A 71,111-nucleotide genomic window follows, 5' to 3' on the forward strand; every position below is an offset into this window, starting at 1 on the left:
ACAGGCTCCTTCTTCACCTTGAGAGAATCGTTCATCCTCTAGACTGCAGTGAACTATTTAATTGCAGGTGTGGGTCGTAACCACCTGGTTAGGTTGTCACTGTCGCTGCATATATATATATACACACTATGCATAGAAAGTTAGCAGCCTGTGTAGAAATCCTAGCCTCCAAAAAAAAAGGAAGGTTTGAAAGGAAGTTCCTCCAACAGCCTGTCTCACAGTAACACAACAGTCCAAAAATATCCCTATGCAGCAGGGAGCAGGTCTCTGCATGTCCTTCTGCTGCTCCAGTCTGGGCCACGGAAACACGGGCCGGACCCGGAGACACAGGAGCAACCACGAACGTGCACGCTCGCACACACGCTCCTGAGCATTTAACAGGAAACACATGATATCGACATCAACATTTTGTCCTGCGACACGCACACACACACACACACACGAGTGACAACAAGTTAATTTAGCAACAGGAAGTCACAGCCTCTCACGCATCAAGGCAGCTTCCGTAAAACATACAACACATAAATAATTATAATGTATTTTCACCCGGTCACAGGTGAATGAATTCAATGACACAGAAACGCAGCGTGACCTCTACTCGTCTGTGATACCAGACTGCACCTCCCGTCGTTGCCGCACAGCTTTGCATGTGAAAGGACGCGATTTGCATGTCAGGAGAGATCGGCGGGTTTGTTTGCATCTCGACTCACGGCAGGTCGACAGGTGTTTTAATCCCCGGTGGAGACGTCAGTACCCGTCTTGATGGTAACGTTTCCATCTAAAAAGTGAACGCCTTGAATGGAAGGACACTATCCACTCAGGGTTACACCTTTTTACGCCTCACACAATGCAGGGATTTTGTGTGCGTGCTGTGTGCATCGGCGAAGGAGCTAAATTTAAAAGCTGCATGCTCTGCTTGTTAGCACAGCTCACTTCCTTTTCCTGCATGACGAGCAGGAAAAGGTCATTCGGTTGCGCGGCTGAAGCCAGGATCGTCTGATTGAGACAACGATGGTGATGTCAGACGTGCAATAATGTGGGCGGCTTCTCATTGCTGCTCGTCTTACTAGTACTACAGCATTGTTGATATTCAGGCAATACAATACATTCACTCAGACGTTATCGACATCTCTGCACCAAAAGTTCCCAAAGTGTCGACGGTGAAATAAGTCTGCACCCTCTTTTTTCCCCATCCTCCTTTGCTCGCCCTCTCTTGTCGACTCCTTCACGCCTCAGCTCCTACATGCGACCTCACAGCAGGGTGGACTGCCAGCAGCAGGTGAAAGGTCATGACCCTCCTCCCCCCCCAGACAAAGCCTCGCTGCCCTCCTGCGGACAGAGAGAGCTCAGCTCCAGCCTCGAGCGGAGATTAGGAAAACAAGGGGGCTATCACATCTCTCAACACCAACAGTTTATCAGGGAGGGTTTCAAAACAACAACAACAAAAGGTAGCCATGAGCAGAAAATGAGATTCAGCAAATCCAATCTTCAAAGCGCCGCTGCTACGCTCCATGAACCCAAAGAGTAAGAGAAAGTTGTTTCCGGGTTCCTCCCTTACAATAAATCCTGTTTTTGTGAACTCTCCTTCCAATGTATTATAATATCTGGTCTCAATCTATATTCTAGATATGCATCAGGCCACATGGAAGCACAGTTGGGTCTCTTCCTCGTGCAGTGTGTTTGAACTCTGTATGTATCTGGAACTGCTTTAGGCAGAACGGAGATAAAAGCGTTGGATCACACTGGATATCAGGACGGCAGGTATACACACACACACACACACACACACACACATATATATATTGAGGTCCAGGTTGTGGAGTGATTTAAGATCTTCAGGGGAGAGAAACGTGATCCAGTGCGGGACCAAAGACTAGAAAAGACCTCCAGTAAAAACATCAATCAGGGAACAGAGAGACAGAAAGCTACCTGACAGCTGCGGCTCATCATAAACGTGGCGGGCCGTCACTATACGCTTTCCTTTCCACGTGTGCGAGATGAGCACAGTGGGCCTACCGACACAGAGGGACCTCTCATCTGTCACCTCGGAGTTCCCACAGAACTGATCACGCGGAAAGATCTCATCGGGAAAATGTTTGACTGACACTTTTGTATCGTATTTCACGACATGAATTATAGCGCCATGAATTATAGACATGAATTATAGCGCCACAAAAATCACACCATAATTATTTCAATGTTTTAAATGAAATTAATAAGAATAAGGGTGTAAAAGTGATCATTCATTCAATGCAAATCATGGTGCACGGTGGTCCTAAATTACATGGCAACCCGTGCGATAGTCAGCTCCTCCGGCCACACGCTGCTCTATAAACCCCCAGCCACAATGTCACGAGAAGACAAGCGGAAGACAGTAAATCACCAGAGACAAACTACTGACGGGACATGAGGAGAGTCTGCTCTGTCCTGGGTTTAACGTTACGAGGTGGCACACCAGGAGGTGGGGGGGCGAAGGTGCTAAGGTCGCCCAATCTCAGTTTACGTTCTCACGAGATTTAGAGGTGGGAAGAACACCTGCCATCCTCCTCTAACTGAGAGGGAACATATATGCGATCAGGGATGAAGTCAATCCTGTATGTCCCCTGCAATCTGCTCATCTAACTCTATACAAGGAAGTGCATACACGTACTTCCCACACTGACAAACCGTTGCTTTAATTCAGCATGTGACAGCAGGAGTGGAAAAAAGCAGCCCCGTCAGTCATCATCCAACACAGAACTTTGTGGTGACGTCCGACGTTAATCAGCACTCTGTGAAAGTGTGAAAGTCAGCCTATGAATGCAAAAAAACAACTTGTTCAGTTCCACCTCCCATCTCCATCTGTTGTTGCGTAACGGCCTGAAGTGAACCGTCAATCATGACGTAACCAAGGGAACAACATCAATCTTGTGGAAGAACTCCAGTTATGTAAAGATATATTTCAATAAAGAAGAGGTCAGTGTCAAGAGTTTATCACTGTCCCATCACCACAGGACCAAAACTTAATGTTCCTCATGTCCATCACGCACGCACGCACGCACACACACACACACACACACACACGCACGCACACACACACGCACACAATCCCATAATCAAGAGTCAATTGAACTGCCCCGTGGTCGTCATTATTCCTCCCTGTTACGCAACCCTCAATCCCCCCCTTTTAAGTTAAGTTCTGGAGGCTGCTCACGCGCACCACCACGAGCACCTGCTACGTGAAAGACACACGGCGTTTCTCGTGTTGCTGTGCGCGCGGACAGAAGGGGCTCGACACGAAGACCGTTTTTACTCACAGTTTCTTTTGAAAGATGTCTTCGGAGAAAATATCCGCCTCGCCGCTGCGGCAGCTGGAGGCCAGTCGGTCTTCATTAAAGCGGCTAAAAGTTCGTTTTTAGTCGCCGCTGAACTGCTTTCACGTAAACCAAACTTGGCAAGTGTGCTGGCGTCTTTCGCGTGCTGGTCGGAAGATCCTACGTCCCACGTGTGAACTCGTAATTACGACTGTCACGTTCAAGTGCTTTGTTGTCGGACAATTGAAAAATAAAAATGGCGGACGTGTGTTTACGTGTGTTCTGCTGTTACCTGCAGTACTGGGAAATCCCTTTTTTATTTCATTGTGATAAAAAATAGTGTCACAGAAGGAACACTGGTAATGTCAGCTACTATAATAACTTTGCACGGTTAATTATAGAACGATAAATAGCATTGACTTGAGGGAGATTTCAAGTTTTTAGTACTTTGCAGACACTTTTTTTTTTAATAATTCAAACTTTAGTTAGCACGAGGCTGGTGTAACTCCTAGTGCTTTAAAGGTGGCAAGATTGCAAAATTAATACAAATTGAAGGTTTTTCAATTTCAGTTTGTAATATTACTACTCCTAGTGTCTTATTAGTGTCTAGAAATGGCATGGAGAACCTGCATTTTTCTGGCATGTATTCTTCAGGTGCCAAATACCAGATTGGGAGCATTTCAATTGCCTCTCAAATGTGACACCTGAGCCGGCTGCTTGTAGCTAACGGTGCTGACGGTACAAAACATGGCCATGTTTGCTATGTCGGTCACAATATGAGAGCAGTGCAGAGTGGCAGCTGTGAGCTAGCGGGGAACAACACACACAGAGGTAAAGAGACTACTTTCTGTAGGTCGATATTACTTTGATATATATTCACATAGAAACACAAAAAAAGACTAAACATACATGTATGCAACACTATACAGTGTAAATATATTGTCTTTTGTCTGGTAACTGTAACTATAATTAAGTGCAATATTTTTCTGATTTTACCATACATCATTGTTTCCATAAATATGGCAGAACTCTTTAGTCTGGGGGGGGAAACAAGTCCAAACGCATAAAAGATACTGGTTTTAGTGGAATTCTCTCTGCCAATCACAGTGTGTTCTGCAGCCAACAAGATCTGAGTTGAATTTGGCAGGAAAAGACAGAACCTGTATACGTTGCACTCTCTACACCGGGCCCATAACAGGTAGTTTTATGTTTTCGCCTTCACAGTTTAAAGTTGGCTCAAGGGGGTCTCAGTAACCTGTGTGGAAACAAGTCCCTGAAGGTCCTAGCAGGATTTACAGGCGGTAGCTCGGGTCACATTGTTCTAGTTTATGTGAGGTCTCTGGTTTGACCTTTTCAGGGAACATTATGTGCAAAGCAGTCATTTTCCATTTATGTCATCTCTCCATATAAACTAGAGAATAATGGAGACCTTTATGACCGATGATCCAAATTGCATTTCCAGGTGTGATATTTTTGTACTTGCATCATTATCCTCCCTTTGTTTCTTGATATGGTGATTGTAATTTAAACACAAGCTGGACTGAAGGTCACTCATATGAAACCTTGGACTGCCTTAAATCAGATCTTTCAAATATATTATACATCTCTCATTGAGAAATTTCTTTAACTGTGTGCAGGGAAAGCTTGCTAATACTCATTGATGATAAAATCTATAGTACAGTCATGCCTTTTATTCCATCCTGTTGCTTTAAATGTAACACAATAACAGTTTTGTCAGCTGGACATTTACAGTACCAGAAATATATTCCACTAACCTCCCTGCATGCAAACAGGATATAAAGGTAACCCAAAACCACACCTAGTGCTTTAGTCTTTATTAATAGGCTGTCATTAAGGCACACAAACAGAACATATCTGTCACTGCATGGAAACTGGGTCATTATGAGGAACCCGTGGGGATGGAGAACACAGTCCTGAATCTATTCCTCATCTCCCTGACTCCTCACTTCACTGTGATCTTATTTCCTTGAGAAATACTAGATAAAGGGAACGGTATCACTCTGTCTGCATAGTATTAATAAAAACGCTTCTCATTATGACTCGGTCTCGTGTTTTCTGCTGACTGGTGAGTCACACTTTGGCACCGGTGAGGTCGCGGCCTAAATGATTGTCCCACAGGGGATAGGCCCGGCCCCGCAGCCTTTCTATACACTATCAACTTTCTCACAGCAGGATGACTTCATTGTCAACTGAAACCACTGAAATCCTGAAAGTGATAAGGATTTACCCTCAGGTAGCAGCTGAAGAGGCAAACAATGCCAGCGCTGTCTGTTACACTCCGCTGTCCTCTCAACATGTCAGTGTCTAGTCTTCCAGTGAGAGAAATTATAGTCGGCTAATAACTGTTTTTCTCCATACGTGCGGAGGCATGCCTGGCTCTTTTCAGTTAAGTGGATGTCCCATAGTCTAAATAGTTTTGAGTTCAAGTCAGAAGGTTGCGGCCGTGAACCTTGGGTTGCCTGAAAACAATATATCCTATAACATATACTAAAGGTGACTCATATTCAGTTGTGCTCTGTGTATGCAGCCTCAAATCTGCCATTCAGCTGCGTGTTTGATTTCATCACCTTTGGAATCTTTCTGTGTTGTTTTCCAAAATCAAGGAAATTCTGATGAAATTAGTTTCACGTGCCCCGCTGGCGTCCATCGTGTAACACTCTGCAACATTAGGAAATCGTGTGCTGTTCAAAACAGGCATTTATCGCAGATGACTCGGGCTGTGAGACATAGAAAATGACTTCCTGACCCCAAGATAGATATTTCCTGCCTCTAACGATGTTTATGCACGTCTGATAATGTACTCACGTGAGTTGCTGTGTCATTTCCAGCCCACAGTCGCCCATTTGTACCCATTTTTTAAGCATGTTGTTTACAGCACATTAAAAAAATGGATGTTAAAGTTTATTTTCTGGCGATGAACATTCTGTTGCTTAGCAACCACTACTGGTCCATAGCAGTTACAGTTTAAGTGACATTACATCCATTGATGTACATTTATATATAGTTATTCTGTCACCTTTTATCTACACCTCAAATGCTAATATCTGTTGGTACTATTTTTGTTTTACAGTTGTTTTGTAAAAATGTATTTATGATTTGTTTATTTAGTTTGTCTGCTATCTGTACCTGCTAACCAAGAGCCAGTTGAGCTGTTCAAAACATTGCAAGTAACTGTTAATTTACTGTATTTCTATTTTTTACAATAAGGACTTTATTCGCATAAGGCCAGAAGAAAATCACTTACCTTTAAAGGGTGTTTAACAGGAAATATGATGATAGTAGTTACTTAAACTGGTGTGAAAAAAGCCAGTTGGCCAATGAAATAATGGAAGAAAACACTACACTATTAAAAAACAACAACCACAGGGATGTTCAACTTATATACTTCAAGAGCACATTCTATTGTGATATTATTCATGTTTTATTGAAGACCGAACGACACTCAACCTCAGATGACAACTTATAACCACCAAATTTATTGGATTTATAAACATAAAGACATACGAACAAGACCACACAAAATGCTTGGCTGACAGGCAGAAACAGCAGCAGTCACCACACTCGAGGCCTCTCCTCTCTTTCAAGCGCTTCCTTCCCAGGCCAGGTGTACCTCGTTGAGCAATGCAGCACACCTGGGCAGAACTCCTGGAGAGGAGAAAAACGCCACAGGAAACACAGGATGCTGTTTAAACATCTATAACCCTGCAGTTCATACCCAACATTCATTGAAAGAGAGCGGTGCGTGGGCCTGGTTTTAAACTGTCAAACACTGTACTGGGGTGTGAATTCAGCTGACGTGTGTCAGTATGGCGAGGTACTTCATGGCAAACTTATCTGTGGCAGACTGAAGAGGAGATATGGCTGCTGAGTGGAGTCATGCAAGAGATAAGCCCATGTCTGGTGTTTGTGGTGTCAAAGGGCATTGAAGCCAAAAACAGGAATAGAGACAAACAAAAGGTCGTCTCTGAGAAGATGAGGGCAGCCATAATAAAAAATCGTTATAGACGTGACTGAAACTTGGCATGGGTTTTAAAGAAGCTCTTCAACTACAGCCTTGCAGGCACAACAATACTGGAAAAACATGCATAGCAGGCTCAGACTCCATGCTTCGCTCATGTCTTTAACCTCAATACATCCGTTCGGATAAGCAGGTTTTTGACACAGGTTTTGCATAGCATGGCATGGTTGGTTTTTTACAATTTCCCAGACAGTTTTCCCCTCTGGGCTGAGCTGTAAACATGGCAGATCTCTGTGTCGCTTCTCATGCATGCACACACAAGCATCTGTACACCTACAGTCATTAGACAGCTTATCTCCACCATCGGCTGTAAAATACTGGGAGCCCCAGTCTGCTGCTTTCAGAGAGAGAGAGAGAGAGAGAGAGAGAGAGAGCCTTTGTGATATCAGACCCTGAGACAGAAAGAGCTGTCGAGAGTTTGCCAGGATTAATGGACATTAGCACATGAAGTTGTGAAGAAAGCAGGAAAGGCCACAGGAAATGCCTCAGAGGGTGTGTAATGCTATCTCTGATCACTGCCCATGTGGCACCAGCATTGTGTACGCCGATGCGGTGGGAAAAAAAGTGGGGGCTTTTTGTGTGTTTAGCCCACAAGCGAGATGCTAAAACTACTGAGATATTTTTAAACAATTAATTGTGTCGTCGCCGTTGTAAGACACCAAGTCTTTTTAATCCATTTTAAATGCACAGCATATTTTTTAACTAATTTATTTATTTATAAGCGGTGCATGTCATTACAATATAGTTTCTTTCAGAGGAAATATCATTTAGGCATTTCCTCAAAATACAGCAAAGTAAAGTAAGTATTGTAAATGTTTACATATATCAGCTTTATAACTCTGTCTAAATATTACTATAATATCTAACAGTTTTGTATAGTGATTTTGCTATTTATATACTGTATGTAATTAACATAATGAAGGTGGATGTGGGAGCAGCTGGTCGGCAGGTACCAGCATGAGTGTTACGGTATCAGGAGGGCGATCAGATAATGCTTAGGAGGTTTTTTTATGAATCCACTTTGTACAGTTTATCCTTCTCTGTACGGGCCAGTGATGCCCACATGTACGTTATATATAACCAACAATAGCACGAGATTGGATGATACATTTAACATCCCTGTCAAGAAATATGACATGAGGTGTTACGTAAAAGACATGAGTGAGACGCACCCGAAGCCTCACAACCCATTAATGCTTGACCTTGAATAAAGAACATATTCATCATGTCTCGTGTCCTGGCCCCTTTCTGCTATTTTTAACAGTTTTCTTTTTTTTTTGTTACATCATGACCTGGTGTCAAGTTGTCCAGAATTGATGATGTCATCTGGGTGAAGTAACCGGAAGGATTATCCTGGAAAATGACTCTCGAATCTGTTGTTCGATCAGTTCAGTGGTTGACATGAAATCATGAAAAACAACGTTATCTCTATATAAGATGATGCGTTTTTAACTGCATCACAGAAACAATGTTTTATCTCAGCTTTTATCACATTTTGGGACCAGAGGAGTTTAAATTCTTTACTCATTTAACGTGTGGAAATGGTGGCCTTTAATTTTGCTCCAAACTTTGCTCGCACATTTCATGCAGGTGACAAAATACGGAAGCAAGCTGGACATTAAACTTAACGTTTCCCTGCTTCTTCCCTGTGCATCGTTGTACAGCAGCTTTAGCTACCGACCCCCCCGACCTCTGATCTCACATCGTACATTTCAAGAGCATTTCACTTTGCACCTGGCGTAGACATTTGTAAACCAGGTGCAACTGACTGACTTATACGTTTACATGTTCCTCTTAACAAGTAAGTTAGACGTCAGGTCCCACTGTGCCCGTCTCCCCCCGTACAACCCCCGCAGCTCAGTTTCCCACAAACCTGATCCCCCGTGACTTTGAATCCATCGCTCACGATCTGGCTCCATCGCTCTCTTTCCCGTCATCTGTTGCGTGTTGGTTGCGTTACATGTCGTATATTTCAGTCTCATCCACCCACCCAACCTCAGCTGCAGGAAGGCGAGTGGTAGGTGGGGGGTCCGTTGGAAGTGGGTGTCTGTTTTCCTCATCAGTGGAAGTCTAGGTCATCAAACCGCAAGAGCCTCTGGCTCACCTCAGAAAAACTTTGGTTTCGTCTGACGGCCACAAAGGGAGCAGTGTTTAAAGCTTTAAACAAGGGCCATTATTATAAAGCTGCAAAATGTGTGTGAAATCTTTCAATCTGAAGACTTGGTGAGAGAGCAACGGTTCCCTGATCGGCCTGTAGGAGTTTACAATCTTCTGAAGAGACAATTGCAACGAGTCTGTACAGTTGGAAGGAAATACTGTAAAACATGATAACAAAACGGAGCAAAGACAGACACCAAAATCATGTTTCCTCATTCACTTTTTATTCACTCAGGCTTTAAAATATCTTAAAGTAAGTGAACTAACCCTTTAAGGTGTCAATGTACAGTACGTGTAAATGCTTCAAAGAAAAAGCATTTTTTGGGGGGAATACACATATAAGACAAGATACACTTTCTTTCAGAGAGAGTTGAGGAGATTGTTTCCACTTTCATGTTTGCAGGCAATTAGCTTAGCTTATTTTAAAGGCATAAAAGGGTGGAAGGGGCTGTCTTTGCTGAGCCAGACTAGCCGTTTCCCCCTGCTTGGATTCTTTATGCTATGCTAAGCTAACTGGCTAAGGTGACGACAGTGTGACGGATGCTCGGAGCAGCTGGACTTGTGTTTTTTAAAGGATTTAGTTTGTCTCTGTGTTCCAAGACGCAAGACAATGTTTGGAAAGTCGATGTTTAGTCTCAGTAAACCAAATGCATCGTTGTGGTCGATTGCGAAAGGTCTCAGGCTCCTTTAGTGTGTTGCCAAACCCGACGATGGATCATCTGAACCAGGCTGGACCGGCTCGCAGGCTGCCGAGATAAAAGTTCTTGCTAGAATATTCTAAAAGGAGGCTCGGATGTCAGCAGTAGGCTCTGCTCCGTCTCCCTCCCTACTTTCTAGATAGCGGACAGATGGAACTAGGCTGTCGCTTTGCTAAAGTTAGCAATGCAATTAGTTCACACACTAATTAGCTGCGAGTGGAGCAGAGGCGCACCAGATTTCCCCGGTGTCTAAAAACGGTTTCCCAGCCCCGAATAAGAGTAAATGAGGTCCTGGCAGCTGCAGCAGGAAATATCTCTAAAGAAAATGGCAGATCTGATGATGCGTCGGTTTAACAAACAGTTAATTTGAGTGTGGTATGTTATGGGAAATGTTTCTTCTTCTCTGTGAGAGGAAAAGGACAAATATTTCACATTAATCAGTGGTTACTATGGCGAATCTCTCCGTTTTATAGAACCACAAGAGGTCGGTGCTTCTTTCCCACCGATTCTTTTTTAGCATTTCCAAACTTGTTATTGTGAGGGATGAGTGACATCACTCAAGGCGTTTATCATCTTTCTTTAGGCGGCTTTTTTATCACATCTATGTCGACAAATTTGCAAATTGTGATATCAACGTGAAAAATACATCCACAGTATGTATATGATTCCTTCATTTGACTTTTCTCTCATGCTGCCCTCTGCACTCAACTCTTCTTGCATTAAATGTGGTTTCACTTTCGGGACCCGTGATTCCTGAGAAGGCCACATTCCCACACGCTTGTATTTATTAGTACTACTGGCCAAGGGCAGCACTTCATTGGAGAGGAAGGCGAAAAAAAATCCCAGTGTGATGAGTGTTGCTTTGAGCCGTGTGCGGTGGACACGTGTGTGCGAGGCCAAGAATGTGGACGGGCTATAAAACAATTAGAGCTCTGTGAGAGGAGTGCAGCGCCGGGGCAGCAATCGCACATCAGGTGCAGCGGAGGAGCCAACAATGGAGGGGCTTCTGGGCCGGCGAGCAGATCAATGTCATACGCAAATCGGGGAGCCGGGGCCAAAATGCTCCACTTGACTGACACTCTGGACACATTAGACTCTCATAATGGACACGAGTCACAAGAGGGTCAACTTGACGCACTCGGCCTTAGATTACATCCCTGTAATTTGAAAAGGATATTGCTCATCTTCCCGGGTCTCTGATGGAGGTCACTGCTGATTGTGCTGCCGGCCCACTCAATAGGTGAGACAGGTTTTACAGCCAGTACGACTGATGCCGCACCAGTAAGACAAGTCATTTTTGGGTGCAAATAGAATCATACATCACATGTTTTCTACAAGCCGGGCCTGTTCTTCCAGAGAAATCTGGAAGGAAACATTTAAACTTCCCGTCAGACCCTCGTTTTGTAAGAATTGGCCGTCTGACCAGAAAGCAGCGTCGACTTTCACATTGTTGGTTGTCTGACAGTGGAAGACATTCCTTAAGTGTGTGTGTGTGTGTGTGTGTGTGTGTGTGTGTGGGGAGGGGGGTTTCGTTGGAACATTACCTATCCATGCACTTGTACTCCCCTAGAGGGACGCGACCAGGAATCCCACCCATTTACGAGAAAAACAGGCAGCGTCTCAAAGAAGCGGCTCCAGATCTGACGGCTCCGGGTGGAGCACTGTTTCAGCTGTTTTTCTTTCTCTTTTGAACAAAAACAAGCCATAATCTTGCTTTTCTTCAACTCTTTTCAGCGTCATCTCAAAGGGCTTTAACTCTTTCTTTAGTCTGGATTTAACTGTCACTCCTACAGAGTGACTGACATTTCAAAAAAACAAACTGTAAAGGTACCGTTTAAATAGAAATACCTCTCAAATCTCCAAGATAAAAATGAAGGTCAGCTTGTCTTTCTTCCAATCGCTTTCATCCACAAAGCATTTCCCAAATTTGCTTCACACGGCATATTCATCATTCTATACATAGACGGGGAATACCTCTTGGTACTTGATACAAAACATGAGTGTGTGTAAACACAAACAGCATGTCCCGGTGGTGTCGCATGTTCCTCATCAGGAATACCATCAGGTGGATATTTGTTGGATCATGTTCTGTTTTAAATCTTTTGAATTCTTTTAAAATGGTTTCGATCTGTTTAACATTTCTGTGTTAATGGTATCCAAGTTCATCCTCATCTTTGAGGAACAGAGACTCGTCGTGTGGCTTTTTGCTTTTAAAGCTTTGTTTGAACCAGCTGTAAATTATTATTATTCGGTGCCGAACACAGTGTAAACACAAAACTAGTTTACAACACACAAAACAGATTAAGCAGACAGGGCAAAATTAGATTTAATTTGGTGTTTAAAGCAACAAAAACTGTAAACTTGCTGGTTGTAAAACCCAAAACAATGAGTTGAAAGAAAATGATCCGAGAGGCTGTAGTCACGATTCACCGGGTTCGACTGTATGACTCACTCATTTCACATTACACGTAACACTTTGAGCCTTTTTTGATCTAAAGATTTCCGATTAGTGCAGCTTTAGCTTTAGTGCCTCGTGTAAAGCAATGAAATAAGCTTGACTTCTCTCACCTTGTAAGATTATCTTTGTCTGAGATGGACGTGTATATGACTTAATGTCTTCAGGGGTCACTTACTGTATGTAGGTCCTTCCTCTCTTCAGCCTTTATTACTCAAAACCCCCAAACTCAAAATCACAGCCTGAAGAACCTCCCAGCAAAGAGACTCCGTGTCCTAAATATCGACGACAATGCCCCCACAGCACCAGATGGAGAACCATAAATCACCGGCCCATGCGCACCCGAGAGAGTCGGGTGCGCATAGTCCATAAATAGTCCAACAGTTCTGAGGGTAAAGACATCGTGGCGAGCCCCTGATCCCCCCGAGGGTCCGGAGGGCCGAGGCAGCATGTGAGCCGCTGGCCCATAATTCTCCCATTCTCTCGGTGACACAGAGCCTTTTTATGCTCTCGTTTACTTGTGAGTAAATCATAGAGGGGAAACACTTTTTCTTTGGCTCCTTCCAGTGATGATGGCGGGTCGTCTGGAAGTGTTCTGCAGAGACGAACCAGATGTCTTGAGTGTGAGACAAAGAAAGACGGGGACAAATAATTCATTGATGATTGACACATAAACCACATACAGATACCAGACAACGACAATTGATCCATTTAATCCCCTTGGCTGGCGCTAAAGGAGTTTAAGCACGGTCATAGTCTGAGGGGGTCAGTGTGCTGCAAGTGTGTTTCTGTTAAACCCCCAACGACTGAATCTATTTTCTGAGGCACCTATGACACTCATCTGGACCACAACAATGGCCCCCTTTCTCCTCCGCGCCTCACGCCTGGCTGGCTTCTCTGAATACGACCCAGGGCCAAATAATCCATACCCCTGAACCTGCGCACAGCCCTCACATACATAGACACACACACACACACACACACATGAATACACATGTTGGCACTTAAATGGTCACACATGTCAGGGCTCACTGAAACACAAGTCTCACCTCTGGTGAGGATTTACAAGCACACCGCTGAAACTCTACACTGAAGCAAACACCCACACATGCTCAACTCATGTTCACACAAATAATGCACATAATATATGTAGAAACATTAAAGTTTCAACATCGACAAGGGCGCAGAATCACAATCCGAAAAGTCCGAATTACAACACTGCCCTCATGTGGCGGGATTGAGTATTACAATAAGGCTCTGTTCCATGGTTTTTCTTCTCCACAGTTAGATACAATTATTACATTCTTGTTATAGTGACATCATTTACAATAACTATCTGTATTATGTTGTTTAGCTATAGTGCTAATATAGCATACTATGACTGCAATGTGGTGTAAGGATTTCATTTGAATGGGTTATCATCTCTCTATTTCTTATACGTATATTTTCCTCCAATTGCAAATTGCATTACTTTTTAAACATCTAATGAAATCTGCAGTCACTGGGAGCACACGGACAAAATATGGGCATATAAAAATGAATATACAAATGCACACTTATATAAGGGATCTTGGTGACCTTTTTTGACCTTTGTGCAGGTTTTAGGGGACCAGGTCCACCAAATGTGTGTCAGTTGTTCTCTGCAAGCCCAATTCAGAGTCAGAAGAGGTTCCAATTTAAGACCTTAAAATGGAGTGAAATAACCATTAATTATTCTTCAGCTGTGAACTTATTTTATAGTGACTCCAATAATACTGCTACTGATTTTTAGTTGATCATAGAAAGTCTGCAGACACCTTTAGGATGCAGGAGTTATAGAGATTGTCACATCGCTCTCACGACTAAAGCCTCTGTGTGAATCGCTGATAAGCAGCATTCATGCTCAGTCTGAAACAGCAACATATGAGCGTGTTCAGGGAGAAGAGTTGCTGCGAGGCGGCAGATCTACTATGTTCTGGACTGGATCCATGCTGATCTCCAGCCTGTGTGTTGAAACATCCAGCACATAACCACAGGAACAAGTAAGAGTTCATTTTCTCATTTTATGCTGATAGGCACAAAAAAAGAAGAAAAGTGTTTTTGTTCAAAAGTAGGTCTACAACCAATATTCTATTTCATTTTCTAAGTCCTTTCCTTGAACTTGCTCTGTTGTGTTGATTGTGTGTCTATTGCAACTGATGCCTCTTTATGTTTTTGGTTCCTTCTTTCTCATTTGTATAATTTTTGCTGAGCTAAAGCTTCGATGTGGATATCCCAGAGCTCAGAGATTCCCAGCCATACCTTTTGGTATTGAAGCTATTATTTTCAGCTGTGGTACATATAGAAAAATAGGCTCTTCTGCTGGTGTGTTGGCAAATATCATTATTAATATTCTTGTTAGTAATTATGAACAATTCCTTCCAATAGAGCCAGTGTTTACATGGCTGTAGTCGTCCCCTGACGCCGGCCCCCATGCAGCAAGTTGTTTTGTTTTGATAAGGGATTTAAGGCGGTCTTATCTTGACAGCCATTTAAAGGGCTGGTGCCTTCGCCAGCTATTTGACGTGTTTTTAAACACGTGGAGTTTCATCGGTTCATTCTCATTTCACCGTTTCATTCTGTGGAGGAAAAATGTTAATAATCTGTTGGACTTGTTAAAGAATATGCATAATAATCCTGTGTCTTTGTATGACGTTCTGTCCTCTTTAAAAAGTATTCAAACAAAGATGAGTTATTTACAGGAGCGTCCACTACATTGCATAAACAACTTCAACCACATTTAATTATCAAGTCATCATTTTGTAACTTTCTCTTCATATATATATATATATACATATAAATAAACACAAGAGGGCGTCATCTCCAAATCTTTCCTTCTAAAACTTGAACATTTTGAATCCAGAGTAAATATTTGCACACCGCCAGTGTCTGCACTACATGTTTGATTTAGCAGACCATTTTATTTACCTCCAAACAACATTATAAATATGTATATACTTATAGCACCACTGTGGAATAGTCATCTTAGATCATCAGCTTTATGTCCTCAAAATAGCCAGGTCTTACAGCACGTGCGTTACAGTAATTCCTCCAAACATTCACAAGCGTTTGGCCTAAACACACAGCGACAGAGAGGTACAGACGACAGGGGAAGATTATATTGCATGTATGAGGCCGCCCACAGAATGAGTTCATGAGGACGGGGGGTTAATCTGTCTACTCGCACAGCCGTGACGCCGAATAGGTTGGGAGGAGGAGGAAGAACCACGTAATCTGATGTCCCGCCTGCTGCTCAATCCAGCCATCGATGGTCTGGAATGGGGAGGGTGTTGCTCGGGATAGCTTCCCTAAATGGATTACAGGACAGCATATGTCAGTGAAAGGGCACCTGGACACACACACACACACACACACACACTGCAGGAGCAGGTGCACAAGCGGAGGGGATTAGTCCGAAGTGCATTTTTTACTCCCTGCAAGGAGCTTAAAGTCATTACCAGCTGAGAGAGACAAGAGGTGTTGGAGCGGCTCTGCATCTCTGACAATTCTCTGCCCTTTCTCTCTGTATTCCAAGCCTCTGACCTTTTACAGTCATTGGCCACCGTTGACTAAATGATCCCCCTTTCTTCCAGATATCTGTTTCTCTGAAATCTGAGCATCAGGTGCCTTAGAGCAACCGCGACAAGAGGATGGCGTCAAAGGAAGACCCGGAGTCTGACGCCCAGGCTCCAGACAACAGCCAGGTCGACACGTCCGGGTTCGAGGTCACCGCCGACCGGCTGGAGCAGCTGATGAAGAGCATGGAGGTGCTGCTGTCAGACGTGGAGCAGCTGCGGGGCCACTGCAGCCACCAGGCCACGGAGCTGATGCGAGCGGCGGTGGACCTGAGGCAGCAGCAGGAGGAGCTGAAGGAGGGCTACTCCGAGTTGTCCCGAGAGATGCAGGAGATCATGGATACGGTAGAAGACCTGTTCAGCACCAAGAGTGCCTTCGAAGCCAAAGAGAAGCAAGCACAGAAACTGAACCGGCAGCTCTGAGGGGACAGGAAGTTGCCGAAAGACTTTGTTTCTCATCGAGGAGGAAACCGAAAACCGTGGAGTGTTGTGGATTTGGTCGTGTGAGTGGTGTTTTGGATGATGGGATGATGATTGGGATGAGTATGGAGGTGAGATGCTGAGGTTTTGGAAGCGACGCTTTAATGAGATTCTTGTATTCCATATACATTATAATATTTCTGTTATAACTGTGCTTTTTAGGTCCACATCTGACAACCAAATGTCTGTATCATTCCACTTAGTCCAGAGAATAAATTATAATGCATACAGCCTCAAAAATAAAGACGACGTTGAATCGAATCCTCCTCTGTTGTACCTTCTGAGAAAACGTGAACATTATGTGCTGAACAAGGGTGCAATCTGTTGCATTGCTCTCGATGACAAGACTGTACAAACCTGTGCTGCGTGTCAACAAATGATTTACTATGATGTCTGCTTTCGCCTGCCCACACACACACACACACACACACACACACACACACACACACACACACACACACACACACACACACACACACACACACAGCTATCATTTTCCATCATCGTGGTCTTGACAGTTAAGACTAAAGTATATAGATGGCTCCTCCAGCATCATATTTGCTGAATTTCTGGCACAGGAATGTCGCTCTTCACTGGTGGCTGTTGGTAATTCTTCTATAGTTTCTTCACATCCAGGCTCCACTGCGGTTTCTACACTAAAATAAACCTAAATGGAGCCTTTGTGTTGATGTTTACCTCCCACCAGCTCCTCTGCTGTGACTTACTGCTCTGTGTTTAGCGGTTTTGGGACCTGTGAAAGAGGATCAGTGGCCAGTGGAGAAAAAAGCAATCAACTTCAGGATCTCTTATACCCTCATTGTCATTTTAATAGGTTTCTTATATAATGTACCAAAAAAATCTTCTCTCTCTTCTTCTTCTTGTTCTTCTTCTTCTCCAATGGAAAAAAAGTACACCTGTTTTTTCATGCACGCTAAAATATCAGGGTTCATAATTGGAGTCTAATCCCATTAAAATATGTGCAGACTGCATCAGATGATTATATATATTAAAGAGGACATAATGGAGAGCACAGTCATATTTACATCAAGGGTAACGTGCAGAGTGTGAAAAAACTTGTATGGAGTCTCATAGGATTTTGTGAAAACATATAATTTTCTTTGCATTCAATAAAATGTTTCACTACATCATCAAGCTGGGACCAAACATCTTTCACCATTGGGTTGGGATGTTGAAATCTAACTTTCTTCCTCATAAAGGTGTCATTCAATAGAATATTTTCCAAGTGATTCATAACTTAAACATATGGCTGCTAATGAAAGGACTTCAATAATTAAGGACTTAAGGACCCGAGGGTGCTTTTTTATTACTGGAAACACGCCCGTTCCAAACAGCTTATATTCAACATTAAAAAAAAGTTTTGGGGGAGGGAAACTTTCTCTTTATAGTTGAAACCCGACACTTTTCTGGGTCGTGGTGATGGTGAGCAGAGAGGGTGAGGATAAAGAAAGCTGAGCGTCAGTGCCTACCTTCACAGCTGAGGTGCAACATCTCTCTGGACCGCCGGGCAACCAGCTGGGAAATCGCTTGAAGAAGGTAAGACAAAGTAGGATGAAGAAGTTATATAATATATCCAGGGAAAGCACATTAAATGCATGTCTTAAATACAATGTTGCCCATAAAGTTGGAATACTTTGTTTTCAGACATAATCCTCTGTTTTTCCCTAATTAAATGCATCAGTAATAACGTTTGACCAGGTGCAATGATTGCATTATGTGTCACAATTATCCAGGTGAAATTAGTTAATTCATAACATTCGTTTGGCGCTACAAGGCTTTGCAAATGATTCCAACTTCATGGGCGACCATTAGCCAAGAAATCACCGTGCATATCAAGACGTTTTGTTGTATATCTGTTATACATGTGAAGTTATCTCCAATGAATTGGAAATGATTGCATTTAAAGTTGAATTATTTTGTTGCTGCCCTCATCAGTTCTGCAGACGATTCTGGTGAAAATGAAAATCTTGCAAGTCCTCGGACTCCTACAGCTTCTGGCTGTTCCTGCTTTCACTGTGAGTTTAACAATATTAATAACATTGGATTATTTGATTGTCTGTGTGAGTAATAAGTACTGCAGATAGAAAAAGAGTACAGCATGTCCAGAATCTCTCCATAAAAAACAGAGATGTACTTTCTGGTGTTGATGCTTTCACCACAAGGAGGGTTTATGCGACGTATAGCGGACGGGTTGTGGTGAAATGTTCCAGCTTCTATTTCGGTGTCTCTAGCGTGCTCTTAGTGTGTGTTAGTGGTTGGTGGTGGGCTATCATGGGTATGTCAGAGAACTGTATGTTCCAGAGGCTGACTGAGTAGGAGTTTTTTTTGTTTTTTTTTCCAGCTGATACAGCCAACCAATGACTATTGGGGGGAGTTTGGAGCCTATGGGCCCTGCAGCCGCACCTGTGGCACAGGAGTGGCAATGAGAACCAGGAAATGCATCACTTCCAGGTAGGACATAGAGATGCAGGCTGATGTCTCATCTAAATCAATATTTAAAAAATATATTTTGTTGAGTTATTAATGCCAAACATATTTACCAAGAAAAAGAAAAGACATTATTGGCTTGCAAATAAATAGTGTTCTTTCCTCTCTCTTACAGGACAGACGGAGGACATAACTGCCTCGGCTCCTCGAAGTCCTTCCTTATCTGTAACACACATGTAATAATAAATCTTGAACTTAATAAATTACACTCCTGCACTAATGTTACCTAATATATGCTGATAACCCATCATTTTGTGTCACTGAAGGAATGCCCAGTTGGATCCAGGGACTTCAGGGAGGAGCAGTGCTCCCAGTTTGACAGAACAGACTTCCAGAGCAAGCACCGAACATGGGTGCCTTATTATGGAGGTATACAACCTGTTGTGTACTGTGAATCCACATTACCTGAGTCTAGATGAAATAAAACTTAATGTTTTATGTAACCCCCTTGGATAAGTTTGTGGGTGACAATTATAAAAGACATAATAGTGAGGGGAATTACTGTACGTTACATTCTTTTTCTGACACTTTCTGTATCATTCTACAGTATATCTTAAACCCTGAATCATAGCAGTCAAAGCATACTAAAAGTTATAGCATTTGATATATTATTCTGTGTACTATTTGTTCTGTAGCAACCAATCCATGTGAGTTGAGCTGCGTCCCAAGAGGAGAGAACTTCTTCTACCGACACAGACCCGCAGTGGTGGATGGGACGCAATGCTATGTGGGCCGCAGTGACATCTGTGTGGACGGCGTCTGCAGGGTGGGAACAAAACTGGAAGCCGGAATATGATGACACCCTTTCAGAGCTCTATGTTTGACTTTTTTATCAGTGGAACATCCTTGCTCTAGCTTTTGTTTTTATTCATTTCTCCCTCTCCAGACGCTGGTCCAAGGAGATTTCATGGGCTTGGATGAGGACACTAATTCCGTACGCTCTGCCGCTCCCGTTGCTGTCGCTCCTCACCCCCGGCAGACGCTCGCATACATCTACAAAATCGGTGTCTACGGCCAGTGCTCTGCCTCCTGCAATGGGGGCATGCAGTATCGCAGCGTGGAGTGTTGGGTTCAGGACCCGGCGAACCCCCGTGTGGTGGAAGAGTCCAACTGCATCACCCAGCGTCTGCAGAGGCCACAGAGCCAGCAGGCCTGCAACATGCACCCGTGCGCTGCCGAGTACAGCGTCTCCAGCTTCAGTGTGGTGCGTACCTTACAGAGTCATACAGACAAGCAAAGGCACCTTTCTGCACATTGGTAATGATATATTCTATATACTATTTACTTTGTTTTGGCACTGACATTCTTCTTGTCACATGTGAATGTCAGTGCTCTGTGACTTGTGGGGAAGGCCAGCAGACGAGGGAAGTGAACTGTGTGGGGTCGGGTGGTGAACGTCTTCCTGATCATGGCTGCAGTGGATTGGCAAGACCCTCTTCTGTGCAGACCTGCCGCAGACCTGCCTGTCACACACACATCACCTGGCATGTGACTGACTACGGACTGGTAGGTGAAACGGAGCCAAAAAAATGAGCTTTTCTCTTACTTTACCCTTTAAATGGTTTGGCCTCTCGTGCCTTGTCTCTGCAGTGCACCAGAAGCTGCAGTGGTGGCGTGAGGGAGAGGAGATTGGGCTGTTTTGATACAGATCTGAACCCCTACCCAGAAGACCGCTGTGGAACAGCTAGCAGACCCGTCTCCGTGGAGACGTGCAACTCACAACCGTGTCCCGGAGCACAAAGTGAGTAAAATGTGAACCAATCAACTAATTTGGTTTAATTGTCTGTGCTTGTTTGTATTTTAACCAATATACTTTATCTTTAGTGGTCCCAAGTGTACAGAACCCAAGGGCACATGAAAGTACCACAAGGGGATTTGTGCCCCATGTCCCAGGAGTCCCTTCAGGTATGTAGAACATGTGGAGGATCTTTTGTTGAAATGTTATTCTCTTTTTATGCATGATCTAATATAGTTGACGATACAGAAGATGTACAAAGAATGTTAATAATGAATGCATAACCAGTCATTTGAGTGCAGATTATTTTCAAGTGAACGCATCCTGGGGCCGTAAAGAAAATGTGCCCTTATGTTGTAATTATTGCTGTCTAGACTGTGATTGCTTTCTCATTGCTTTCTTGTGTCTCGTTCTCAAACACAAAACCCAATGTGTTTTTTTAACATATTACCACTGAAAGTCATATTTACATTTAAAAAAAATAGCCGGACAAACTTAACTACTGCCAAATTTAATCCTAAAAACAGGAAAAACACATATTTTCAAAGGTCTCTGGTACAGTATGGTTTGCTTGACCATGTCTGCGTCTTTGTTTACTTGCCATAGCCTCCAGACCACATACAAACATCGCCCACCCTCCTGTGATTGGTCCTCACTGTGCGCAGTCATTCTATGGATGCTGCCCTGATGGGCGTACGTCGACCACGGGGCCCAAAAACGAGGGCTGCTCCCAAGATGACTGTGTTCGCACCAGGTAACACTGCTTCCTACATTCAATTCTTGTAACCAATATATCACACAAATGAAAAATGATGAGAGGCATATTGGTTCAATAGAAAGTGTGTCCAACATTAAAAAAAAACAACCTCTCTTCCTTAGGCACGGCTGTTGTTTGGATGGGATAACGCCAGCTCAAGGGTTTGGAAGGTCTGGATGTCCTGAATACCTGACAGCCATGGTAGGAATCACATCCATAACATCATCTGATAACTTTTGAGAATATTTTTCAATCTATTAATTGATTAAATGACTTTCCAAGGAACAAACACCACCTCCTGCCCCTCCACCCACTGGTGATGTGTGCTCCATGCCTCGTGACGAGGGCCCCTGCGATACTTGGAAGGTCCGCTTCTACTATGACTCTGGCACCGGCAAATGTACTGAGTTCTGGTTTGGAAGCTGCCGGGGCAATGCTAATAACTTTGCGTCCCTGGAAACATGCCAGAGAGAGTGTGGGGGTGTGGTGATGAGGGAGCCCCAACCTACATCTCACAGAGGGACCCCAAGGAGAGGCTCACACAGCGGTGCTTTGAGGGCAAGGGCATGACCTTCCTCCCCACTGGTTCCTTCAAATAGTGGGATGATCAGAGTGCTGCCTCGATGAAGCTAATCATGTGATATTTGTATACAAGAAGTATATGACACACAAACATTTATTGTAAAATTTACCACAACCTACCTTTTAGGATTTAACATTAAAATGGTCTAGATAGCCCCACATGATAACAAGCCAAGCTACTGATACTGATTTTGTTATCTTTTTGTTTATCTTTGGTATTTTTATTTGTGTGTCACTCACACAATAATGTCATAAACCTGCAATAAATGTTCAGTTACCTTTGAGAAAAAATGGTGTGGCTTCTCCCTGTCACCGTCTGCTCTTGTAATATCTCCAAACATGCACATTACTTTATTTGTCAATCTATTTATTCAACTTTTGGTCAGTTTTCACATTATAGCCTACAATAGTGTGATCATTATCGTGCCACTGTATTTAAATACAGTTTGTATTGGCATTTTTTATATCTATATATATCTATATATATATATATATCTTTTATACTTTTACTTTATACTTCTACATTATCTAATATCAGAGGTGATACTTACTCCATACATTTAATTGACACATGTTTGTGGATTAGGATTCTACATATATGAAGTTTATACAATATGAGTCATAAACTACAGCATTGGCCAGCTAAAACATTAAAATACTACACATTGATACATCAATAATTATACACTAATTCAATATGCAATACAATATACAGGATACACATTTGCTCATAATTAAGAAATTATATTTACACTAATGGAAGATTTTAATGCAGAAATGTTACTTTTAAAAGTGTATTTTCACTTAACATAATAAATACTACTATTATTAAGTAAAATAAATAAATAAATTTCTTACCATAGACGAATGGTTTCTACTTACATTATAAATAATATTGAACCTGTATTTTTAAGATCCGATATTTTATTTTGAAAGTAAAACATTATTTTGAAAGGGTCCCCACTTCAAACCGGTAAAAGCCCAATTTCATTTCCTCTGAATATCTTTTCTCAAACAGCTAGTTTAGCTATCTCTCACGGAGAATTGAGAAGCAATAACCACAGAGTTTTTTCAGTTTTGCATCTCCAACAACTATAAAGGGTCTGCAGTCATCACAAACATGGTGAGAGCGTTTTGTTTTACGTTTTAGAGGTAAAATTACGCATTGCTATCAATATTAGCTCCTGTTAATCCATCATAGCTAAGCTAACAAGCTACGAGGCTAACGCTTAACGTTAACGTTACTAACGTACTCTGTCAAACATGTATTTTGTCCAATGTCTACTGTTGCTACAAACACGTATTTTTTTTTAAGTTGACGCTTAATTTGCAGATGTATTATGTTTTGCGTGGCACTTCGTGAAGGATTCACGTTAGCTACTAACGTTACTTTAAAGTTATTTTCAGAGATCTGTTGCTATATAACCAAATCTGTTTGAAAACCTCGTAATGTATCGGAGCAAAAACAAAAATGCACATCAATAAATCAGGTTATTAATTGTTGTATAATGGAATGGCATTATTGTGTATATTTAATATTATTAATCATCTTTACAGTCGCATACAATTTTGCTTGTCCAACCAACCAAGAGACCCGAGGGCCGCACATACGCTGACTATGAGTCGGTGAACGAATGTATGGAAGGTGAGCCAAAATAATTTTCACGAATTTTTTTTTTGTCTTAACTTGTTGATATAAAGTGTAGTCTGAAGCCATATATATCAACGAGGCTAGTGAAATAATATACATTTTCTTTTAGCATATTGGTGGCTCATTGGCCTTTTTTTGGAGGATAAGATCACCAAATATCTTATTTATCTCTCAGATTAAAACATGTATAACACTCTTTACAGTTTAGGATATGTGTGAGGCAATGTCAAAGCCATTTAATGCCCATGTAAAATATAAACATGCAGCATGCACAATAAAATGGAGTTGAACCATACACTTTATATAAGAGGAATGGACCTATAATACGTTTTTTATTATTCTCCTGTCTCTTCCCTTTTAGTCAAATTTCTAGTGTTATTTAATTTACAGTCTCTCAAATAATCAATTTTACATTGTTGTGAAAACTGCATATACGATGAATTTTTACCTGTACCATACTGGCAATTTAATGTCTGCACACTTTTGGAAATTGTTTTGCTTCCATTCAGCATATCCCACACTTTTCTTTCAGGTGTTTGCAAAATGTACGAGGAGCATCTTAAGAGGATGAATCCAAACAGTCCCTCCATCACTTATGACATTAGTCAGTTGTTTGACTTTATTGACGACTTGGCAGATCTGAGCTGTCTTGTGTAAGTATGATTTGGCCAATGAATTGGAGGGGGAAAAGGTCAAATTTGCACTGAATGTATCTTGATCACTTTGAGTTAACGTATAACTTAAAATTGTATACAGGTACAGAGCTGACACTCAAACATACCAACCATACAACAAAGACTGGATCAAGGAGAAGATATATGTCCTGTTGCGGCGTCAGGCTCAGCAAGCAGCAAAGTAAAGGCATCAGTGATGAGTTGTCCTGTTACACACACTTGGAAGGAGTTGATGCTGCGCTATATTTCCACAGTCTCTTGAAGATCTGTGTACAAGGACAACGTTGTCAGTTGGCAAGGGAAGGGTTTTGCATATTATACTGTATGTGGGGAAAGGAATGGGTTTGAAAACTGGGGGAAAAGACAGAAATTTGGGGCTTTATATTGAAATGGAGTCGTACTCAACAGCATACATATGTTTGTAATTTGTTACTCTAAAGATCCGTGGGGATAATGGCTCCAAGGACTAACTTATTGACGGATTCATGCTTGGAGAAATGCTTCAGGGGCTTTTATTTTGGTCAAATTTGTTGTAGGGTGCTTTCAGTTTACCCAAAAGTTATGGGTCATTTTTATAATACCGTGACTGGGCAATTAGATTTGAACGTGCTGTGGATATTGAATGCTGTTGTGCACGTTTGAATGACATTAATATCTGCAGACTGATATTTCATTTATTATTATTATTGTCACTATATCCTGCCATGATGTAAAATGTTGTTTTTGTAAAAGTTTTGTTTGGTGTAGCATCTGGTTTTAGCTTTTTTTCGTTTCAGTTTTCTTTGATTCAAACAAAAAATAAACTATTGTTTTCTGAATGGTGTCCACTCTTGAATATGCTGTACAGCCACACAATCAGGAATACGTTTCCATGTTAACCTAAGTCTCGGTATAGAAATTGCTGTTTGACAAGGATCTATATTTGGACTCGTGGCTGGATGATAAGTTATGTGAAAGGTAACGTTTAAGGGCTCAATGATGTTGGGTGTTTCTCTCTGCGAATCATTTTTGCAGGTCGCTATTGGAAATATAATTTCTGGACTGTTATGATACTGTCTCTTTAAATGTGGCGGGCTGCCCTGTTGTTGCTGTGCTGGAAACCCCGTACTGACTCTGAAGGGACCCAAGATGGCGGAATACTCACGGGGGGGGAGTTAGCAATTATCTAAGCAAGACGTCGGCAATGAATGGCAAATAGCATGATAATGTAAAGCGTAACCTTGAAGTAATTATACGACTACAGTTTGTTGGTTTGCATAATTCCGGGGATGCATGAATACCAGTCAGGGGAGAGTGGTCTCTCCGCGGCCCCGAGCCAGAACATGGCGGAACACTTGGGGAAGAAATAGCAGCTAACGCTCGCGAGCTGGCGTATTATTCAGACACAATTAGAAACATTTGGTCCTGGGTGAACACTGTCTGCGGTACGCAAGTGTGAAATAATGCTATCGGTGAACAGCTCTGGTCGTTTTGCTTCAAAGTGTTGTTTAAGATTGAATATACGGAGCGTAGGCAGTTAGCGCACTGCTAGCTAGTTAACTCGTTAGGGTTTTTTTTTTAGCTAACGTAGCTGGCTAACGTTGCCCGCTAACGTACACACTGTACTAATAATTATACCGATTGTTTTGGGGGCCAGCAATAAGAACGGTGGTGCTTATTGTAAATATATCACTGTGTAAATTGTGTACTAGGACCTCATGATGACCGCCAGCTCGTTTTGTCGATTAACACGTTAGCTAACGTCAATGCCCCCCGCACTGTAAATTGGGACTGGTTAGCTTGATACAATGGTCTGTAAGCTTAATTTTCGTGGCGCGTTGTCTACAACACTGGCGAGATAAGTTAAGAGGCAGAAAATTATCAGATATTGTAATCGATCGAGGGAATCTTCCTGGCTACTAGTCCGGGTGCTCCGCTTTTAAGCTCCGTCAAAGAACAGTTGGCCTTGTTGACCCCTGAGTATTAACGGACTGCATTGTGGTGGTGATCGGCTGTGGAAACAAAAAAGTGAATTGAAGTTGTGGCGTTACTAGGTGAAGCAGACACCCTGTAAAAGCCAAGAAGGTCCGGAAGGGGGAAACCGGTCACAACTACCTTCCAGGATGACGGACACTCGTCGACGAGTCAAAGTCTATACCCTCAATGAGGACAGACAGTGGGATGACCGTGGGACTGGACACGTCTCCTCGGGCTACGTGGAGCGTTTGAAAGGCACGTCTCTGCTGGTGCGAGCAGAGAGTGATGGTAAGTCGAAGTAACGGTCGAGGCAAGAGGAATGGCATATGGCAATCAGTGTATTGGACACATAGCTGCTGTATTTGCTCGCTTATATGCTAACAATGGCTTCGACACATTATTTTAACCAGCTATATCATCTGGAAGCAGGCATGTAACCCTCACTAATAATGCATTGTAATATTCTACCCTTCTCGTGACTGTTTTTTTGACAACACCTTTGTTTTCCACCTGACAGGTTCACTACTGCTGGAGTCCAAAATTAATCCAAACACAGCCTACCAGAAACAACAGGTCAGTTCATAGCGTGGTGCAGTATACTCTTATTTATGGATTTCCTTCCCAGTGTACTGATTGTAAATTGGCTTTGTTTTTCTTTCGGAAAGGATACGTTGATAGTGTGGTCGGAGGCGGAAAATTATGATCTTGCACTCAGCTTCCAGGAGAAGGCTGGCTGTGATGAAATCTGGGAGAAAATATGCCAGGTAGATGCACTTATTTTTGTGTGGGTGTGTGTTTGTCTGCTCCATCTGTGTATGTGTATTTATATCGAGGGTGTCTGTGCGTTACTGGTAATTGTTTCTGTAACTAGTCACGTCCTACGTCACTCATGTTTATCTCATTGTTAAGGTGCAGGGAAAGGACCCATCAGTGGACATCACCCAGGATGTGGTGGACGAGTCTGAGGAGGAACGCTTTGACGACATGTCGTCGCCAGGTTTGGAGTTACCGCCATGTGAACTGAACCGCTTGGAGGACCTGGCTGAGCTGGTGGCCTCCTCGCTCCCATCACCACTGCGGCGTGAGAAACTTGCACTAGCTGTGGAAAACGAGGGTTACATTCGCAAGCTCCTGGAATTGTTCCGTGTGTGCGAGGATTTGGAGAACAGAGAGGGACTACACCATCTGTATGAAATCATCAAAGGCATCTTCCTGCTTAATCGTACTGCACTCTTTGAGGTTATGTTCTCTGAGGAGTGCATCATGGACGTCATTGGTTGTCTGGAGTTTGATCCGGCACTCCCGCAGCCACGGCGGCATCGGGAGTTTCTAACTGAGACGGCCCGCTTTAAGGAGGTGATCCCCATATCTGATCCTGAACTGCGTCAGAAAATTCACCAGACGTATCGGGTGCAGTATATTCAGGACATGGTGCTGCCCACGCCTTCTGTTTTTGAGGAAAACATGCTGTCCACCCTGCACTCCTTCATCTTCTTCAACAAGGTGGAGATTGTGGGCATGCTGCAGGTGAGATAGGTAGACATGCATTGTAATGTTTGCTGGTGAAGGGTATTTTTAAATTTGATTTGTGTCCACCACAACCACTTTTTAAAATGTTCTCATTGCAAAAGCAAATTATACAACTGTTTATACTGAGATTGATTTACAAATAGACAAAACATACCATAACATCAAATGGCACACATAAGAGTTAAAAAGAAAAAGTGTCTTTATGCCGCCAGGACGGGAAATTACAGTAATTGTAGGATTGTTCAAAGGTTTTTATTTTTGGCTGATTGTGCTTTGCCCAGTCTGAGTTTTGTTTTTTATGGTCATGTGACCTTTGTGTTTTTGTACTGTGTCAACTCAGCAGTGTTTATGTATGGCTGTCTCCATAGAGATGGGGAAGTGTTGTGTAAATCAGTTATGCTGCGCTAGAGGAAAACTGAAACTGGCACTCAGGTACGCCATGCAATGTGAAGTTCTAAAGTCAACACTATTCACGTGGAACTTTTCTTCCTCACTTACCAAGAGGCAGTCTTGTCATATGAACAGAAAAATAGTTTCTATCATTTAAACTGGCACTTGATACACTGGCTTGCAGATATTATTGAAAAAAACAAGTTTTAATATACAGTAGATGTTCTTAACCTTCATTAGTTCTAAATATTAGTGCACAAAATATATGTAATATGTTTACTGGTTGTAAATTGAATCTAAAGCAGTGTTTTATAATTACGAATTATGACTCACTATAACATCTAATTTAGTTACTTGTAAATACAGTGATATCTGACTCATTTCACCGTAGATAAAAACAACAGGGTGTAGAACTGGGCCTAGTTAAGTGAGAGGTTCAATGGCGATGTTTCCATATCCTGATTTGTTGTACCATGTGAAACTCACCCCTTCTCATCTCTCCTTCTTTTGATGTCAGGACGATGAGAAGTTCCTGACAGACCTCTTTGCACAGCTAACAGACGAGGCCACAGATGACGACAAAAGACACGAACTGGTAAGCCACACCTTTTGTTTTCATCAAATACTGCTTTTATTTTTGTCCTTGTCCCTTGTTTCATAAAGTTGTTTCTTCCTTCCCTGTAGGTGAACTTCCTAAAGGAATTTTGTGCATTCTCTCAAACGTTACAACCTCAAAACAGAGACGCCTTCTTCAAAACATTGTCAAACATGGGCATTCTACCTGCACTAGAGGTCATACTGGTGAGTGCAGCAACCTTGACATAAACTAGAATTAAGTCATTTGGGCAAGTTTGCTCAGGCATACAAGGAATTTGGCTCTTGGTGACCGTAGCTCTGGTTGTGTTAAATTAAGAAGTTAAATTAAGAAGTCAGTATCATCATTAGAGTATTGGCAGTATGTCTACAACTGTTCCATACAATGCTATTTGGCTTCCAGGGATTATGCACACAGGACATATTTTTGACTTGTGGAATTAAATAACCTTGTGTGACTGAGGAGCCACTTTTATGTTTTCACATTTTTTGAGCAGCTCTTGTTCAAAGTGAAGGACTTTATGAAGTATAAATCTGTGGTTTGAGTATTTAATTACTTCTCATAATGACTATGACACAGCATTTCTTCTTGAACAAGCACATCAACTTGTTTTGTTTTAAAAATAACCCAAATCTTGCTTTTGTCTGTGTAATGTTAAACTTTGAGGCTTGTCATATATTGAACATACACAGTTGAACACACACACATACACAAATTAATCATCAGGGTAGCTGTCACATGGTATTATTTGTTCTGAAGATGAATGTATGAAGGGGCATCTACTGGTTTTGAATTTTATGTTGATTTTGCAAAAATAAGAATGATAGCCAAAAGCTGCAATGTGTATGTGGTGGTGTGGATAGTTCACAACTTGAAAAGAAGGGATGCACTTGTAGCACTTTGCACCCGAGGATGATTTACTAATTGGTGGAACGGTCTGATTACAGATAAACAGAATTCATTTTGAAATGTTGTGTGTGGACAGTGTGTCACATGGAGAACACAAATGACTTGATTTACAGTGGATTCAGTTTTGAGTCAAATAACTGATTTTAGGACCTCAAAAAACGATATATTTAAACACACATTTACTGAAAGTGAGCCATAACTGTTATGGATCTTTTTTCTTTTTTTTTTTTCAGAAACTTTGCATCGCACTTGTCATGTTCAAATGAACAGTTTTTGTTTCATAGCAGCAATATGCAATCCTGTTTGGTTAAATTTTGTGGAAACACTTAGCGATGGAATACATTACATTTGTACGTCAGGGAAAATGTTCGAAACGAATGCATGCAAACAGAAGGTTGATCACAAACACATGCTCAAAATATGTTGTTCCATGTAACACATCTTTACGAAAGGAAAAAGTAATGAGTGTAGGTACGTGCAGTCTATTTTTGAAGATCACTTTGGTTTCCATTTCAGTTTTAAGATAATACAAGACTTTATTTATCCGTGTGCAGAAAATCATGAGTGCTAAAATATATATTTCATGTTGATTAAACAGGGAATGGATGACGTTCAGGTGCGTGGGGCAGCCACAGATATTTTCTCTTATCTGGTGGAGTACAACCCCTCCATGGTACGAGAGTTCGTCATGCAGGAGTCTCAGCAGAATGATGATGTGAGTATATAAACAAATCAGCCAGAAATATCAGAAATTCATCATTCCCCCCCCACAGGTTGATATAAATGAGTTTTACTAATGATTATTTATTGGCTTCCCAGGACATCCTCTTGATCAACCTGATCATAGAACACATGATCTGTGATACAGACCCTGAGCTAGGTGGAGCGGTGCAGCTGATGGGGCTGCTACGGACTCTGGTGGACCCTGAGAACATGCTGGCTACTGCAAATGTGAGTTTGCATGCTACTCCTAACATGTCAGCATATACTGACAATGACTTAACAGTAAACCTCAATACTTAATACATCCAGTTTGTTGCTGCTACGAAAAAAACAGGTCTACCATGCAATAATTTAAATGACAGAAGTAGCACCTTTGTTTGCGAGGCAGAGCCGCTTGTTTGTTTAGCTCTATTCTTTAAACATTATTAAATGAAAACTCCAAAAATGTAGTTCTAGTTTCCAGACTATTTTATAATCAATAGTTATACCAAAAATCCCAAATCCTTTTTGTACAAATTGCCCACAGTGTACAGTGTCAGTAACAGCAGGTACCTTATGTACTATGGATGGCTGTGTGTTGTATTCATTCCAGGAGTTAGTCTGTTACTGAATTTATTAGGACACACAGAATACGTCCTCCAAAGCACGCGATGTACGAACCCAACACGGACATTAGCGGCTTTCTAGCTAGCTTGATAACTAAACTATATTATATGCACAAATGTAAGATATTCTTACCTGATGTGTTTTGTCCAGCAACTGTTTTTTATAAACTGATTTGGAAGAATGATCAAAAAAAATGTTTTTGAAAAATTCTAATTCAACAAACATCATATGTGTATTTAATGGTACAATTCAGATGGGATCAAAACTTGTTTGTCTCTCTGTCTTGAGTTGGTGGCAGGATGGGTTCTGTCCCATCACCTTTGGTTTATGTATAGCTGTAAATTATATAGCTGTACTGTAAACATTTTCATTATAGTTTATATCAAAGACGTGTTATTTCTTCCTTTCCAGAAAACAGAAAAGACAGAGTTCCTGAGCTTCTTCTACAAGCACTGTATGCACGTCCTCTCAGCTCCACTACTGGCTAACACAACAGATGAAAAACCTAGCAAAGGTATTGAATACCTGCAACTCGTGTGTGCGTGCGTGTGTCTGTATACAAGTCCGTCTGTTTTGTAAATAACCATTTGACACAACTGCACAAGTATTTTATGTTGCTAACTGCCTTCATTCTTCTATTAGATGATTTTCAAACAGCCCAGTTGCTGGCCTTGATTTTGGAGCTGCTGACATTCTGTGTTGAGCACCACACCTATCACATAAAGAACTACATTATCAACAAGGACATTCTCAGGAGGGTACTGGTGCTCACTGCCTCTCAGCACGCCTTCCTGGCACTATGTGAGTCCCATATAATCACTTTAATTCTTAGAAACTCGGGACAAAACTTGTTTAAGTTAAGTTTGAATATGAATTTGTTTTGAGCTAAATTTTCATCTTTTGTTTCAGGTGCCCTACGCTTCATGCGGAGGATCATTGGTCTGAAGGATGAATTCTACAACCGCTACATCATGAGAAACTTTCTCTTCGAGCCTGTCATCAAGGCCTTCCTGAACAACGGCTCACGCTACAATCTCATGAACTCCGCCATTATTGAGATGTTTGAGTATGTTCGTGTGGTGAGTGTCAAACCACATCCCAAAAAAATTACCTATCTTAGGAATGTCCGTTTCTGTGAATCTTGTGCGAAACCCAGGTACTTTCCTTTAGTTCTGCCCTTCATTGACTCAATGCGTTTTGGACCCACTTTAAGTCGCTTGAAATTCCAGTGAACCTTGTGTTTGATTAAAAACCTTGCTATATAAATAAAGTGGATTGGATTAATGCTTCTTTTCAGCAGTTAATCTGTTATTAGTGGTTAACCATAGGGATGTCCATGTATAACATTTTATTGATTCATTTTAACTGGTTTGGTGTGTTCTCCCCTCTCTTTTCTCTCCCTTGGTTTTTTCTCCACACTTCATTTCATTCCCCTCCTGCTCTGCCTCTGTCCTGTTTGACCTTCCATACCCCCCCCTCATTTTGCCCTACTACTGTGTGTCTACACCCCTCCTCTCTCCCTCCCATTGCCCCTAGGAGGACGTGAAGTCTCTCACAGCTCATATAGTAGAGAATTACTGGAAAGCTCTGGAAGACGTTGACTACGTCCAAACGTTCAAGGGCCTAAAGCTGCGTTACGAACAGCAGCGAGAGAGACAAGACAACCCCAAACTGGATAGGTGAGAAAACCAAGGCTGCATGATTATTATGATTATTACTGCTGCTACTACTACTACTACTACTTATTAGTAGTAGTAATTACTCCACCACTAATGACTTAATGATTGTGTGTGAGGAACAATGTCGATGTGAAATTCCTGTTAAAACAACTCACCAATATATTGTTTCCTGTGTGCGTTATTATTTTCCAGTTTTGAAGTCTGTTTTTAAATTTGACCTGCTAAACACAATGAGGGCTGAGAACATTCAATATACCACTTATTATATACTCGCCTATTTCTGACTGAAGTACACACAGTCAAGAGCACGCCACTTATGTAGCTGCAACTTAAACTTTGTTCCTTGGTTGTTGTTGTTTTTTGTTAGTCAACCACCACATTACCATATTTTTGCTTGAAATGCCCATCCCCAATATAAGTAATGAGTTGTCATTTACATTTAATGCAGACTGCTCTATAAAGAGAGGCTTAAGAGAAACGGGCATTTTCTTTTCTATATTTTTTTTTAACCACTAAATGTGTGTTCTTCTCTCCAGCATGCGCTCCATCCTGAGGAACCACCGCTTCCGTCGTGATGCACGGACGCTGGAGGATGAAGAGGAGATGTGGTTCAACACGGATGAGGATGACCTGGAGGATGGTGAGGCAGTGGTTCCTCCCTCCGACAAGATGAAGAGTGAAGAAGACCTGATGGAACCTATAAGCAAGTTCATGGAGAGAAAGAAATGTGCGTATGGAAATTAATTTGTCTGCGTTTTAGAGTACCATATAAAGAAAACTGTAGAAACAATTATTTTTACTGTTCAAAATGGTTGTTTTTAAACGGGGAGAATGACCATATCTTACCCACACTTTCATCTCTACCCCCTCAGTAAAAGACACTGATGACAAAGAAGTGCTGGGGAAGTCGAGCTTATCAGGCAGACAGAACCCCAGCTTCAAGCTCTCCTTCTCTGGCTCTACTAAAACCAGCCTGTCCAGCCCTCCGTCATCTGCCTCATTGAACCCTGGTTCTCCGGGATCACCGGGTTCTCCGGGCACAGGGGCACGGAGCTCACCCTCCACTACAACTGTAACCACAAAGGTACCTGTCAGCATGCTATTATCAAGGGTGTGGGTCTTAAATTTCAGTTGTTTATTAGTGAAGACGGTCAACATATCATATGTGCTCTTCAGAGACGCCTTCACAGTGCCTGGTCTGTATCCAACACTACTTAACTGAAAGGAAGGAATTTGGTGAAAATTTAGCTTTAGCTGTGAATCTTCGCACTTTGACTGTAGCATTTTCACACAACTCCCACCATCCCGGTTGTGTATTACAAAGAATAGTCATCACCACCACCAGTGTGTACTTGTACAAGTGTTGTGTGGAGGGAGGCTAAGAATGTCACATGAATAAATCCACGTGATTTACGGAGGTGGGTAGAAACGAGGCACCAAGTAACTTTTAAGTCGATTGTGATTGAGTAGTTTTTAGACGTGACTTTTGAAAGCAGCATGGCTGAAGCTACAGCAGGAGTAACGTTAAGTTCATGACTTTGAAATAGAGCTACCGATATTTACAGGCAAGACAACAGTGCAGCAGGCTCCAGTTGTGAATGCTGATCTGGATTCATTGCGCAGCAGATACATTTACTACTCTCTGTCAGCTTACTAATGCGTTTAATAACATATACACACACAGTGTATCATTCAAACAACTGCTCCTTTCTGTTTTTATGTATGCATGTCAAATCAGGGCAATCTGTGACCTATTGCCTGTATTTTAAATGGCCCGATTTTAGGGATTTGAAGATACAAATAATCTTCCAATCCATAATATGAAAAAATAACACCACAATAATAAAAAATACAATGTAGGCACTGACTGCAGTGTTAAGTGTCTGACTAATTGTGTCTTTTCTTCAGGGAGGATTAGTGGGACTGGTGGACTATCCTGATGACGACGACGACGAGGAGGAAGACGAGGAAGAGGATGGGGAGAGTAAAGAGGAGCCTCTGCCACCTTCAAAGAAGTCCAAATTGAGTTCCTAAAGATGCTTCACTTGTCCTAGCTTGTGCTCTGCTCGGACAGATTCAGCACACAGACTTCACACAGGAATGATCAAACTTGTAAACACATTGAATGAATGAAGGCCACTGCTTGCCGTCGGTGGGTGGCCAAAAGAGGAATGGACTGAAGGGAAACGAAGCCTCCTCAGACTAACCCACTTCATACAAGTGCCAATCAGGAAACCAGGAGCGAAAATCCGTCTGAAATGTGGAAAAGAAGTGTGAAAGTTGGGGGAGAAAAGATCACACTCAGTAGATCGTCAGCAGACTCGGACAGTACGAGACGGGTTGGAGTTTGGTTACTTAGCAACTGGAGGAAAACACCACATACAAAAACATGCAGACTGAAATCCCAGAGAGCTCGCAGGCTCGGACCATAACCCATTGCCCACCCCCCGCCCCCCACTCAGGGAAGGACATCACTGCGGCCCAAACGGGTCAGCCAATTCAGACCCAGAACCACCACTTGCACCCCCACCCCCCTCCTCAGAATCCACTTTCCTCCTTGTTTCTTTCTACTTCTTTTTCTCCTCTTCTCTCTCTCTCTTCCGTTCTTTGTCTGTTGCTTTTCGTCCCTTTTTTTCCTTAAGTTAGTATATAGGACCAGACGGGAGGCAGCATGTGGCAAAGAGCTGTTCTTGTTGTCGTTTGATGATGTCATCAGTGTCGTCGTTCCCTGGACGTTCTTTCTCTGAAGAGAAAAAAAGCCAGCAGTTTCTTCATTTTCTTTTTGTTCTATATTTGTCTCTCAATCTTTCTCCTGTTTTTTGTAAATGATGAGAAAAAAAAGACCTGCCTTTAAATGTTCAGGACATTTTCAGTCATACTTGAACAGGTTTTTAAAGACCTCAGTAGGTGAGCTAGTTTTACCCTTTTTGCCCTTTGAAACTGCAGATTTTTTGGAGAATTTGTAATCCCGTCTTGATTAAAGATTGAGTGGAATTCTAGATGTGATGAATTTTGTCATATCTTTTCATTTTTTTTTCCTTTTACATGAGTGTACACTTAGTTGTTCAGAATATTTGGGACCATTAAAATGATCTTTGCTGTAAGATGCCCTACTACGCTTTGTCCTAATAACTCAAGTGTTTCCTTGCTGCATCATACTGTTATTGATCACTCTGGGGTTACCATGGCACCACAGGAATTTGACCCGATAATTGTTGCACAAAAAGATGCTGTTGGTTCCACAAACTATTATCTGGCCACCTAACTCCACACTGTGAAGATTAAAGAAAGACCTCCAATCCCACCCTGAAACTGTAAAAATGTGAAATTTCAGTGTACTTTTTAATAAACTGGAACATGCCAGTTATTTCCTAGAACAAATTGTTGTGAATGTAGATGACAAAATATATGGTCGACTTGCACTAGGACTAACATGATTTGACTCAACTCCCAAGATTTATTTTACACCATTGTACGGTCGGACCTCAGCTGCTGATGTTGCTCTTATCCACCAGGTGGCACCCTAAGTCCATTAACGAATGATCGAGAAGTTTGCTGCCTGACCTTCTATTGTAAAATCTTAACAGTGAATAAATAAGTTTGCGAACAAGCTTTATTGGTTTAGAAAAGATGGCATTTGATCAGTGGTAGATTGATCCTTTTGGCTTGTCACTTAAAGTGTTAAAAAAGGGTGCTGCATCACTATAAACTTAAAAATGTTGTTCAGAATGAATATTCAAACATAACTTGCTTAACTTTGTAACTTCACATCCTGGAGGAGAAAAACGATTGGAAAAAAAGATTGTTGTTGAAGTGAAAGCTTATACTTACAAGTGTAGATGATTTTTTGGCAGTTTAACTGACAAACGTTTCAATCATAATAACGGTTATTCAGTTTGAGAAAACATACTCCTTTCAGTATCAAAACCACAACACACTGGTAGACCCTAAAAGGGTTTTATTTTCCCTTACAATGAGTGAAAATAGTTTATGATGAATGTCAGCACCTCCCAGGCTTATGTGGTCACCTCGGTAGGAGTTTGAGTACTACTCAAAAACAAACAGCATCGAGGCCACCGAGGAGTCACTGTGTTGTCCCTCCAAGTGCATTGTGGCCTTCAAACGCCGCTTATTAATTAAATAAGCCGACAGAAGAGGATCACTCGGTGCGCAGCATGCAGCGAGAGCCGTCACACAACGCCCATTCACATGAAAGCCATCCGTAGACAACGGCAGCTTTTCAGGAGCGACCCTCCCTGCCAGCCTCCGTTTGCTCCTCAGCAGGAGTGTGGCAGAGTGAGTGTGTGTGTGTGTGTGTCTGTGATCTCCCTCTTTGCCACTGAAGAGGCCAGCCTGCCCCTGGTGCCAGCCACTGCTTCACCAGAATGCCGGCTCCACTTCCAGTGCCAAGGCGCTCAGCCGCCTCTGCCCGCCTGTGTGTCTGCCAGACTGAAGAGTCCCAATCGGTGACACTGCTGTCCAGCCTCCTGCTGGGCCAATGAAAAGCCTCTTTGACAGCTCTCTTGATTGGCTCGGCTCCCCGAGCATCCAGGCTGCCACTTATCAACCGTCTCTGGATTGATCACATCGGCAGATATGTATGCAAATGCCAACCCTCATATACTCATACTGTGTGTGATGGGTTGTGTGCATATTTCCACAAGACACTTCCACAGCTGCATACTGTAAGCAACTATTGGGTTATCACAACACACTTCCATATATTTTGTAGACACTGACAACACGTATGTTGCATAAGAAATACTAAACTATATCGATATAGCAAAAAAAAAAATTACTTGATTATATGTCATTTTGGCCCATTTTGTCTCAAAAAAATCCCAGGTCAAAGTCTACTTACTCCCCTTTTCACTTATTCTGGAGCTTTTGACCATTTTTAAAACAACCAGGCAACCTGGATGTGCTCACGTGGACCGTGTGAAACGATGAAAGGCTCCAGATGAAGATACTCACATAGTTTCACTCAAAACAAAGGTAAAACTCTCCAATATGTCACAGAAAAACTACAAATTAAAGAAAAGTCTGGAACATTAAATCCAAATTTATGCTGCACAACTTTTTCTTCTCTCCTACCCCATTCATCATCTCATGACCCCAGAAATGTGACCTCTGACCCTTTGCCAGGGGCCTTGAACCATAGTTTGGTAACCACTGGATTTAACAACCTGACTCTAAAGTATTTAAAAATAGTTCCACCTTCAATATCTTTTTTTAAAATTCATATGAGTCACAAGGCGCTGCTTTTGTACTATGCAATGTAGCTGATCATACTTGTGTACTTTTACTTAAGTAGGATTTTACACACGGGACATTTAGTACTTCTGCTACCACTGACTTTCTCCCATTATGATACATTTCTGGATACTTTCAGGCAGGTCTCTTTTTGACGTTGTTCTGTGTTAAAAATATACCAAGCCTCTGAACTTCAATATTTAAGAAACAATGAGTCAGTTGGCACTTGATGGCAGCAGCACGGCGGGATAACCTGTAGGGGGCGATAGAGACCACTTGTGGAGATAAATTGCAGCAGATCAATGGAGGAAGACATAACTCATTAGGCCTTCTTCCTCGTGGTTTACCCGCCAACAAGACAGATGATAGCTAGCTCCCCCCCCCAAGAACTTTAAGTTGATCAAAGTAGCATTAAATGACAATACAGGGACCTATTCTTCTAATCCCGGAAACCAAAACCAAGATTATGAAATTGGAAATGTGGCACCCATGCGGTTTTCGGAAGCCAGGCCGAGGTTGTCAAAACACCGGCACAAAGTCCAGCCTCAAGTCTGCCCACCGGGCCTGGCGTCGCGGCAGACAATGACCCGTGTTTCCCCGGCACAAAGTGCTCTCTGTGTCCGCTTTAACGGGGGGGCCGACCGGCCGCTGCGTGTGATTAATCACCGCGTTAAACCTCCGCAGCGGAGCGTCCCCGAGGTGGAGAGAGGGCGGCAGGCCGGAGGACCCCGGGCGGCCACGACGCCCCTCCTCCCCCTCCGGGGTCAGCAGCATGAGCGTCCGTCAGTAGCAGAAAAACCAAAGAGTGGAGAAAAGTCCTCATCCGTCACATCTGGTTGACATTAAGGCGAGAGGTGAGATACAGTGAAGTCCGCCATACTTTTCACGAGCTCTCGTTGAGGTGGGTTACTGGACCGTGTCTGGCACATAAAGGAAGTCAGGAGGTGAGCAGTAGCCTCTCCGCTGACATGATACTCGATGTGTGGAGCCCCACATTTCTTGGCTTTAGAAGTCTTGATGCTCACCCACTTAAATTGGCACCTTTTTGAACAGATCTGCTGCAAATGTGCCTCCTTAAATGCATTGGAAACCAGTATACTGCAGACCGGACCCCCATCAATCTGGCCTTGTGACCCCTTTGACTAAAATATTTGGATCAGGTATTTGTGACAATTGGCCGATCTGATATCGGATGCCTTTATTTGAATACATAGCAATTCAGTTAATGTATTGTCTAAGTATGTATTTGTTACATTTGGTTTTACAAAGCCGTATTTCACATCAGCACAGTCAGACATACAGTGTATTGATTAAACACTGGTCTAGGATTGGTATGTATCGCCATCGGGATTAAAAACCCTTGGATCGGTGCATCCCTATAGAAAAATGTAGAAAATGTGCTGGTTCAAACCCCTCAAATGTAAACATTTGCTGCTTCAATTTATCTCACATTATAGTAATTGAATATCTTTGCATTTGGAAGTGTTAGTTGGACAAAATAAGGCATCTGAAGATGCTGTATTGGGCTCTGGGGAATTGTGATCGGGCTGTGTAGTCCAGTACGATTATTTGTCGCGTTTCATTGGAATCACATGATGGATCGAGCCACGTGATAACTTGAGTTTCTCAGAAAGTCTGTTTTGAAATAGTTTCTAATCTCTGCACACATGGCTTTTTTCCCTCTGCTCATAACTCGCATTCACTGCAGCTCCAAACTCAATTTCGGAGCAGATGCGACCGTTCCTAAACGTGGCCCCGTGAAAACCAGCGGTAAGCCTGCGCTTCCTTTGTTTCCTGGTAGCGGGGCCGTGGTCCCTTCATAACTCTTGTCGCCCCTAAATCAAAGGTAAATAATGAGCTTTCCCATGGGCGCGTTTGGGAGTGGAAGAATTTTGGGGGCTGCTCTGCCATCGCTAAATGTTAAGTGGTTGGTATTGTGCCTCAGCATGGGGCACAGGAAACATGGATGTGAACATAAGAGCTCTTGGGCTGTGTGTTAAATGGAAATGTCACAGTGATAAAGAGCGCACCTTCCGCACCCAGTTGTGTGTGTGTGTGTGTGTGTGTGTGTGGGATGGGTCTGTATTCTCAGGGGGCACCCTGTAAATCCACACCATGAGCTGCAGATAGCTGGTCACACACACTTACACACACGGATCTATTCCTAGAAGCGGCGTACTCTCCAGGAGTTTACGTTTAATAGTGCTCCAGTGGCGAGGAGTGGCACGTTGGGGATCTGGCAGATAAACCCCAACCCCCCACCCTAGCCGTTTAAATTTTTCTGCGCTTATTAAATGTGCATAAAACTCACACTGAATAAAATAAAACCAACTTCAGCGGCCCTCTGGGCGCGTCCGGCAGCCTGAGCCGGAGGTGTTATTTGGAATGAGGAGGGGGAAACAGAATGGCTTCTTTGAAAGGGGGAAAAAACGCAGACATCCAACATGTAAAAATCACCCAGGGCCAGAAGGTGAATGACCAAACCATGATGCCGGGGCTATTGAATTTACCTCACGTAATGTAGCATGAATGAAGCCCTTAAAGGTATCGGCTTCCAGTCAATAAACAGGGGAATCGGACGCGTGGTTCAGCGGGAGTTGAACATGTGGGACCAGTCACACACACATGCACACTCACACGCAGCGCCCCCCCGTCACCCGGGCCAGGATACTACTGTGTACATTCAACTTAACAAATCAAACCTTGAGCTATATGTTAATGTCTTGGCGAGGGCTTCGGCTTCGTGCCGGTAACACAAAACTAACCAAACACAACTTTTCCCCAAATACAGTAGCAGTCAAAAATGGTGTTTGACATTCACAATTTGTGTTTTTTTTTTTTTTTTTTTGTATCCAGACAGTGAATGCCTGTTTATAATCAAATCTGTTTGATTTTTTCCCTCCTCCCATGCAGCCGTGCCTGATGGCTCCTGCTGCTGGAGTGTCTGAGGCTTTGACGGCGGCTCTGTGTCGTGTGGCGTTGGCGTCCGCGCTCTGCCAGGCGGCGTGTGTGGCCAAACAGGCGGCTCGGGGAGCGGCGGGAGAGCGATGAGGTCCGCGGGGTCCGAGGCAGAAGCCCCCTTCGATTCAAGTCAGTGCCCCGCCGCGTATCTGTTCAGTGTCTTCACGCTCTTCATCTTTATATTTCTGGCTCACCTCGAATAACTTTTACGTACTGTATGCATGGCATGTGCCTCCTTTATGATTTTCCGCATCCTGCTAAGACATATTCTTATCGACCTCCTTCCTCCCCCTCGCACACTTACACCTCATCTTTCCTCCCGCCCTCCCCCTTGTGGCCTCGGGGCATATGGTTTGGCTGGGCAAGAGATAAGAGAGATGTGTCAGCCTGTGGTAGTGAACAAACACATCTTTCATTTCTCCCTTTCTTCTCTCTTCCTTTGACTCCTCCCCTCCTCCTTCCTCCTCTCCTTTCCTTCGTCTTCCTCTCCTCTCCTGCTCACCTCCCTCGTCTCTGTGACGTCTGGGTACAATTAGGAGCAGAGAGCCTTTTAGTCCTGTCGCGGAGAGGGACTACGTTATATCTGCGGGTGATGGAGAGGGGAGGAGAGGGAGAGAATGGGCTTCAGATGCTCTCCAGGAGTGAAGACGAGGGGGGGGGGGGGGGGGGGGAATGAGGGGCTAAAGGAGAAGAGACAGATCTCCTCATGCCGAATGAAAGGCCCTCTCTCCTCCTTCCCTCTCCGGTAGGGCACATCAGAGGCATGCGCTCCTCGCTTTATGGAGGGAAAAGTGGTTTCCACCAAACTCTGCTTCCATTTATCTCTGGCTCGCTCTCCCCCCCCCCCCTCACACACACACACACACGCACACACACACACACACACACATCCGACACGCTCACATTCGTGCACGCTCGCATACACACATTCTACACATGCTGGATCTGCTTTGATTCTTGATTGCTTTGGTTTCTGCGGTGGCTTGATCAGGTTACTGTTCAAACTGTGTGCCAAGCCAGTGTGTGTGTGTGTGTGTGTGTGTGTGTCTGTCTGAGGCTGCGAGAGAGGGAGAAGTGTGATGATGGTTCCTCAGCCAGTGGTGGGAATAACCGTTCCAGCTTCTATTATTAGCTCTCTGTTCCACAGGCCTGATTCTTTCCCTCTGTCTCCTGTCTGACACCAGCGCTTTATTACTATCTGGCTTATCCGAGCATTTCAAGGGCACAATCCTGTCTGTGATCCTCGCATATCAATTATTCCAACACAGTCACCGCTCCCACGTGCAATGACAAATGCATACACACACCCCCCCCCACACCCACCCACACTTCACTATCGGCCCCACAAAGTGTCTTCCATTACAGATAAGTGCAGCAGTGATATTGACAGGGTCACGATGGACCAGAGCTGCCTTGACCTTTGGTGCTACTATCCATTCGAGCAGCCAGATGGTCGGAGAGAAACAGTTGACCTCTTGTGGGGCTTATGTCCGTCAAACAATGTGCCAAAACACGTTAAAATATATCCCGTAAGCGAACAGTAGAAATGTTGTGGAGGTTTTATGGAGCAAATTGATGTACAAGGTCTTTTGTCTGCTGCTGAGGGGGGTAAAAAAAAAACCCTAATAAATAAACAGCCAAGGATTGTATAAGACTTTAGCATGGGGGTCGGAGGAATTCCTCACTAATCACTTATGTGTATATTTGAAAGTGTACATGTGCAGTTGCGAACATGGATGTTTTGATTGCATTCGAGTCGTTCGGCTCCGAACGAAAATAAACCTCCAGTGAAAAGCGCCGAAATCATACCGTAGCACCTCTTTTCCCCTGTGTTTAATTTCTGACCTGAGACCAGGGAGATGTTGGTTTAGCAATGTTGTAGATGTGTCCCGCGAGCGTCTGACGCCGACCCGGGACAAGGAGACTGTGAGGTTAGGGATCCTGTGTGTCGGGTCCTTTTTGTGGTTTTTGTAACTCTGACCTCGGATTGTGTAAGTTCAGAAGTTCAGGCTGTGGAGTTTTTTTGTAAATGAGGATGTGAACCGTTAGCCACGGTTTCCCTTTGTCAATTCATCCGCCTTGATTTCTGGTGAAGAATCGGCGGGGAGCCGTGTTTTCCCGTTACAGCACCAATGCTTTTATTGTTGGAACAGAAGCAGAGGAGGCGGCGAAGGTTGGTGTCGGGGTTCAGTTAAATCCTGGACCCGCTGGTCATGTCGCTCACGAGGTGCCGCTGCATGAGGATCTGATGCCGGCTAATGGGCTGAAACGGCTCACTGTAAAAGTCAGCGGCCTGCTGGGTGGTCGTGTTTGTCAGGTGGGGTTATAAACCCAACTGGTGCTGAAAAGGTTTTGGGCCGGGTCCAGAAAAAAAAAAAAGCCCTCAGCTGGGCCCTCAAGCTCCTCCTGGAAAGATATGAAAAGATTTGCCTGACTTTATGGACTCGATGGATAATTTAACTAAAACTCTTATATGCAATGAGCCTCAATAATTGACACTTTTGATAATGGCAGGGTTTGTTTTCCCCTCTTGTACTGCGAGTCATTTCTTTAAAGTCGTATATGTTCAGTAGAGTTTAATCCTGCCCTAAAGCTAAATTAAACAGTATTGAAATATCATTTTCAAGCAAATGTATGAAACATGAAAGACCGGTTTTAGCTTCCTCAAAAAAATGCCCTCAAAGTATTAAAGAGTCTCAAATTGAATTTATTTTATTATTATAACGTGGATCTTTAATAAATTTGTTATTTTTGAATTGGTTAATCTATCCGTCTATTTTCATGCTTTTTATTCAGGTCCAGGTTGTGTTTCAATGCGGGGAAAAAAAGGACACTAACTGCCCAGTTGTTAATGGCAGAGAGCCAAAATAAATATGTGGTTGATGAATAAAGTCAAACATCTAGGCTGGAAAAAGTTGAATGTAACACGTAGTGAGAAACTCCAGTGGGTTGTCCTGTTTCTGCTCGCTGTGTGAAGAATTTTAATGTTGGCTAACGGGTTAGCCAAAGGGAATATCCACTGTGTTGCATCTTGTCTGTGTGGTCTGTTTCCATACATGCAACTCATCATTGCCAGCAATCTTATGTTATCTGTCTTCAAGTATCAATCTTATCATTGCTCCTCCACACCCAACCCCGAATACCGTAACCTACGGCCTGCACCATGGGGTCAAAGTTCACCTGTTTCAGAGCCGACCCCTGCGCGACCTTTTCTGATGTGATTGACCACTCGCACAAAAGAGCCCCAGTGGTCTGTAGTCGCCGAGGTTCTGGGCCATCCGTTAGCCACAGCGGGGGCAGATAGGGGAAAGGTTTTCCGGGTCAGGGGTCAGCGGAATGCCACATGTTCGGTCGTCTGTCACATGGCTCGGCCCCCTCTCGGATGACAGTGGACGGCTTTGAGAGCCGAGCCCCCGTCGCCCCCATACGGCCCACCACTTACGGGTTGATGCGACTCATTCAGGCTATCAATTCCCCCTGATGAGGGCGGCATGTGACTTATTGAGTGTTTTAGGTGCCACGTGGTGGACCATCGGTGCAATAAAAACCAATGTTGCTTGGCCCGGGACAGCCTTTTATTGTAAATAAGCTGTGAATAGTGTCACGGCTGATCAAAAATAGAATTCCCACTGGTATTTTCCTCTTTTGTTGATTTGTTTTTCCATTTTGTTCATTTCTAACAAGCTCCTTAAATAATTTTTTAAAGAATTTGATGCACATTGGAAGCGAGTGGGAAATTCAAGACTGAATATCACCGATATCTCTTTTTCTGTTTTCCTGTCTGTCTCTCTCTCCCACACACAAAGACAGACACTTATAGGGTGGAGGTGACCCTGTCCAGACGGGATATAGGGCTCAGTTCCATGGCAAAGCGCCGGTATTAGTGCTGAGGAGGTGAAATGTGAGCCAGCTCACTGTCCTGGATCGATGGACTCGCCTCTGCTGCCGTCCCAGGAGGCCGCTCGCTCTCTCTATCACTGTCACCACTCCCCTACACTCTCTCTCTCTCTCTCTTCCTCCCGCTCTACTCTCTCTGTCTCCATGTCTTCTTCTTCTTCACTCCCTTCCTTTCTTTTATTTCCTGCCCCTGCTTTTCTCTGTGTATCTCTACATTATGTATTCTTCTGGTATTAATAGTGACACAACATCAACAAAAAGTACAATTACATCGCTAATTATTGATGCGTCAAAGTATGTGGATTGTGAATATAATGACTTATCATGGCTGTATGAGTATCTGTACACACATAAGCATATTCTTTTCATCCGGCCCGACCTCTTCCCTTCCCCGCCTCTCTTCTTCTCTCCTGTCTCTATTTCTTCCTCCTCTACTTTACTGTCAGAGTTTGTCTTTCTCTTCTATTGATCCACTGCGGAAGCAACTGGTCCGTCTGCTGCCGCTGAGCAGGAATGTGGAAGGGGAGCTTTTTCATTCATATGGATTCAACTAGTGTGTGTGTGTGTGTGTGTGTGTGTGTGTGATTACTGGAACACAGACAGTTCACAGAGGAGGCATGCCACAACACATACTGTAAATCTTGTTAGTGTACCAGTCTGTGTGTGCATGCACGGTGCATCTCTGTGAGCGTTCACGTGTGTTGTAGATAGGAAGCCAGAGAGTAGGATTGTGCGTTTGGTAGGGTCGGGAATCCCCCCGAGGACCCGATACGATTTAGTGGTTGCAATATTGCGATGTATTGTGATTTATCACCTTTTTTTTTTTTCCAACTGCAAATCATGCAGTTTTTTTTCAACATCTGCTGTATCTTATGAGATACATTATTCACACGCTTCATCTCACTTGGGTTTATCAGTCCAGCAGACAGGACTGACCGACACTCGCCAAATTCCTGCGAATCCCGCTGACACGACACAACGCGCTAGAAAAAAAGTGTGTATATATCTCATCATCATTAGATATAATGGTCCAAACTATGAAAACAAGACTCAAGTTGTATTACAAGCTGTAATGACACACGGGTCAATGTTGGATTAAGGGTTAGGGTTCGGCATGTAGTTGTGATTGTTCAGGTTAGGGGCTATAGACTGCATCATGTCAGTGACAGCCCCCAGAAGTACAGGACTACTATCGTGTGTGTGATATGCACAGCCACACTGCCTTCATTATCACTTGGGGAACACTTTGCCCCGGCACAGCCATGACTGCGACCCTGTGTTTTCGAATCCAATATATATATATATATATATATATATAAAAGGGAGAATTCCAGCCAGGAGGATTTTCCTGTAAACGTCGTCCTCTGGGTGAGAGCCATCAATCCGCCTCTGGCAGCGTTCCGCCCGGAAACAAGGATCACATCCAGTCAAAACAGGCCAGTGTTTGGTTTCCACCGCAGAACACGGTTGGACGCCAGTGGCGAGACCCTTACTGTGTGTGTGTGTGTGTGTGTTTGTGTGTGTGTGTGTGTGAGAAAGTAAGTAAGGGAGACCCTCTGGTCATCGAGCCACAGGTGAATAGCAAACCCCTTGTATCTAATTTGTTAATTTGCCTGGAAGTGAAGAAAACCTCGACAACCTTGCTTTCTTTCTGCAGCAACGCTTTCATCTCTCAGCACTGTAATTGCCTGCTAGTGCCAGTTCCCTGCGCTGCATGTACATGCCGAGGACGCCTGGTCCTCTCCACATATGTTACTGTGCTTTGTAATGAGTTGAAAACTCCCATCTGTAGCTCGCTCTCTGTTCTCCTTTTTTTTCTCTCTCTGGGTCAGAGAATATAAGCCATTAATCATCACCTGGGTGTGTGACAGCCAGCGTTTGATTGGAGGTTTGATCCCAGGTCTTTGACAGCTTTCTCTCTCTGGCTGGCGTTGCTAGAGGGGCAAAGGCAGGGAGGCAGGGTGGCGGGGGGCGATGTCGGAGGGGGGGTTGAACACACATCACAGGAAGCATAATTGGCCGTGAGTGAGCGCTTACTGGATCAGCAGCGAGCTCCCTGACTGAGCGGTGTCAGCCGCCCTGGACCCCCTCCAAGCAGTCTGGGATATTTTTAATTTACCTCCGACATCAGCCCCCAGGAATGTCTCCCCCCCTTTCCCTCCCCACCTATAGATGCCATACCCCACCCCCTCTCCTTTTCATTCACTCCTGCTCTGCTTCCCATTATCTTTATTTGAAATGCAGATCTATATTGACTCATCAGAAACACATGTTGGGGGCGACACACGTGCGTATGTGCGGGTAGTACATGTATGTGGGCAACGTACATGTGCACACAAATTCACTTACTTTCAGTTTGAAAGTCGATACGGGGGTTCACTGTAAAATAGGTGCACTCCGGAAATACCTGGAAGTAGGAGCCGGGATGCACGTTGTTTTATCCTGCCGCTGCCGGGTCAACGGAGTTCAGACTTTTCTTCACAGACATACCTCACTGATTGATCCGGATCGGAACGGAATGGTGCTGCCCCCAGGTACAGTAGTTTGAGTTGGTTGCTAATGCGCAACCAGGTCAGCTCCGGTTGGACGCCTGCTGAAGGGGGCCCTGTTGATCAAGCACAGGCCTGCCCCGGCTCCCACCCCTGCTTTTGCTTTGACGACAGCAACTGGATGTTATAATGGCTCCCTCGGATTCATTTTTGCCACGTGACGTTTTTTTGGACACTCAACAAAGCAATGGTACCGTGATGTGAACAGCCCTGTCTCCCTCCATACCAAGGCCCCCAATACCACTACTTTTGAAATACTTGTTCTTGTAACAGGAAGTGTTTATCCCCCACTAATTATGCCCCCGGGAAACCAGGCTTCTCGGAACCAACCGGTTGCGCTCATACATAAACATTCAACCCGGCGTAGAAATGCCTTGTTTAGATGCTGCAAGTTGCAGGAAGGCAGCCTTCAGACCTCATAGTTAGTGTGCATGTTTTCTCTTTGAGAAATATGATAATACAAGTGTTAATCTGACACCGTGTTGACAAGGTCGCCCTGTACAGGGGAGCCTGAGAACCTTTTGAGGATCAAAAGGTGAGGGAAGGCTTCCATTTTCCTAGAATCCCACCGCCAAGGTTACAGGGAGGTGAGCTTTGGTAGGGTTCACTGCCAAGGTCTGGATGGGTGTGTGTAAGTGTGTGTGTGTGTGTATGTGTGTGTGTGTGTGTGGGTGCCCTGGCTCTGTCTTTATGAACGTCCACCTGAGGAGAGGCTGTTTCCGCTGTCACGGTAAATTCCTGCGCAGCTCTCACAGTGTCAGCCCCGGCAGCGGGCTGTCTTTGGGGTGGTCGCACTCAAGAGGCCCCCTGTTTCATAGGTCCTCAGGTCGCCCCCTGCCATGCCTGCCGAAAATAAAGAGCCTCTCTGTCTTTGTGCTCTGGAAACATCGGTAATATACCTCAGCCAAGTAGCTTGCGTTTCAGCTTCCAACCCCAGACATTGATCATAAGTCTTAATGGTGGACACGTCTGTGTGGGCAAAAAGTGTTTTAACCGTTTTATCTGGAAGTCTTAAAATGAAAGTATAGACACTTTGCATTGCAGTAGCTTAAAGGCAATTCAAGAAAGTTATCACATTTTCCAATGCAAGATAAATCATCTCTGTCAGAGCTCTCATGAAGCCCACGCTGTCACTAACGCACCACCTGAATAGATATGATCTCATTTTGGAAAAATGGAAAAGCAATGTTCGTCCCATATTCAGCTTGTTTGAAGAGATTTTTCGTTTCTTTTTGCAGTGTACCATCAAGGTGCCCTTGAACAAGGGACTTAACCACCAGCTGCTAACCACCAGAGTTGCTCAGTAACCAATAAATGAAGACTGGGTATACAGGGCAGCTCCCAGTTGTCAGTGTTGGGATTGGAACTGTGGGAATGTGCTCAAGCGTGCCTCAATTACTTTCCACATATGAATACGGGATAAGCCTGATTGTCACATAATTTCAGCGCAAGTACACGATTTCATTCTGCGCGCTGCGGTTTGGGAGCATTGTACATCAGATTAGAGAGTGATAGTAATCTCCAGCCAATTAGGATTGAAGAACCAGATAATTGGCGGGCTCCTTTTTTGTCTGCGCGTTCATTACCCTAATCATGTCGGTCGGAGGAGCCACCAACATGCATGTGTGTGCAATAAGTGTTTGATTGTTTTTGTGAACTGGACTGTGGAGGGGAATTGAATGTGGGTGCGTGATGCGGCGAGGAGGAGGGGGGTTGCTGTTATCTAATAAGCTGATTTTTCCACCTGCAGATGTAACAAAGCCAGACCAGTCAGATGAGAGGCGGGGCCTACGCAAATTAATTTCCCATTGCTGTTTTCTTTGTCTTTAACCCCTTCTACTTCTTATTCAAGGATGCCGCACTTCCTCCAGCCCTCCAATCCCCCTGCATCCCTCCACTCTCTCAAATCTCCCTGTCTCTCTTTATCCCTGCCTCCCTCTCGCTGCTCGCCTCCCTCCCTCATCCTCTTTGTCCCATACATGAGTGAATGCAGTAATGCTATAGATACATGACGTCACCCTGGCGGTTGCACTCATTACTGTAATAGCCTGGCGCTCTCTGCTCGGGGAGGGGAGGCCAGACGGATTTTGCTGCCGTAGTCTGCATAGGTAGTGGATCATCTCCCTTTGTCTGTCTCTCTCTCTCTCTCTCTCTCACCCCCAACTCTTTGTGCCTTTGTCTTACAACCATACCTTTCTTTGTTGCCCCGTTTTCTCTCTTTGTGTCTTCTGTTTTTCCTCTCACACTTCTTCTGCTATTCCTCTATTTTTTCTCACCATCACTCTTTTTTGACCCCACCCCCCCACTCCTCTTTCCACTCCCCCACCCCTCTTTCCACCCCCCACCCCCCCAACATGGACTCTTAATCCCTCTGTGCACACACATCTCTCTCTTCTTCCCGTCTCTCACGGCAGTTAGTTGAGTGATGGAGCCTGCTCTTCGCCATATAGTGCACTAATAACGACCTGCGGTCTTGATGTTCAGGATGTCTTCTGCCACTAGGACCCCACTGGGAGGTGTCAGTACCACTCTGTGATGGGTGTGTGTGTGTGTGTGTGTGTAATGTAAATATCAATCGTAGCAGAGGAGAAAATGGAAGATCAAAGCTGAAGGGGGCACAGGAGAATGGACGGCTCTTAATGTGCCTGGCCTGAAGTGTTTAGAGGCAGAAGGAAAGTCCCGAGAGGCCCCGATTGCTCAAATATGAAGTTAATAGACTAGAATCAGTAGCTGCTGTGTGAGTGGCCTTCTGGTATTTTCAGGCTTGCAACGCAGGTTCTCATGCATCTGTGAGGTTTTTTCCTGTGATATAGGGGAAGGGAGGAAAGCAATTGAAAAGGAAAAATGTGAGTCGAGCCCCTCAACTCTCAACGGGGCAATGAGAGATGATGGGTGGTGACAATACACCCTTCAACCAAAAATGCGCTTCCTCTCCACCGGCCCTCCACCTCTTGTCCTCGGGCCCCCTCACAGCTGAGAACCTTCGGAGGCTCCGGGACCCCGTCAAGCAGCCCTCCCCGAAACGGAGAGCTGTCACCCGGGGGCTGCCTCAGCCTTTGAGCCCCTCTGCTGGGCCTCCGACCAGGAGCCACGGGAAAGAATAAGGAAACTGTAGAAGTCTTTTCGTATGATGTGGCCCGTAGAACGGTCTTGATACAAACCAAATGTGACAACGGCAAATTACCGCCAACGGAGGGCACAGAGGCCTGAGGGAAGCTATCGCACAGCGGATCGCACAATGACGAGTACAAAGCTACTGTCCTGCTGCATTAGCTGTGTCTAATTTTTGTTTTGCTTGCCCTCTCCATCCCTCAGCCTCCCTGTCTCTTCCTCCCTCAACGCTGCCATAGTGCTGTCATGCTGAATGAAGCTGGAGGATGTCCGTTACTCGGACCCAAGCAGGAAAAAGACCAATTATTGATCTTTTGTGTTCCGTGTGAGCTCTTCCCAACCAAACGTTGGATTAAGGTTTTACTTTGCTCACGCCACGCTGATGCAATTGTTTGTCTGCTATTGATCACAGCCCGGCCCAATCAATCCTTGTTGTCTTGCAGCTGCGAGAAAGACAAATAAGTAATTTGAGCATCGCAGGAGAACTGCGTCTGCAGTATATTGATCCTGTGTACCGATCAAGCATGAATGCTCCTTCTGCCAGATTACCGTATATGATGCCAGTTTCTCGTAATCTCAACAACTTGGCAGAGGCGCAGACGTGCCCTGGGTGGTCGCTGTGACCGTGCACCAAGGGTTACGTAACCCCCGCTGATGGAGTTGTGATTGAAGACTGATAAGGGCATGTGATCCCTGCAGAAGAATTAACGCATGCCTCACTTCATCCCTGATCCTGCTTCCACTCCAACATAAAGCAAATTACTACTAACAATCTGCGGGCAGGCCGGCAGTGGCGGCGGCGGCCCGGGCTTCTGGTGCAACAGGGACAATGCCATTGTTCTCCAACTCCCTCCCTCCCTCACTCCCCCAACAAATTATAAGTACCCCACTGGGCTCCAAGGAGCCTGTCGGCCTCAATTCCACGAAACCTTACACATCTAAACCGTCTTTGCAGACGGCCGTGAAAAAGAAAAATGTTTCTCCTTTTTTTGTCTTCACCCTTTTGTCCTCGCCGTCCTCGATTGTCTTCTAATTGATGGAGCTTTCAGGTTCATATTCATCACCGATTTTGTTCCCATGCTCCTGATGGAGTGTGCGCTGATTGGACGGACAGGCCTTTGGGAAGTTGCTGACACAAACAAACACAAAGCCAACTTGACACCTGTGTGAAAATTAACAAGGTTTGAGAGCTGAAAACAAACACTCAAATTCCAGAGTCCAACTAAAGATTCAGGCTTGTGTGGCACCTGTAAAGACGTGGTACTGTAGTAAGTCAACACAAAAGGGTAGAAGTCACCACTTGCCTTTCTTCGTATGCCTATAGGAAGGTAAATATAGAGGTAGACCTGTTTTCTGAAGGTCACCTCGGCGTTCACTGTAGTCTGAGAGCAGGTTGGTGTGCGGGGGAGGGGGTATCATAGAACAAAGTGGACGGAGATAGAAATGAAGAGTAAGCGCAAACAAAGGCAAACGAGACAGGGGTGCATGGGCTCCATATTCAGGGTCGAAACCACCCGATGCTCGTATTCCTTGCGATCTCATATGAAAACACTCCACTTAGCACGCACACTCGAGTGTCTGCAAGAGGAAGAGGAGCAAAGCGCTGTTGGCCTTTCAGCATAACATTCAGCCTCCATCAGCGTCTTCCTCCCGAGTTGTGTAACACCACCCCAACAGCGGTGGCGCGTCCTTGACTGTCACTCTCCTCATATCCATCCTTTTAAAAAATGGATATTGAGTGGGGAAACTGCAGTGAAGGAACATGTTAATCTTGTCCCTTCATTCGCAGCCTTTTAAATTATGCGAGCCACCCCCGTCTGGGTCACCTTGTGTTTTCCTGCGAGACCCTTCGCATGCGATAAATTGTCCCCCTTTGAACTCGCGCTCAGTGTGGAGAAACAATTCACATTTGAATGAATTTGCCTCGCAGTTGACTATTTGCATATCCATTTAACTACGGATGCTCTCATCATATTTCATCGATTAACACAACTCGGAGCTATTTGCAGCAAGATTAATTAAAGCCATTTATCTGCTTAAGGTCCTCGCTGTGACCCGAGGACATCACCATTTGTCTTTGTGATGATTACCGATCTGGGGCAGAAAGGAATAACTCGCCTCGTCTTCGCTAGAATGCCGTCTAAAGGAAAAAGAGTCGCCGCTCCTGGAGACAAAGGAGCTGTGAAACACCTCGTCTGTGTGTACGTGTCTGAGAGATTTAAGGCGCCGCCGCTGATGACATTCTGTACATCATCTCACCGAGTGCATTATCCTCACTGAACCTGCTGTTGTTCACATCGCTTTCCCTCTCCTCGCTCCCTCCCGTCCCCCTTCTTTCTCTTGCATAATAGCTGCCGTGGCCGTGAGCTAGTAGCGGCAGCAATGAGCTCACAGCAGCTCACCCCGCCCACCCGGCCCCGGCTGGGCTCAGCCGTTACTGAAAAGCTCCCAGTATTTCATCATCCTCCGTGTCTCCCCTCGATGACCCCTGTTGCAGCTATACCCTTAGTCGCCTCAGGGTGGCAGCGCAGCCATGTGTTTTTTTTCTTTCTCTCCCCCACAGCCCCAGACACATTGTCCTCGTTGACTCGGTGTGTGTGTGTGTGTGTGTGTGTGTGTGTCTCTCTCTCTCTCTAACGGCTGGCAGGAACACTAACCGCCTGGAGTCTGCAGCTCTCTCTCCCTCTCTCTCTATTTCCCTTTCTCACTACAACAGTCTGGCACTGGCTAACACCAATAGACACACAGGAGGGAGAGGGAGAAAGAGAGGAGAGAGTGAAGGAGGGAGGGGAAGGAGAGAGACTGCGGAAAAAAAAGGACAAAGAAAGAGGAGAGAGGGGAAATTTATAGCAGAGAGGAGGAGGAGGAGGAGGTAATGTATAGAATGATGAAGTAAGTGAGAGAGATGGAGAGAGACACAATAGGATGCTCTGGGACCTTGAGGGATTTAGGAAAAGGATTCAAGAAAAGGGAAGGAAAAAGAGAGACAAAGAATGAGACAAATATAGAAAAACACAGACGAGAGGCTGACATAAAGACAGATGAGGTGAGAAATACAATGGGGAGGAAACGAGAGAAGAGAGGGGAAAATAAGGCAGTGAAAGTAAAGGAGGAGACAGTGATGCTCCTCAAATGAGAGTTTTTTTATTTTATTTTATGTATCCGGGCAAAATGTATCTGCATTGCAGAGCACATAAATCTAGTCTGCCAACAGCTGGCTGTGGATAGGATTGTGTGTGTGTATGAACCCCCCCTCCCCACCCCCCTATGCTCAGGTATGTGCATGTGTGTGTGTGTGTGTTTAGAAGAGGAGCCAAACACCAGTCTGGACTGCTGTTGGGTGGTGGCAGCGCATATTGTAATGGGCGTAAAGGGGGCATAAGTGGATGTGTGAGGAGGAAGGAGAGGGGCTCTTAAGTCAGCACCTGTCGCGTGCTGGCCCGGGGGACTCTGTGTGTGTGTGTGTGTGTGTGTGTGTGTGTGTGTTTGTGGACTTAGGGCAGGAGGGAGGGAGGAAAAAGCGCTGCAATGCAGAGACCCTTGGGGTTACCCCCCCTTCCAATGTCGCCCCCCTCCCCTTAATGATTCCTCTTCCTTCTTACACAACCTTATGATCCCTGCACTTGTCACAAAGGCGGACGCGGGAGGAAGACACCGACAGACACACAGAATAGGTATCTGCCCGCTGCTCAGTGAGGAACGGTATCGGGGATGGTATTGTCCACAGGATGGAAGATGTTGGCCGATGTCCAGAGGAGGATTATATCACTTCCCTGTTGCTTTCCACTTCAATACAGGGAAATCTAGCAGAGCCCCGACTACGCCAGCGCTTCCCCTTCCTCTTGTTGGCACCTCCGCTCCGCCAGCTGCACATCAACCCGGGGATTCGGGCTGGTTAGTAATAGAATATCGTAACGTCCCGGGGAGCACACATGCTCTTTCTCGTCACCGTCATGTTTCACGTCCGCGCAGTACTCAGACTCAGGAGCTTCAACTGTGGGTCGGCGGACAGCACCACTGGGCATTTTGAGTCTTAAGCACCTTGCTCTAGTACACCTCCCGGGCTGGTAATGAGGGCCGAGAGTGATTTCATTCACGTAAGCGTCTTTTTTTCCCTCTAACTTGCTGCTGTTAAACGCCCATTGAATGTTCACGTTCATATATCATGTTTATGCCCTGGAAGTGCTGGGGTAATTTTGTGGGGCTGTAATGGCAGTAAAACCATTTGATCCCAAAATGATACGTATCGTTTTCAGACATTAGACCCCCATAAAGACTCAAGAATCCCCCAATAAAAAAGAAATAATAATAAAAAAAAAAAAGGCTAGAGTGAGCCGTCTGGACGCTTTCACTGCTCCGTGACCTACTGTTGTGACCTTTGACCTGCAGAGTGTATGCACAATGGGACGCAATGAAACACCAGGGATATGGTAAAGTAGTGGAAGTCCCCAAGGTCAATGACTTTATGGGAGGGAGGGAGGGAGGGAGGGAGAGAGCAAGAGAGATGCAATAATATGAAAAGTGGGAGGTGGTGTTGGTAAAAACAAGGTTTTAACACACACACACACACACACACACACACACACACACACACACACACACACACACACACACACACACACAGTAGCCTACTTTCCCCACTGTTCTCAGTTGAAGCGTCAGAGATGAAATCCCCAAAGTAATTATGAAATTTAATTACAATTCCTTGGGGAGCGATATGGAAATTAGTTCCCATGTTTCTGTGCCACTAGGCGGAGAGGACTACAGCTCCGCAGCGAGGTGAAACAATGTGGGGCCGGAGTGCCTCGCGTCGTCATGACAGCTGACGCGTTGACATTGAATGTGTGACGAAAGCACCCTGTCACCTTCGACTGCCGCGACAAGGTCTCTCACACTTCCAGTTCGTCTGCCCTGAAATGTGACGAGTTCAAACACAAGCCTCCGTGTCCGCGGCAGCGTTTGATCCGCCAACGTGGAAAAGTACAGAACCTGCGCCGAAGAAGACTGAATAAAATGTACAACGCCGTCTGATTGACGGAGATTCCAATGATGTGAACCTCGCCGGGGTCGGGGATAGAAAACACCCAGACTGAACTGCGGTCAACAAGCCATTAATCCCGCCTGACAAACACACAGATGTGCAGCGAACAACACAATCCAATCACGTCTCGGAGGCCGTGGAATGCGGTCAGATGCCATAACAGTATACAGCATCAAAGCCCGCGCGGATGTAAGCTCCAAGGGGTTGAATAACCCCTCAGATTAGTGCTGTAAGTCATGGCAGCCACCCCTGCTCAGAGACCCAGACGTCATAAATGTCCCCAGACGTGGAGGGCTGGTGTCGGACTTGGCCCCGCTGACCCCCGGGGGTGGACGTCTCTGGGTGGTTAGAATTTTGAGTTATCCGTCTCCCGAGGTTAGTCTTTATTTGTGTCACGGTGAGTGTTTAAAGTGCACAGAGGCTTTTGTTTTAGGTGCTGATTCCTGACTCCGAGGGCCGGGGAGGAGCTGTGTGAACAGGAGCAGCTGTTTTCAGAGCATCGGTGGGGGTGGCGGTGGGGGGGCTATCTACCAGTCACCGTGACCTTTAAAGAGTGGAGACGTCCTTGAGTGCCACTAATCTATGACAATGGAAATAAGTCATTTGTTTTTATCCTTAATCATTATTGATTTATGTAAATATTGCCCCAGTTGAAGCGTCCTGACGTCCTGAATCCCACGTAATCACAGTTCGGTGTATCTTTCTATCGTTCCCGCCTCTTTACATACTTTGTCATATGAGTCATGAATTAAGAGGCACATGAACGGCTTTTTTTCCTTTTTTTTTTTTTGCAGTTTGTTTTTATTTATTTTGTAATTATGGACTAAACATCACTGCTTTTGTAGAAGCAGTAATCCCACATCTGGCTCGCCATCAAATGCTAATCGTTTGAATACGCCTTGTCTGGCAGGAGGCCCATCTCTTCTTAGGCTTTTTGAGATACTGGCTAGAGCACAGACGGGCAGTAAAAGAAAGAAAATTGTCAGAATGCATTTAAACATGTTTTTATTTTATGTTTACAAGGGGGACTTTTGAGTAGCGATGGGCTACAACGCCAGGAATCCTGATGTGTCGAGATGTGCGTTGGTCCCTTGAACCATCACAGCGTTGCGTCCCTAATGACCACTTCTGCTGCTGCAGTAAAAGCTGGTTTCTGTCGTCCTGGCAGCTGCTCACCCATTCTCGTCTTCTTCAACCCATACGGGACATCCGTGCTCCTTTACTGCTGTAACATCAGGTGTATGTCTTTAACTCGGGACCACCCTATGGGGGGGGAAAACCCTCATAGAACATACAAGCACAAGGCATGCACACACAGAGAATAAAGTGCAAACCAAAGAGTGGACAGGGCAGATTCTAAGGCCACCTGATATGGAAGGAAACGTCAAGAGAAAGAGACAATGGGTGTGATGGAATAACAATAGTGTTAAGTAGAGAAAAAAAGTAAAATTTGTTCCTTTTAATCTTCCTTTTTCCTCTGCCTCTTAATCATACAAACACACACACTCACACATACAAGCGGCTTCCCTCAGATTAATCCGACCCGTGAGCATGGGAGTCATGGTTTTGCTCCCGGGCAGGCGGTGCCTTATGTTGTGTGCTTCTAATCATATTACAGTCAGCCCTAAGCTGATGTTCTTGGCATGGTCCCTGATACGCATGTTAGACTCAGACCTCGGCACCAAACCACCAGCGCTCTGCAGCCGCCGAGTGAGGCTAGGAGGAGCGCTGGGGTTTTTTTTTTTGGGAGATAAACAACTGTTGAGGTGATGCTGCTGGATTTATTTTATTCTGATATGCATGTTTGAAAAGACATTTAACACATTAGGATGCTACTGAATCTATCTGCTCCTCCTGTGGAAAAAAAAAAGCAAGAAACCTGAAACCTGAGAGCAGAGATGGGGAACGACACACAGTAGAGTGCAAGTTGTTACTTCCAGCTGTGGAAATGCTGTCAAACCATTTGGTACATTAGTGTCGCGGATTTGAACTTGGAGCAGCAGCAGTGCCCAAATAAATGACATGAATTCCTATAATAGGAATTCATTTTTCCCCCCTGTATCCTAATTACATAACGCTGTACCATGTGATCCGTTACTCCCCAAGCCTGATTAACGGTTATCAGTTACAATGACCCTCAAAGGAATGAGAATAGAATTCTAAACCTGATTTAAAAAAGAAATGGAATGTAACAACAATATGATATATCTTAAAGGCAGAGTAGGTTATTTGGAAAAAAAACACAGAAACCTTGTCTTTGAATGCATCGCCGAACCGAAAAATTCCCGCCCCCTTCGTTCAGATCGTTCAAAGCCGCTCCCCCAAAAAGCCAAACGCATGCTCGAGATCGGCAGTTTTACAGTCCTGCCACGGCCGCAGTTTTTATTGTAATTTTTTTTGTCAGAGCATTTAATGTATTGATGGATATTACGAGGTTTTAAAGTAATCTAACAGAAAGTGTTTGTGAATAGAATCACCTACTCAACCTTTAAGCATGTGACTTTACATATTAACAGCACTTTCCCATAAAATACAAAATGAAACATATCTGCTGTGAGATTTTAAAATGACTGATTATTGACAATTAACATTTAAGGCTCAGAGCCGTAAAGAAGTAAAAGTCGCCAGTGCAGCGATAAACCAGAAATGTCAATGCACTAAAAACCGCTCGGCATCCTCCGTTGCTTGGAGACACAAAGTGTCGTCGTACCTCCGCGTGTCTGAACAAAGCCATCTCTGTTCCGTCTGTTATTGGTCCAATTTGCCTAATCTTTGTCGTTCTCCAGCTGCAGTGGAAATGCAAACACGGGGCGAACTAAAGGGACTTCCCCCGTCGACTTCCTCATTTTAAAAAAAAGCAGCGCAAAGACGTATAGCTTGAACCATTGGTGCGACTTGAGAATACGTGAGCAGCGAGAGTGAAGTTCCTCCCTAACTGCCGACGGGACTTTCTCAGGCACTTAATCTCGATGCAGAAGTGCTGCTCAACGGTTGGCCAACGTGTTTGCCAAACAAACCCTTCCCTGGATAAACATTTGTGAAACGCAAAGAAACGAGCAACACGTGTTCATCCCGTAGGATGGCTTTGTTATTGCTTTATTAGAGCGGCGATGGGGAGATTTAGGGCGGCCGAAATGAAGAGCAGATAGATAAACTACAAACAAATCTTTAATCACATTTAGGGGAGCAGCGGTGGAAGGTCTGTGTTGACTTAGCGGCGCATAGAGATCCCCTTGTTTGCTGCTCCTTAAGTGAAGTGGAACACGCCGGTTAAACTCTCTCAGATGGCCAGAGTGTTTTATAATGTTCAGCATGAGGCTCTCATCTGTTTTCCTGCCCCACACAGTTGCAAAGGCGTAATGCGCGCGTGCACGTGCGCGGTGATATGATCGTTCCGACCTACGCGGCCCCCTTTGATGGTCTACGCGCGTCCTGTGTGTGATCCTCCGAGGGAGGAATCGAGGATGGGTGCCGGCTTTATTTATTTTTTATTTCCACGAGTCACAAAGGGCTCATGGAGTCGTTGCGGCGAGGCTTACCCAGGAGCCGGGGCTGACTCACCGCCGCAACACAAGGCATCAATCACCATCCCCGCCACCTGACGGCGAGAGGAATTCGCAACACAGGAAGTCAGCTGCGTTTGCCAGCGGATGCGGCGTGCGATCGCCCCGGCCCGCACATGCACTCGCCACGTGTTCCCCCTGATGCTACCGGTACCGGGAGCACGCTTGGCCTCTGCGGTCCACACGTCCTCGCCCTCGCCATATGAGCTTGACTGACAGGCCCGTCTGTTTGTTTTCCTCTTCAAGACCGAGTCCATTTCCTGTGCTCCCTTTGTTTTAGACCTAAGATTAAAAAAGAGAGAGAAAAAAACTCCCTTTTAAATGGCGTGTTTACATTGTGTGAGCGCTTTGAGGGAAAGCACAAAGCCGCCACACAGTGGGCGGATTATAAACTTGGACCGAGTTTCAAACGGACTCGAATTTATAAACACAGAATTCCCCCACACTCAAACTTGCGGGTCCCAGCCTGCGAGCGTATTACTGTGGATCAAACGCAGGCGAGGCCTATCCTCGCGCTTTGATGCCGTTGTGTTCGGGCCGACTCGTGTGCCTTTTTTCAGCTCACGCGTCCAAAATGGCGCGACGGGTAATTTATTAAAATGACATTTTTTAACCCAGGTGTTATCCATCACAGCACCTGGATGCGTGCGTGTCGGCGTGATGGCATCCCCCCGCAGCACCTCGGTGGGGTGATCTCTGGTCGCCATGTTGTTCTGAGGCACGCGAGGGGGGACGACCTGGATCTCCATGTCCTATCGAAGGACTACAAGTGCCTGAATACCCATTATGTGCCAGCTGTTCAGAATGAGGAGTAATTGCACTGTTGGCAAGGGTCCACGTGGGCCCCAGTGCTGTGTCCCCCCCACCCACCCATCCTGGGCACGCTGCCAAGCCCTCCCGCATACTGCTTCCCTGACCCGGCCTACCACCACCTAACGGCACCCCACACCCAGGCCCACCCCTACGCCTCAGCCTCAGCCCGACCCACATCATCCCCCAAAAACTCTTCCACCCATTACCACCATCCCTCTGTTCCACATTCCTAGAGGGGCACTGGTTAAATCTAATCCCATAATAAGACACTCAGCTGTCCAGGAAAAGAAAGAGAACGTTCCTCTGGTAAACTCTAGACTTCCTTTTTTCTTTTTCCCCTCCCTGCTTTTCACCCCAAGTGGAGGCAAGATGACACTTCGGGCCCCCTTGGCCAGTTGCCTTTGTCTTTCTTCAGGCTTGATTTATCCTTTCTTCCTTTCTCTTCGCTCCCTCATTCCCTCTGTGTTTTTTGTTTTTTTGGTCAGTGGTATAAGATTGCCTCTGTATTCGGTCCGGGGTCCTGAACAGCCACATGGGAGGGCCACGGTTGCATGAAGGGCCACGTTTGCTCCATTGTGCGAGACCATACACACACACACACACACACACACACACACACACACACACACACACACACACACACAGATGCAAGCAATTTATACATTACATTGCCAAGTCCTATAACATACTTGTACTGCAATTCACTCAGCAAAAGACATAGTTGGAACGTCGTTATCTTGAGTTAAAAGGTGAAATGTAGTTTTAAAAAAGGAATTTGTGCCTTTCATCTAAATTAAAATAGCCTGTTTAACATCCACAGGAGGGGAAATAGGGGGATAGACTGCAATCACTGCAGTCAAAGTAGATTTATGCCTCCAAGTGAAGCGATCACTCGGAACAAAAATATGTTTTTCTGATTTTTTTATTCCTTAATTTGTCTGCAACTTGGGTGACTTTGGCAGTAACACAATTAGCTAATCAAAGGTTCCAGGAAGGAAGGCACTTCCTCTACAGCTGATCGGACATTTACAGATTCAAACCATAATTTATCATTTTTTCAGCTGTTTGTGTTAGAAGTTGAGCTCTTTGGCTAAATGGAAGAAAAAAACGTGTTTATTTCAGTAAATCCAGTTTCACCTTTGTGTTATTTATACATAGAAACCTGAAATGAGCCGGTTGTGCTTACACGCCAGGATAAGTCCAAATGATTGGACAAACATCTGAATTAGTGTTAATCAGTTTATGCTCACATCGATTATTAGTTAACCTGATTAAGATGAATTTCCGAGCAGTGTGGTGAGAATGTAATCTGTAATCTGATTGTAATGAAATCATCTAGATGTTGGTGGGCGTTAGAGGGGACGGTTACCGCAGAAGTGCTCGCTGAATGTTTGAACGACCTCTGTAGCGTGACTTTCCTGTCACCAGAGGTGTCTGTGTGTTTGTAGTTGGATGGCACTGAAGTGTGTGTGTGTGTGTGTGTGTGTGTGTTTGCATGCATGTGGCTGGTTGAGGAGTGTGCGTCCGTGTGGAAATCACTAAACTGGGTTATCAGCTTTAGGAGCCTGGGAAACTGGAACAGCCTGAGATACACAGAAGACAGGCAAAGACAAAGGGGCACAGAAAGGGAGACAAAGAGAGCAAGAAATATCTGACGAAAAACTTTCTTATGCTTCTGTCTGGCGTGGAGAGATAAAAGACGATGAATCGGGACCATTTTAGATTTCTTGAATGCCTTTTGGATCGATGCACATTATCCGAATCATAAGATTGTCGTCTCTTTCCCTCGCCTCCGCTTGAGTATTTACCCTGCCTGTTTATTCCGGTGAAACGGAGAATGATTTAAGGCAGGGGGGGAGGGTAGCGCTGCTTGTGGTCATTGGTGGAGAAGGGTGGGGGGGGACCAAAACAACAGATGGACCGCGTTGTCTTTAACCCAGATTCTAGCTCTCTAATCCTGTCTTCACTGTGAGAATGTCCACATTGCATGCTGGACCCGACACGCCAAATGACCATTCGGATTTAGACCTGGCTGAGCCGGGGATAAAAAAAGGTGGTTGACTAATGAGCGTCGTGTCTCACACCTTAGGGTCGCGCGGTCAAGTCAAGGCCGAGCGGCTGGCCGCTGGGTGGTCATCGGGAGGGGGAGGTTTGGGGGTATTTGTGAACCTGAATAAAACAAATCTGAGGTGAGCAGTCGGAGGGGGTTGGAGGTCGGAGGGAGCTAGACAGTCAGCTGTCAGGGGCTTGAGAGGGGGTGATGGGTTAGCGTCCGTCAGCTGATTGAGCGGAGGCGGGGGTTGCGTCAGTCAGCTGATGGGGTTAGGAAGGGACGGGTGGGGGGGTTTGTTGTGAGTACGCTGGCTCAATCAGTCAACTGGCACAACATTATAAGTCGACCTTATAAAACCAGGTCATTGGTAGGATTACTTAACCGAGCCTTGCTCCCCCCCCTTCAGTAGTTTACCAACACTTCCCCATAATTACCACTTCTTCTTTTATTCCTAATCCCTTAGCGTTTTACGGCTGCCCACCTTAGTGCCTAACACTGGCTTTGATCACTGTTGCTTCAGCCACAAATCCTTACATCAGCCCGACTCCTCCGTGAACCCCCACACCAACGCTCATCCCTAACATCCCGCGCCCCCCAATATGATTTCATTCCTTGCTCTTTAATTCCTTCCAATCTTTGCTGCCTCCCCCCCTTCCTTCGCCCACCACAGGCCGGCGCAGGTCAGAGGGAATATGTCGAGGCTTTTCTGGGTCAGGTCAGAGGTCTCGCCTGGTGCAAGGTATTGCGCTGTAAATTAGTTGATTAGAAATCCCTAATTACACGCCCTCTAATCTGTCTCAGGGTGCCAGTCTCCAGCTTAGTTGTCTCGCCAGCTGCCTTGAGCGCGGGAGAGAACGAGCAGAAGAAGAAGAAGCGCGAGGGTTTTGGGAGTTCAGGGGTGATCTGGAGGTTGAGGTTTACTTAGGAAAAGTGGCTGTAAACAAAACCGTTGCACGCATACATGAGCTATTAATAAAACTTTGCAGCGTTTTTTAAGGGATGGGGTTGTTTAAGTTTAATGAACACATTCCAGACACAGATTAGTCTCAGCATGGGTAGCAGTAGGAGTTACTACTCTAACGTCATTGACTCTTTTATGATGGCTTAATGATATTATTGGCGTTACCAATTAGAAGTGTGAGATCCCCCCAGGTATTGAGTTTTTTCTCCACCTGACCGCATCAAGGCAGCCCGGTATTTATCCTCCCAGACAGTCAATGATGGCTGGTCAGCGCTTCTGTTGATTCTACCTGGAATCGATACAATAACAGGGCTGACGCTGCAGAACGGGAGCCAGACGAGGATCAATGAGTCTGTAATGGGATCAGAACCAACCCCGGCTACAGAGCCTTCCAAGGTTACAGCTCTCACGCAAGGGGTGGGATTTCACCAAATCGGCTCGGTGCTAGAGCCGTTTGTCATCAATCAGGTGAGCATTTTCTTTTAAAAAGCTCAAAGAGGATCAGTGAGGTAATTTATGCGTGTTTCTAGGGGGGTTTTGTTTGTGGAATATAAAGGAGGAAACCAACCCCTCCCTTCTTTATACACACACACATCCTCACCCCGACTGCTCCAGACATGCTGACTTTCCCAGTCGTGGTTTTCAGACGACCATAAGGAATAAGAACAGACAGCAGAGGGAACTAAAGCTCAACGGAGACCTGTTGATGCATCATAACCTTAATTCCACCCAGTCGCTTAATGATGCGCGAAACATCAAGCTTTCCCAGGAGTGGTGTTAATGCCCGATTTGGTAATCAATGAAAAACAAAAAGTGTGGTTCTTTTGATGAGATGAGGAACACTCGGGGAGATCCGTGCCCAGAATTGAGCCGTCACGGAGGTCATGGGCAAACGATCTTGCGGCGGGTCAGAAGAAGCCAGCAGGGGTTACGAGCAGAAGGATGTGAGGTCAAGGGTCAAGGCCTTGTCCTGCTCTCCAGACGGCTGTAAACCGTCTCCTTCATTAGCAGAATCCCAATACTGACCTATCCTGGCGATGAGCAGTGGGGCGTCAGTCTGTCATTCTTCAATTTTTTTGACATCGTGATGTGATTGAATTTTAATAGAGCTGAAATTGTACATTAATAAGTCATTAATCAAGTAAAAAGGTCCCCGCGCTTCTTAAATCCTGAGGATTTCTGTCACTTTTCTGTTTTACATTATCTTTAATGATAAACTTTTGGGTTTGGACTATTGTTGTCGCATTGAATTCAAAGAATTTACATATTTTTAAAAGCTCTGTATTGAGTTTGGTGTTTCTAACTATTTGTGTAAACACTACTATGATTTAAGTGTTACCTGTACATACAAAATTGGACATCTGTCTTTTAAAAGTTATTTTTATTTTTATTTATTGTTAAGTTAATTAATTATCAGATGTAGCTGACTTTCTCACATTTTATTTCATTGTGAATTTTGGATTTGCTGTTTGGGTCAGAGAAAAGGCTGTTTGAAACTGTGATGTATCGTTATATAGACTAAATGAATAATCGACAGATTAATCAATGATGAAACGAATCGTTAGCGGCCGTCGTAGCGGATCGTGTTTGGTTTAATAAAGCAGCATGGGAACCGGCCTCACTTTGATGTGGCTGTTCTGTTGTCAGCAACAGCTTCATGTTTGTTGCATTTTTATGAGTATCTGTCGCCCCATAAAACGCTGTGTAATGGACCAAAATGTGGTTAAAATGGCTTTAAAAAAATAATGGCTTGACTTCATCTGATAGAAATCTGTGAATAATGAAAGAGAAGGCAGGAATTCGGTTCAGCTGCAAATAAACCGAAGACTCCGTCAGCTGCTCGCGGTGGAAGCCGACTGGTAAACGTGGGAAACATGACTTGCACTGATGATGCTAATGAAAGCAAACACCTGAATACCTGCTCAGCACCGGGACTCACAGAGCAACGCTCTTCTGGAAATATCTCGCCACAGTTAATCAAATGTGACGTGATGGCTTGAAACCAAATTCGTTTTTTTTTTTGCCTTGAGGCGTCACTGTATCGCTGTTTCGGCTCGAGGCACCAATTTGACATCAACGGGCAAAACCTGAATCACAAACCGCGAAGTGACGAAGTTTGGAAAGAGGGCAAACAAGAAAGCAAACAGCAGAGGGAGAGAGAGGGAGGGAAAAAAACGGATGAATGAGGGAGAAACAGAAGTGTGGGCGTTTTTTTTTTTATTTTATTGGTGTCATGAGAGGAGAAATCAATAAAAGAGGTGAAAAAAAAGCCTCCTGGTTTTAAGAGCCCCATCACTGCGGCAATTAAAGGCCTTCAAAGAGTCACTCTAATCAGCGGTTAAATAAAGATAGGAGCGGGCGGCGCTTTGGATGGCCCCCGCTCCTGTAATCTAACACCTACTGCCCTGCACTCGCTGGCCCCTTGAACCCAATGTGCGTGTCTGTGCATACACATACTTGTGTGTTTATGTGTCTTTTTCTCCACTCACGCACACATGTTGGCGTTCGGAGTGCCCGGACGCGTTTCTGACAGCTTGTACGTGGTTAACAGACTCTTAAAAGGCAGATTAGCCAGTTTAAGCTTCCTCTCCGCGTCCTTCTCTGTCAGTCTCTCGCGTCTGACCTCTGTCTAAACCTGGGCGAGACAAAGCAGGCGTGTATGCTCACCTTCTATATATTGCGGTTATGGCGAGGCGGTCTACCCTCTGTACCCGTGACCCCTTCCGTTTACCTGCCGCCCTTATCTGCCGCGCCATAGACCCATTCGTCATGTGCGCAGGTTCTCACCGTGATAAGGTGTCGGCCGGTGAGTCAATACTCTCCGCCGCGAGTCTGTCTTCACGAGCCTCTCCCTGCTTAAAGAGGCACAGTGTGGACAGAGCAGATACCAGGCTGAGCAATGTGTTTGCTTTAGGCACGGAGAGGCCGAGATAGACAGGTGGAGAAAAAAAAAAGGCCCTTTTACACAATGTCATTACATGTCATTCTGCAGTGTTAAAGTTTACAGGGCAGGTTGCTTTAGTTCAACCTTGGTATGTGGAGTTTCTGCACATTCATGTGTTCAGTGCAGGCGAGGGCAGATGTATAAGTGCACACGTGTAGTGTATAACACAGCAGTTTGCTCCTTTAAACATCATGCATCTGGAGCCACAAAAGGCAGAGTACAATGCAGTAGTACTCGCCAGACCTGCAAGCAGACTTTGGGTGGATGGTGCTGGAGGTGAGCTAGCAGGGTTGGTTGAGAGCACCTGTTTGGAGTGCAAAGAAGCCTTCGACCAGCTGTTTAACACATTCAATATTGCTGCATGCCGTAGTTTCCGCTCAGAACGGATGACATCACAAGATTCCTGATAATGTGAGTGAATATAGTAAAGTATAAGTACTCATAGAACAATATTTATCAAAAACTGCAACATCATCATGCTGGTCTGCTCCAAGTTCAAGTTTTTCAAGTAAAGATCTCTCAAAAGGATTTGAGAGATTTGACAGAATTGTTTTACGCCCAATCTTATACAGCGAATCGAAGCAAAATAAATCTGTTAATCTGAGGCAAAGTCAAATAGAGTTACACACCCACACAATTTCATGTGATATATCTCTTTATCTTTCTGCCCTGCAACTTCTTGGTCAACTCCATCCTCCAAGCCAATAGTTTACTGGAAATAAGGCTTGCTTTTCAATGCATTTCTGATCATTTTACTTACAAATGTAAAAAAAAAAAAAAAGAGAGAGAAAAAAAAGTAGATTTGATGAGGAATCGAAGGTTTCACAACACACACACACACACACACACACACACCTGTGGTTTTCTGATATTTGCGCCCTGTCATTCCGATGTTCCCCAAATCCTCCTCCCCTCCTCCCCATTAACCCCTGACACCTCGCCCCTCCTGGCACATCCCCGTAGTTAAGCCGGCATTATCAGCGGGCTCATTAGGACGGCATTAGTGTCAGAGATGGACACAGTGATATGACTCCGCAGCTGGATCAGCCGAGCCAGAGAAGACCCCAAGCCGTTCTTTCACTTCTTTTTTCCTCTCTTTTCTATCTACTTCCCGGCCGCTCGGTCCCTTCATGCTATTGTTCGGGGATGCCTCAGTTCTGACACCGAAGGTCGGAGGTCACTCGTCCACAGGAGCCGTCCCGCTCCTTCTCCCCGATGCACTGTCACTGTGATTCACCACTCACACGGGTCCCTGTCACTCGGGCCCGACACAGCCGCCACTCACATGCATGTGAATATCCAGATCCACGCTCGCAGGCAGACGCACACTTTTACCGCGGGCAGCGTCTCACAGGCCCTCGGCTACTTAGAAATCACAGCACAAAGAACTCCTACAGTATCTGAAGCTTTTCTTTAACAAGCGCAATGACCCGCTGTTTACTGGAGAAGTGCTTTTACTTGACTCTGCATTTGAAAACAGTCAGATATAAGCCTTAAATATAAAGAGGGTCTATTGGCTCAGCGGCTTCCTTGAGCGGCCCTGTCTCCTAAAAATGACATTCCTACACAACCAAGGAAAATTCAACCAAGTTGTATTGATGCGTGTTTTTTTTTTTTTTGGTTTAAATTTAATTTGAAGTCAAGCCGTGATGTTGTTTTTCACTAAAGTACTTTTGGAGCCTTTTTAAAGTGTCCATTTACAGAGTTTACAGTGATTGTGACCGCAATTTGGGAGATAATGCGTTTCCATGGAAACATAATGAAGAGTGCAGTTTAGCTGTGAGGGAATATCATTTTGTCCGAGACACGGTTGGTCCGATATGTGATTGTATTTGCTTGCAGTGATTTATTTGAGGCAGAAATGTAATTGATCATCTTCAAAGTAGATTTTATGTAACTAATTGCTTTGCTGTGTTTTTTTTTTTATTATCCATGTGATCTTGTTATGCTTTTGGTGGATTTGGACAGAAGATGCAACATCACAACAACAAACTTAAGTCTGCATGCTAAAAACTAAACTGGAAGTCAAGTAGCAGTAAAAACACATTTTAAGGGTCAACATGATATCTGCTGGACTCACATAGTGAAAGTAGAATAATTGATTTCTTGCCTCCCATCATTTGGGAAGTGAGGGTGTGCATCCGCCTCTTCATGTGGGATACTGGATTTTGTCTATCAACTTTTGCTCATTTTATTTTGGCCTTTCCTAGTCATTTGTATTTGGTTGATCTAGAAATACAGCGCTGCCGGAGACCTAAAAGTCGCAGGCAAAACGCCGCAGGGCTTAGGGGGCAAATCCCGTTTGACATGCTGGCATCTTTTCCACGTGAAGCAGAGGAGAGATAGAGGCCCGGCAGCCTTGGCCCTGTGACCCAGATAGCACCACTTAGGAAACCACTGCCCACATTCCCATCGCCGGCAAATTGCTCCTTCTCCTAATCATTAACACACAAATGGACCGTGTTCTTGTGTGCGTTTGTGTGTGAGAGCGCCTGTGTGCGGATGTGTGCGTGCGTGTATTGCGTACTTTGTGCTCGGCCCAAAGCTGCGATAGACATGAAAAGCTGAGACCCACTTAGAGCCCAGGTTTAAATTTAGAAGCACAAGATACCTGGGTCTCTCTCTCTCTCTCTCTCTCTCTCTCTCTCTCTCTCTCTCTCTCTCGCTCTCTCCAGAAACCAGTAGACGTTTGTTTGATCGTCCCAGTGTGTGCGAGTGAGGGAGTTTAGAGAAACAACCTGCTCAGACTCGGCTCCCTCTCCTTGTGTTTATGCCTCATATAGGTATAAGAACACAAAAGGAACTGTCAGAAAGTCGGCCCCTTAAGGCCGTTCATTTAAAAAAAAAGAGAAGAAGAATAAAAGAAGGAAAGAGAAAGGAGGAAAGAAAAAGCAGGTGAAGAGATGAAACGCGAGCGAAGGCCTGACTCAACAGTATCGGGTGTTCAGGTGTGTACATGCAGAGATCAGAGGTGAGAGGGTGTGTGTGTGTGTGTGTGTGTGTGTGGCGCGAGAGGGTCTCTCGTGACGTCCCAGAAGTGATTGGCTTCACCTCTGTCAGGTGACTGGTGTCCTTAGCAACAACCCACCTCAAGGGGGGGATCTGATAGGCTGCCGGGGCCCTGAGGCGACAGGTAGGGGTCGAAGTTCAGAGACCGATGGGTCCGGGGGTCTTATCTGGGGCAAAGAGAAGGGTTCGACAACACCGATGATCTGAACTGCTCTGTTTTCTAAACATCACACTTCTTCCCAAACCTGCAAGGCGCTTTATGAAAACAATGCTGAAAAATTACACTTTATTTTCTTTTTTACTTTTCTATTTTATTATTAGACCGATGAGAAACAGTTGTGACAGGAGCAGTCACCTGACTTATTATTAATGGAAAATAAAAAGACTAATTTTTCCCCTTTCCTTAACACTTCCTTTACTTTCCCCCAAACACCACAGACCAGGAGAAGCAGGGAGCGGTGGCTTTGGTCTGATTATGAGAATGAATGAATAACTTCCTGCCGCTGGTGCCGAGGCTGGGTGTGTAAGTGTGTTTATCATCTAGCCTGGTGTTTCTATCGGGATCAAACAGCAGCTTGGGCATTAGCTGCAGAGGGCTGTGCTCTTTTATCTGCACTGGCAGGGGAATAATTCCATTCATGCAGAAAGCAGGTAGGACGTGCTCAAGGAAAAACTGTTAAGGCGGGGGATTAGGTGAAGGGATTTCACCCGCAGGAGTCTCTCGCAACCCCACCTCGAACCGTCTTCTTCCTCAGAGGACTGTCACGTTCCCCTTCTGGGAGTTGAACCAAGCCGCCAACCAGTCCCTTCCTTTCTTCCCGCCACGGTGCCGCCGCCCCTCACGTTTCCCCGAACCCCTCTGTGCGATTGTTCCGCTCCGCGCCGTCGTAGTGAATAGACGGAGGTGCAGTCGGAATGAAGCTTCCCCTTCGGGTTGTGTATCGGACTGTGCGGGCGCCCCCAAAGGAAGGGCAGTGACTGTCCTGGAGAGGATGCGGCGTCCCCACAGTAGTCATTAGGAAGGGAGAGCATGACTCATCACTTTTCCTCACATAGATATTCTTGAACTTTGGCGACATCAACATTCATTTTTCATGTAGAATCGCAGTCTGACAGACTCACCCAACAGTTTCCAAAAACGGCTGCCAAGGTACTGATTGGATTTTTGTTCTCCATTTAAAGGATGTGTGTGTGTGTGTGTGTGTGTGTGTGTGTGTGTGTGTGTGTGTGTGTGTGTGTGTGTGTGTGTGTGTGTGTGTGTGTGTGTGTGTGTGTGTGTGTGTGCTTGCTGGTTCCTGCTGTTTTTGGTCTCTGTACTAAGCTCACTGCTTGCTGGCAGTGGCAGGATGCTATTAATCTTTTCATCCAGCTAACTATCACTTTAAGCATGAATTCAAACCAGTATCTCTAACACTTAGAATATCATGATATTTCTGGATGTGGATCTATGAGCATCTGGATTCACGGTTTCAGGGGGACTTCCGCTCCTCAGCTGACAGCGGCCTCGCTTTGCACCTAAATAGGCTCAGAGATCGTTCACAGACACAGAGAAGGTACGGATTAACATAATCCACCTAAATCAACTCTCTGGATGACAGTCAAGACACTGCGCAGCATTCGGTACACCTACGTACGCATACCTTCTTCAGTCCTCAGTCCATGCAGAGAAAATCTCCGGCATGATAATTACACGAAGCGTCTCCTCGCAAGAGGACGATAAATCACCCTTTTAACAGACAAACACACCTGCATGTAGCTGAGCATCGCTCACCACCTTGGGGCGAGCGCAGCACGCAGAGAGAAAACACACCCCGTAATTTGGTAATATTGCCCCAATTGTGGATCGAGTATATAATGAGTGCATGGGAAGATGTACCCACGGTGTATGTTTTCATTGCATGTTAAATCATGGCTCTCCCACCCCGTCAGTGTCTTTGAACTGTCAGGGA

At 44.7% G+C, this 71,111-nt stretch overlaps 4 protein-coding genes across 5 annotated transcripts; all 4 read left to right on the top strand.

Moving 5' to 3' along the window:
* Window positions 1-14,505: 14,505 nt before the first annotated feature.
* Window positions 14,506-16,976, top strand: LOC311026977 (uncharacterized protein). Its single transcript, XM_084030708.1, has 2 exons — window positions 14,506-14,663; window positions 16,254-16,976. The coding sequence occupies exon 2, from the start codon at window positions 16,311-16,313 to the stop codon at window positions 16,656-16,658; it is 348 nt and encodes a 115-aa protein (XP_083886834.1). The 5' UTR covers window positions 14,506-14,663; window positions 16,254-16,310; the 3' UTR covers window positions 16,659-16,976.
* A 1,696-nt stretch (window positions 16,977-18,672) lies between these two features.
* paplnb (papilin b, proteoglycan-like sulfated glycoprotein) lies at window positions 18,673-22,425 on the top strand. The gene is made up of 12 exons (XM_084030245.1): window positions 18,673-18,748; window positions 19,075-19,184; window positions 19,336-19,396; window positions 19,487-19,589; window positions 19,856-19,986; window positions 20,107-20,424; window positions 20,550-20,726; window positions 20,811-20,961; window positions 21,045-21,125; window positions 21,562-21,709; window positions 21,835-21,913; window positions 21,995-22,425. The coding sequence occupies exons 1-12, from the start codon at window positions 18,692-18,694 to the stop codon at window positions 22,280-22,282; spliced, it is 1,704 nt and encodes a 567-aa protein (XP_083886371.1). The 5' UTR covers window positions 18,673-18,691; the 3' UTR covers window positions 22,283-22,425.
* An 838-nt stretch (window positions 22,426-23,263) lies between these two features.
* On the top strand, window positions 23,264-25,437 carry erh (ERH mRNA splicing and mitosis factor). Its single transcript, XM_084030525.1, has 4 exons — window positions 23,264-23,417; window positions 23,852-23,939; window positions 24,478-24,598; window positions 24,702-25,437. The coding sequence occupies exons 1-4, from the start codon at window positions 23,415-23,417 to the stop codon at window positions 24,802-24,804; spliced, it is 315 nt and encodes a 104-aa protein (XP_083886651.1). The 5' UTR covers window positions 23,264-23,414; the 3' UTR covers window positions 24,805-25,437.
* A 283-nt stretch (window positions 25,438-25,720) lies between these two features.
* Window positions 25,721-35,255, top strand: smek1 (SMEK homolog 1, suppressor of mek1 (Dictyostelium)). Of its 2 annotated transcripts, none has more exons than XM_084030752.1 (15): window positions 25,721-26,863; window positions 27,093-27,148; window positions 27,241-27,339; window positions 27,485-28,102; window positions 29,013-29,090; window positions 29,180-29,296; window positions 30,598-30,714; window positions 30,819-30,950; window positions 31,740-31,842; window positions 31,971-32,129; window positions 32,238-32,407; window positions 32,865-33,007; window positions 33,544-33,734; window positions 33,880-34,091; window positions 34,916-35,255. In XM_084030752.1, exons 1-15 carry the CDS (start codon window positions 26,722-26,724, stop codon window positions 35,039-35,041), a joined length of 2,463 nt encoding a protein of 820 aa, XP_083886878.1. In that variant the 5' UTR covers window positions 25,721-26,721; the 3' UTR covers window positions 35,042-35,255. The 2 variants fall into 2 exon arrangements, with proteins under 2 accessions (XP_083886878.1, XP_083886879.1); XM_084030753.1 differs by having other exon boundaries at window positions 32,868-33,007.
* The last annotated feature ends 35,856 nt before the right edge of the window (window positions 35,256-71,111 follow it).

Source organism: Eutrigla gurnardus (genome assembly GCF_963514095.1).
Source record: "Eutrigla gurnardus genome assembly, chromosome: 16".
Taxonomy (NCBI): domain Eukaryota; kingdom Metazoa; phylum Chordata; class Actinopteri; order Perciformes; family Triglidae; genus Eutrigla; species Eutrigla gurnardus.

What these genes read in the sequence shown, in the direction of transcription:
- LOC311026977 (XM_084030708.1), top strand. Translation starts at nt 16,311, where the DNA reads ATGGCGTCAAAGGAAGACCCGGAGTCTGACGCCCAGGCTCCAGACAAC.
- paplnb (XM_084030245.1), top strand. Translation starts at nt 18,692, where the DNA reads ATGAAAATCTTGCAAGTCCTCGGACTCCTACAGCTTCTGGCTGTTCCT. An exon ending in AGGAAATGCATCACTTCCAG is followed by an intron (nt 19,185 to 19,335) that starts GTAGGACATAGA and finishes TCTCTCTTACAG; the next exon opens with GACAGACGGAGGACATAACT. An exon ending in GTGTGGACGGCGTCTGCAGG is followed by an intron (nt 19,987 to 20,106) that starts GTGGGAACAAAA and finishes CTCCCTCTCCAG; the next exon opens with ACGCTGGTCCAAGGAGATTT.
- erh (XM_084030525.1), top strand. An exon ending in GGTGAACGAATGTATGGAAG is followed by an intron (nt 23,940 to 24,477) that starts GTGAGCCAAAAT and finishes CTTTTCTTTCAG; the next exon opens with GTGTTTGCAAAATGTACGAG. An exon ending in GCAGATCTGAGCTGTCTTGT is followed by an intron (nt 24,599 to 24,701) that starts GTAAGTATGATT and finishes AATTGTATACAG; the next exon opens with GTACAGAGCTGACACTCAAA.
- smek1 (XM_084030752.1), top strand. Translation starts at nt 26,722, where the DNA reads ATGACGGACACTCGTCGACGAGTCAAAGTCTATACCCTCAATGAGGAC. An exon ending in TCTGGGAGAAAATATGCCAG is followed by an intron (nt 27,340 to 27,484) that starts GTAGATGCACTT and finishes CTCATTGTTAAG; the next exon opens with GTGCAGGGAAAGGACCCATC. An exon ending in ACGACAAAAGACACGAACTG is followed by an intron (nt 29,091 to 29,179) that starts GTAAGCCACACC and finishes CCTTCCCTGTAG; the next exon opens with GTGAACTTCCTAAAGGAATT.